The sequence below is a fragment of the Eleutherodactylus coqui genome, chromosome 1, assembly GCF_035609145.1.
Source record: "Eleutherodactylus coqui strain aEleCoq1 chromosome 1, aEleCoq1.hap1, whole genome shotgun sequence".
NCBI lineage: Eukaryota > Metazoa > Chordata > Amphibia > Anura > Eleutherodactylidae > Eleutherodactylus > Eleutherodactylus coqui.
Genome location: NC_089837.1, coordinates 453431648 through 453503736, shown reverse-complemented (window position 1 = coordinate 453503736; position 72089 = coordinate 453431648). Strand labels below are relative to the sequence as shown.

The following is a 72089-nucleotide window of genomic DNA, read 5'->3' as shown; positions in this document are numbered from 1 at the left end:
GGGCATGCCTTGATTTCTTACATGGATCTTAGGTCCGTGTGAAAAAACACGTCTGAATAGCCTTATTGGCTATTATAGGTCCATATGTTATCCGAGTCTACTCCACTGTAGACCCGGGCTGCACATGAACTAAATACATGGCTATGTGAATTAAGGCCCACTTAGAAACAACGATTATCGCTCAAAATTTGCTCAAAAGCCGTCTTTTGAGCGATAATCGTTGTGTGTAAATGTACTAAAATTGTGCATTTTTCGTTAAGCCGTCGCTCATAGTTGTCTTTCAGCGTGCTGAAAGACAACGATGAGCCTTATCAGGAGTTCACAGCGGGATACAGCTGATACTATTGTTTTAGCTGTATCCCGCTTCTTGATGACAGGCTGGATATGAAGAACAGAGCGGTCCAGGCAGAGAACAGCTGGATGCAGAAGACAAGTGGGGACACCCTGCTAGTCTTCTGCATCCTCCGCTCGGAGTGCCCGGCTGTATAACAGCCGGGCGCTCCGTGCAGAGAACAGCTGGAAGCAGAAGACAAGTGGGGACACAGTAAGCCTTTACTGTGGCTCAGGCAGAGGAGCTTGTCTCACATCCAACGCCTTTAACTCCAGTTTCCGATGATGTTGCATAGACATTAATAATGAATAATTATATAAAAAACAATTAAATAACTTTTAAGGGGTATTCCAGTCTATTCTAACTGATGACATATCCCATGAATAGTTAATGGACAAGGATTCGCCACTTGGGACCCCCGTCCATCACCTTATCATCCAGCCCATTGCACTCTACATCTGTTATCATCAATGGTCAGAGTAAGCAGGTGGAGCGTCGGCTTCACTGTCATTGCAATCAATGGGAGCGCAACGCTGCTGCTATACTTTCTGCTCAGGACAGGACGTGATGTCCCGACCATGAGAGGATCAGGAAGCCAATATCCCTCTGCTTCCTCTGACCATTGATGACTATGTTCGGCCTGCTGCAGAGCGCAGCATGCCGGATGAGCAGATGGCGGACGCGGGTCCTGAGCGGCAGACACCCGTCCATCAACTACCAATGACCTATCCAGGTCATCAGTAAAATAGACCGGAATACACATTTAATATAATATTAAATCATATACTACAGACTGTCTAGTAGTTCTCCTTTAATGATGCCAATAAAATACACAATTACACACTACACACATTATATAGATAGAATACTGAAAGTACAAGTCTAATTATTCCTGTTTGCTTGGCTGCTGTTTACACATTAGTCATATAGGGCTCAGCATTTTACTGGCAATTATGAACAGTGGCTGAAAGAATGACACAGACCCAATCAGCAAGCAAGGCTAGTTTGGTAATAATGGCTGCTATGTATGACTATACTATGTAGCATTCCGTGTTTTATTTGTACAATCATAGCATTCCAAGCTGCCCAAAGAAGTGACAAAACATTGAATGCTCAGAATTCTTTGTACACAATAGCAAAATTAAAGGGGTTGTCTCGTGGCAGCAAGTGGGTCTATACACTTCTGTATGGCCATATTAATGCACTTTGTAATGTACATTGTGCATTAATTATGAGCCATACAGAAGTTATAAAAAGTTTTTCACTTACCTGCTCCGTTGCTAGCGTCCTCGTTTCCATGGAGCCGACTAATTTTCACCGTCTAATGGCCAAATTAGCCGCGCTTGCGCAGTCCCGGTCTTCTTCTTTTTTCAATGGGGCTGCTCGTGCTGGATGCCGGCTCCGTGTAGCTCCGCCCCGTCACGTGCCGATTCCAGCCAATCAGGAGGCTGGAATCGGCAATGGACCGCACAGAAGCCCTGCGGTCCACCGAGTGAGAAGATCCCCGCGGCCATCTTCATCAGGTAAGTAAGAAGTCACCGGAGCGCGGGGATTCAGGTAAGCGCTCTCCGGTGTTCTTTTTTAACCCCTGCATCGGGGTTGTCTCGCGGCAAACGGGGGGGGGGTTGAAAAAAAAAAAAAAAACGTTTCGGCGCGCGACAACCCCTTTAAGGCTCGATCAGATGAGCGTTTTTATGTGCGCTCAAAAAAAGCGCTTCTAAAAGAACAAATGGGTTCCTATAGAAGCGCTCACATGAGAGAATGAAGGTGCACTAAACGGACCGCACCTAACAGAGATAGGACAGCGTCTTGGTTACAATGCCAAAATGCAGGCCCATGCTGTGCGCTGTGTAAAGTTTCAATTGAGTCCTATAGGAGCAGGAATTAATGGGAACTCCTGCACAGGAAATACATTCCCCGCTACTTACAGCAGGGCATTTAAAATGTGCTGCTGAGAAAGCACATTTTTAATGTCCCGCTGCAAACTCCTGTTAGTCCCTGTGGGGATAAGGGGACTCCCCGAGGGTTCCATTAATCCCCACAGGGACTAAGAGGAATTTAGAAAAGGACATTTAAAAAGTGCTTCTGGGCAGCACCTTTTAAATGCCTTGCTATAAGCAGCAGGGTATTCCTCCTGCTCCCCTGCTGGGCAATTGCCCAGCAGTGAGGGCAGTAGGGGACTCCCCCTCTCTCCCAAAGGGAATTCCCTATAGCGGGAAGAGGGAGGGGGCGGAGTTACAGAGCTTCCCCTAAGGGCTTTTCCCGATAGTGTGTGAGAAGGGGGTGGGGCTAGAGGGATCCACCCCTAGCCCCGTCCCTCTATGGTTTGTTCTAGGGAATTTCTGTGAGAGTTTTGGTAGCTCCGACCACTCATTCAAGCCCCCACCCACTCTTTCTGGGCTATGGGGATATCCCTCGGGATTTCCCCATAGCAGAGGAAATAGAGAGGAGCTATAGGAGATTTCCCCATAGCAGGAAGATCGAGGGGAGCTATGGGGGATTTCCCCATAGCAAGGGTGAAAGAGTAGAGCTATGGGGAATTAACCCATAGCCCTGCTCCATCTCTGCCTGCTCTGGGGAAATCCTGAAGCACTGCGGGGCTTCTTGTCTCTCTCCTCCTGGAACAGCCGTCGCTGCTCCAGGGAATGGAAGACTTTCAGGCACATGAAGATCTTGTCTTGTATTTTTACCCTCTCTCCACAGATGAAATGTCAAGCCTAAAATCTATGACAAAATCTGCTTGTAACACATTATTCATTGCGAATAATTTCTTCACCCTTTTAACATACCTTAATATTAGCGTAAGAGCTGTGGCACATGCCCCTGGTGCCCTACGCTAGCAATGCCTGTAGGTTGCTGAAAGGCAGGGCCGTATTTGCCACTAGGCACCCAAGATCTAGTGCCTAGGGCGGCCCTGCATAGGAGGGGAGGGGGGAGTTGTCAACCCTTAAATGAGGGAGAAACATTTTCTCTGTACTCCAAGGTCATTTAAACTCTCTATTGGCAGAACTTTGAATTGCAGAGGGCACTACATGGCTGTGGTTAAGCCGCCTCTATAATATGAATGCAGCACCTGGCTGCATTTTGCGAGCCTCAACTGCTGCTGTTTTCCCAGTGCAGACTGCTAGTTTTTCTCAATACATGTCCTATTCCTGTCCATACCACGGACGAGAATTAGGATATGCAAATGCATGTCAATGTATGGGCAGTCCATGTATCGGACAGCACACAGACTGGTGTCCACGTGGCGTCGCATGCAAGTTGCACCCGAATTTCTAAGGCGCAACCTTCACATATTGCTAGCGCATGTGTGACCTTAGGGTCCTTTTATGCTGGTAGATTTTGTGCCAAAAACAAGTGGCAATCAAAATTTTTGCATGTCGGTCAGCACTCACTCTATTTACATGGAGCAATCAGTAATACTGTATATGCCCAAACAATCATTAGTGCGATTGTTGTTGACAGCATATCACTCTTTACAGGAGAAGATATGATGCCGACAACAGATGATTGATCCCGCTATTCTATCCTGCACAAAGTATCAATGAAAACCTGGAAAAATGGATACCTATAAGTCCCCATTTCAGTATTTTTAATTATTTTCAGTGATTAGGCTCTGTTCAGGTCCCGTCCAGGGGTGGCATTTTTAGAATTTTAATCATAAAGAACAATACGATCTATGGGCAGCGGCCATAACGTGGTTTTAGCAGGCTTTAAGCTTGGCTCTGGTGTTGAATCATGTAGTACTCTTGATTCTGGTGCCGTGTCTAAGTAGTTAGCAGTTTTCATCTCTTATCTATGCAGTAAGCTTAGTTCTGTTGATGTATCTATGTAGCATGCTCAGTTCTAGTACTGTATCTATGTAGTAAGCTATGTTCCGGTACTGTATCTGTGCAGTAAGCTATGTTCCGGTACTGTATCTGTGCAGTAGCATGATTGATAAAGATTAGAGATGAGCGAGCGTACTCGGAAAAGCACTACTCGCTCGAGTAATTTGCTTTATCCGAGTATCGCTGTGCTCGGGTCTGAAGATTCGGGTGCCGCTGCGGCTGACAGGTGAGTCGCAGCGGGGATCAGGGGAGAGCGGGCGGGAGAGAAGGAGAGAAAGATCTTACCTCCGTTCCTCCCCGCTCTCCCCTGCAGCTCCGTGCCGGCACCCGAATCTTCAGGGACGAGCACAGCGATACTCGGATAAAGCAAATTACTCGAGCGAGTAGTGCTTTTCCGAGTACGCTCGCTCATCTCTAATAAAGATTAAAGATAAATGATAATTTTATTGTTTATTGATAATCATCTTCTTGGCAATTCTTGTTATGATCATCCAAAAATAAACAAATAATTGACTAGTGTAAATAGGCACTTGGTACATTCAGTCTGAGAGCCTAGGGCAGGACAAACTGTAAATACGGCCCTGCTGACAGGAAGTCCAGAAAGGTCTTCTTCACCATAATCACCATTATATCTAACCTATCGCCAGTTCTGAAGCTTCCAGATGTATATGTAAAAGTTAAAAGCTTGACGAGTTCACTTTTCATGGCATCTTGGCTGTTGTATGTCAGTTCATGTAGGAATAAATCAGCTTCACGTCCGCACAATTCTTTTTAGATCTCCCAGTATATTAGCTGCTGACTATAGATGTAGTGTCTGTCTGTACTTGTATTACGTGTTGTTCCACCTGTGATTTATTTAGTTTTCAATCAGATGGCACTCCCTTATGCATCCCTGAATATAAATGGGTTAGAGCAGTTTATGTTATATAATAATAATAAAGAACCTGTTACTTGTTTCTTATCGAATACCACACAGTAACATCTTACTGAGAACCTAATAACGCTGCAGCTTCTATGGGTAAAACCCATATAAAGTCACTCAGATCAGTTCCCAAGCATCACTAAATGACAAATAGGTCTATAATGAATAAATACAGTATACTATATATAATAACTTACTCCCTCTACTTAATTATGGGTAATGACTATGGGGAGAGTGGTACTCCACTCCCCTCTTTCCAAATGACAGTGGCTCCTGGTCATGCTGAGCTGTGCCCTCCGTCAGACAAAGCAGAAAAGCAGAGGAGAGTTGAGATGGAGCTGTGGGCCACAATCAGGCACACAGAAGTGTATTCAGGCACATGAAGCACCAGAAACAGTAGCGCTTGTGTGCGCTGTAGAGTAACCCCACACCCTGAGCATGAACATTCTCGGCACCCTGCAGGCACCATATAGGAGAATTCTTGATGCGCCACTGGTGCAGTGCAGAGACGTAGTGATGGGGCAGAGGTGTTGCCTGAGAGTAGCTGGGAGCAGGACAGACTGCAGAGCTGGAGAGCGAGGGTCTGCAGGTAGCATAAGGACTATGAGGGAGGGACTGTACAGCTTTCTGGTGCTGGACTGCTGGAGACAATGCTGGAATTCAGGGCAAGGAGCTGTCTAGAGGACAGAGAGCGTGCGGGACTGCACTGTAGCACAAACGGATCAAGACCAAAATGAACACTGAGAAGTTTGTTGCCATCGGTTTGTAAGTAAGGCCGGCCTCAGTAAAGCTGTTAGGTGTGGACACCATCAGAAACAAAATAGCCAACCTGCAGGCCTGCTGCAAACGTAGACAGAGTCATGTGTAGGCCATTGTGCAATCGCTGCAGATTCTATGCTGGAGTATAAGAGACTGGACTGTGAAAGTTGCATTAAGCAAAGTTGAGCCGGAGATTTTGTAACCATAGTTACTGGAGTTTATTTAACGATGTGTGAAGGGTTAACTCCTTTTTGGAGACGAACTGTGTATCCCGAATCTGCATTGTGAGACCACCTACCCACGACAATGGAGTTGAGTCAAATTTCACTGTCTCTGTGGCACTTGCTGAATTGTTGGTTTTCTATGTCATGCTTCGTTAAGAGAGCTCATTCTCATAAACCCTATTAGGAAATTCTAAGTTAATTAAGGGGGATCCTCTGTTTGGGATTCTCATGTAGTAGAGGAAGGCTAAAAGAGCATCTCTCTTTCTCTCTCTCTCTATCCTGTCTTGTCCAACATTATAGACAACCCATTGATTTCGATGAGCATTAATTTCCCGTGTTGGCGCTACAGGAAAGTTGAATATTTGGGTGAGGCGTTCCGAGGGTATACCCAAAGAACGCCATGCAGGAAGAAAAAAATAAAATAAACATAGCTCACCTATATGACCCTATTAAAAAAAAATAGAATTAATGTTCGTGTGAGATTTGTGTGTCTCACAACGCACAAATCTTGTGCAATTTTCTTGGCTGTGTGATAGCGGCCTGAAGACTCCTTCACATGAGCGTATGTGGTTTTATATTCGCTTGTATGCGACATTCATTTGCATGAATGGGCGCAAAGTCCCGAGAAAATTAGCATTTTCTTATCCATTCACACGGCTGGGCGCGACGTATTAGTGATAAAAAATATGCTGCAGCCCAGAAATCCCTCGCTCGGCCGAAATCCTTGGAATGACATAAAATGCCTAAATAGAGGCACCTGTAAGCTTTTTGCAGCGTTGGATGCTGCTAAACTGCCTCCACCTCCCTTTTTTCCCTGCTCCCACTGGAGTCTATGGGAGCCGCCAGCGTATATCGGTCGAAAGATAGATCCAGAACTATCTTTTCCGGCCGTACGTAAAAGCGCCCATCGATTTTGGTCGCATATGTTCTATTTTTTTACAGTGCAATTTTTTACATGCTGCAAATTCGCCCATGTGAACAAATGCATTAAATCCAACGCCTCAGATGGTCGCGTTATTCGGCCGGGCATGAAAACGAGTTTACATAGCCACGTATATACGCTTGTGTGAATAAAGCCCGAGGCAGTGAAACCCTTTAATGTGAATGCACTAGGCCTCTTATGCAGATATGAACAAAAGGTGTCGAAACAAAAGCATGGCTTACTCCAAGGCTTCTGAAAATGCATACAGTGCGGGTTATCATAATATGGCCTGTATCAAGCTTTTTTCTACTGTTTGAGTCATGTAGATGTGATTTTTTTTTTTAACTGGAAGGTTTTTCTAATAGATTTTTTTCTCGGTCTTCTGATTCTGGTGGAATGTCAGATTACCGTCCCGCCTCCTGAATACATTACAGTGCAATGTGTAGGAAGACTCCATGTATAAATAATCACAGTTGTAATGTTGGTGTAATTGTATGTTACTATATTTATATGCATGCATACATTTTTATGTCCTAGGTATGACTATTAGTCATAGTCACAGGACGCACCGGTTGTGCGATTGAGACAAACTGTGAACAGCGTCATGAGATCACATGCAATAATACATGTAGGAGATGCCTATAATTAGTTCAGGAACCGATGACATCATCAGGACGGGTGGTGCGCTGTATTGTGAAGGAACCTCGGGTCTATTCATTTTTATTAAATATACTGTACATTATCAGAGCATTAGTATTAGGATATTAATTGAATCTTCTAGGGGTTAAATGGTAGCAGCGATCAGACAATGATGATACTTTCCCTTTAAGTCCTAGATTGGGATTAACTACATTAGATCCTGTTCACATATTTCAAACCTATATTAAAATTAATTTTAAGGGTTCCTTCATACAAGCATATGCGCATTTTTAGATGCCTCAGCGTTGTGGATTTTGCGGAATGAACTATGCTTTTTTGCGCATGTATTGGCATATCATACTATACTTTTCGGCCTGCAGCGCATATTAATTTGTGTACGGCGAACAAGACAGACCGATTGAAATGGCTAATTAGTTCCAGATGTGTTCTTTTTTCAGCCGAATGACAGCGTATCACGCATCTCCTTGTGTATTGCGCCCGCATTTGCGCACCCCAAATTGACGTCTATGGGGACCTTTGGGGACAAATGTGCAAAAAAGCAGCGTGTGGTGCTTTTTTTTTTTTTGCACGACCGAAATGGGTGCGTAAAATACAGAAATGTATTATTCTCTGCGTATTGTGCACGTAAGTTCTACACGCACAAATACACCCGCATGTAGGGGCCCGAACTGAAACAATTTTACTAAACATACCCATAGGATGAACACATTGGCCTCATTTGTCAAAATTGTCAATAGAGAAACTGGCCCTGTTGTCCAATCAGAGAGCAGCTTTCCTTTTTCCCAGAGCAATACGAACTATGTTGGCAACAAGGTCAGTTTTGATGAATGAGTCCTTTAGAGTTTTTTGCAGTCAGTGTGTTTTTTTCCCCCTGCACCATACCAGTATGTTCACACGTTGGGGATTCTCTACAACAGAAAATCTACAGCAAATTGCGCTGATTTGATGCACATTTTGGTGCAAACTCTCTTTAGATTTTGATTAAAAACAAGCAACAAACATCTAGACCTAGAACTCGCTATTCCCATAGACTTCCTAGAAGTTCCTTCTTTTTAAGTGTGGGTAAAAGTAAATCAACTGGATGTGGGACTGTAGCATCATCGTCTATACAACATTTTTTCCCACCATCTTCCTCCCAGTTTCAGCCGTGACGCCTTACATGAGCACTACAGTAACTGATATGGGCATAGTGCGTACAGAAATTGATGTAATAAGTGCGCTTGTTATAACACTATTGGGAGTTTCCCCTACAACTCTACTGAATCAGAACTTGGGGCCTACTGCAGTCTGGATACCACAACTAACCCCCATAGCACCTCCTTTTTTTAGGGCAGTCGAGCATACAGCTTCACGACCAAGACAAACTGAAGTGGAATCAGAAATAGGCCCTAACGAGCACGCCGTAGAAGAGCACTTCTTCATTTTGTCCTCACACAAAATTCTTTTATGTTTGATGGATCTTCTTTCACTAAAGACATTGCCATGGGTACAGCATTTGCCCCTGTACATGCCAGCCTATTTCTTGGGTAGGCTCAACTATTGCCTTTTCAGGTTTGAATAATATACAAATCACATCCTTTTTTGGGGCAGGTACATTGAAAATATTCTGATTTTGTGGGACAGTGATCGTAAATCTTTCCAACAATTTGTCAATGTTCTTACTGCAGTATTAAGGATATAAGGATGAGCAAAAGACAATTTTTTTAGACTTGACCATCTCTATTGATTCCAATGGTAATAAACAAACCAAGATCTTTCGAAAACCCATGGCCACTAATAGTTTTGTACTGTGGCTTAATTGGCATCTCCCATCCCTTAAAAGATACACCAGTGAGCCAATATTTAACAGGAAGAATATACAGCTCAAATGAGGTTGCTTTTCAAGCGGGATGTAATGTATTTGGTAATTTGAAGTGAAGGGGATATCCCACAAAACACCTTAAGAAAGCTTACCAACAAGCTAGATCAGAACCTAGGGAGCGTTTACTAGACCAGAGTCTTAATAAGGATGATAATAATAGACAACTCCTGAGAGGTGGTGGTACCAACAATGCCTATGTAGATTAAGTTAAGAGAATTTTGGGTAGGCATTGGTTTATTGTTCTTTTGGATGCTGCCAGCTAGACCTAGCATCACGTATAGAAGGGAACCTAACCTTAGGGACCTTTTAGTACATCGTTTATTCTCAGACCCTCATGTGAACCGAATTGGCTTATATCAGTGAATTTTGACAGATAGCCTTGTGGTGACTTCCCTTTTTGTTCCTTTGTCATCAAATCAAAATTCTTTATCACCCCTGTAGATAACAGGAAATATAAGATACAACAATTCATCAATTACAAGAGCACAGCTGTTGTGTATATGGCACAATGTGCGGGCCTTAGGGGAATATGTTTGAAAAATACAAAAGAGAAAAGAAAGGGAAAAACACCAGCTTACCAACCAATCTTGGCCTAGGACAGAAGCACGGACACGTTTGACTAGGTGCAGCAAGGATGCAAAAAGTAAAAAAAGGAGGCCCGGTTCATCCAATGGGAAACATTTATAAAAGCACTAAACATTAATTTGATATGCTTCTAAAAAAAATTTAAGGTCATGTAGACCAAAAATGACCATATCACCCTAATTCAGGGGCCTTGTGTGGCGCAGTGTTAAGGCAGCAGAAGGTAGTCCTAAGCTCTCACTCACGACCTGAAGGTTGCGACCCTGAACCATGCAGGGATTGAACCCGCGTACAATCCGTGCATGGTTCAGATAGCCGGCTCAAGGTTGTTTTTACTTCCCTAATAGAGATAAGCGAGCATGCTCGGTTAAGGAAATTACTCGAGCGAGCATCAGCATTTTCGAGTAACTGCCTACTCGTCTGAAAAGATTCGGGGGGCGGTGGGGGGGAATGTGGCGGAGATCTCTCCCCCCCGCCGCCCCCGAATCTTTTCGGACGAGCAGGCAGTTACTCGAAAGTGCCAATGTTCGCTCGAGTAATTTCCTTAACCGAGCATGCTCGCTCATCTCTATTCACTAACTTTTTTTCCTAAGTCGGCCTGCTGTGGGATTTGAATCTTCTGATCACTTTAGTGATAAATTGCAAAAAGTAAGAGGTTAATTGTATTAAAGAAAAATAAATGTATTGTATTTTTTTGCCACATTGTGTTTTACAATCTTATAAATGAGATTAAGTATTAAGTAATCTCCTCCCCCCCCCCCACACTTTATATATACACACACACAAGAAAATTCACAGATTTTTCCAAGATTTGGAGAAGAGAATAGTAAACATTAATGGCTGTGAGATAAATGCTAGAAGATGATTCTATTAATTGTACTGCCTCTTTGTGGCCAATACCAAATACCAAATTTCTTAGGAAAAGGGAAAATAGGCAAACTATGGTGTGTATCATTGCATTAATAGTGCTCTGCCCATAAAATCCAAAAAACTTACAAACTCTACTATCATTGACATGTTCAAGAAAATAATTGAACTTTCTCAAGTGTAATTAATTACTCATAAATCTACTGTAGACTGCTTTTTCCTTACATCCTGAATACTGTCACTACTATTAACATTTTGCTCGGTCTGGCATGTGAATGAACTAGCTCTCTCTTCCTCTTTCCCAGCAGGAAGTACCAGCGCAGTCTTAAGCTTCGAGCAGCCGATGCCAGTAAATATAATCTTGTCTCTCAGTGCTCAATAGGTCATTTTCCCGCAAATAATAACACAAAGTGATAAGTGTATACAAAAGTGTGGAGACAAGTGTATAAAAAATATAAAATGACATCAATTAACAAGAGTGAAGCGGCATGACACAAGGAATCAGACAATGACATTGTAGTTAGAATGATTTCCACTATATCCTTATCGTGACTTTTTGCCAATTGGTTTTCTGCCAACATGAATTTTTTTAAGTTCCACCCAGGACTGCAGTAGTAAGAGGCCAGGAACTGCAACCCATATGCCATTGAAGAGCACTAAATAAATCCACAGATACAGAAAGTTTGAGGTATTTAGATTCGGGCTTCCAATTAACCAGTCTGGACAAAATGTCATCCATCCTCCATATAGCTCGCATACACAAAGAGTGATTTGTATGAAATGCCTGAAAAACAAGAATTCGATTAGTAGTAAAAAGGAAGCACGTCAGTTTAAACCATTCTCAGGGCGTAAATATACATCTTGGGTGGAATGCAATTCCTATGAGTGGACATACAGCACCATCCATAGGATGTAAATGTATCACAAGGATATGCAATCATGTCTGGTCAAGGGGGTCCTGACCACAGTCGCCTATGCTGATCGCATTGACGCTTTTGCCACTTTGTGTCTTGTCAGCAGTAATTGGCTTTCTCTGGTGTTCACATGGTTGACTCATTATAGCTAGTAGCCAACCATGTGGCCACTGGAGATAGCTAAAGTGGTTGTCCCACTTCTAGTTATTTAGCTGAAGGAAGTGGACAGCTCCATGCATTGCACAGTGGCCCAGGTGGGTACTGTAGGCTGGGTCCTATTAAAGTGAATGGGACTCAGCATGCAGTACCAACTCAGACCACTATGCCATGTACAGAGCTGTCTGCTTCCTGCTGCAAAACAGATAGAAATAAGAAAATCCTTTAAAAATAGAGCCAGAAGAAGTGAAGCAGCACAGCACTTTCTTGTGCTGTCACCACTTCATTATAGCAGTCAGCAGGGACGACAGTGGTTGTACATTTATGGCATCAATGTCTCCCCTGAGATAACCCCTTTAATTGCAAAATGTAAAATTTAATATAAAAACGCTCACTGTGTATTCCTGTGCTTATCTGAAAACCTTTGGTCCAAATTTCAATAATGTAGTGCTGGAAAAAAAACTGATGGTGAAACAAGCCATGCAAAAGCAAATAGATCCGACCTGCTGAATAAAGTCCCAAAAAGTTTATTGAGAGTTCATAAAATGCTGAGGCAGATTCTGCAGACCCCAGTCTAGCTTATAATACCGCGGTAGTGTAGCAATATTACAAGTCGGGCTGAGGTCTGCAGAATCTGCCTCAGTATTTTATGAACTCTCAATAAACTTTTTGGGACTTGATTCAGCAGGTGGGGGGGGGGATCTACTTGCCTTCACATTAACCCCTTTAATCATAAATCTGGACATGGCAGCGTTGGACTGGGGTGCCACTAAAATTCATTCTTGGGGCTCACTGTATAGTTACATGTAAATCCGAACTGTTCCCCACTTGCAGGTTCACCAGCGATGCACACTGAGCTGCATGAACAGCAGTTTCCTAAATCATTCTCTTTCCATGGGGCAGAGTTCCAATGACAACCTTGCACAACAGCATGAAATTGAAAATTTTCCACCACTTCTTTCCAAAAGCAGAACAAAAGGTAGTTGCCAGCGGCAAAAGGAGCAATTCTGATAATAAACATTAGCGAATTGATTTATAAAGTGGCGTGACATATCTTCCCCCGTCTATTTTTTACTTATTTGTCACACCTTAATAGTTTTCAAAAACTAAAAAGAATATAAAACAATTATAACCTGATGAAACAAGAAAAAAACAACTTGAAATGCTCAGTGGAAAAAGTTATCCAACACTAATGACCTGTGTGAAAAGATAAAATTCTCCCCCAAACCTTAAAGGGGTTTTCCAGGCCAGAGTTATTGATGACCTATCCTCAGATTAGGCCATTAATAGCAGATCAGTTGGGGTCTGACACCCAATACTGCCACCGAGCATCTGAAAAAGTGAGCTTCCAGCTGAAAGGCTCAAAATGCTGTCTGTTCAGCAGTGGCCCGGTATGGTAAAACGGGTTTTCCACTGAAGTAAATGGGACACAGCTGCACTACTAGACCCCCATTGATAGCATTAGACTGGAAAAACGTTATTTTTTTAACTTCGTTTTATTAGCAAAATCCTGAAGCAGTAGAACATACATTACGGCATGTATACAATTACTGATACTTCGTTTTTGACTTCTAACAAGTTTCCGTCAATACAGTATTAGGGCTTATTCAGACGACCGTATATCGGCCGGGTATTCACGCCCGGCCGATATACGGCGTCCCTCTCTGCAGGGGGAGGAGGCTGGATGAGCCAGAAGCAGTGCACTGAGCTCCTGCCCCCTCTCCGCACCTCTGCACTATTTGCAATGGGAGAGGGCGGGGTAGGGGTGGAGCTAAGTAATGCCACTTTAGGGTCTAGAGCTAGAGGGATCGGTAAAAGTCTGGACAGGAAGATAAACACCTCATTCCAAAGTTCTCCCACATGGGGGCACCCCCACATCAGATGCCAAAAATCGGCATCCAGCTGGTAACATCTGTGACATGTGGAGGTGTCGGCTTTACCCATCTTTTGCAGTTGGTCTAGCGTGAGATATGCCTGGTGTAAGATATATAATGGTATATGTTTGTTATTAATTGCTGGTGACACCCATAGGTGTGATTCCATTATCTCCTGCCAGTCTTTTGATGTTAATGTGGGTATGCTTGTTTTCCACTTATCATAAATAGAGAGTGGGTCAAGGCTTATCTTGGCGGACAACAAGTGTGTGTAAAGTGCTGATATTAATCCACTAAGTCCCTGTGATTTAAGAATACCTATTGTTGGGTATTTGGAAGTTTTGGTAGATTCCGGTGGAAACTGTGCATTCAAAGCATGTCTCAACTGAAAAGTTGAAGTCTAGGTACTTTTAGATTGTCTTGTAATTATATATAGGACAGCAGTATATTATCTGGAAAACCCTTCTTAATACCTGGCTGCGCCACCTTCATCTACAACAACCAAGTGCTTGAAAGTGATCCAAGGTGGCTGAGTGAAAACAACTCTGCAAGGAACAGTGGGCCAAAATCCCTCCACAGCAATGTGAAAGACTTATCTCTAGTAACTGAAAGTACTGCTGGAGGTGGCCACAAGGAGGGTCATGGTGCTCAAGGCTGAGCTACATACAACACTTAAAGGGATTTTCTGGGCAAATTTTATTGATGATCTATCTTCAGGATAGGTCATTAGTAGGTAATCACTGGAGATCCGCCACTCAGGATCCCTAGTGATCAGCTAATCTTCCAACCCCAAGTCAGACGGAAAAGTGCCATAGAGGGCTTCACTCCAATATAAATCAATGGGTGCTGAAACCTCCTATTACGGTTCTGGCATCTCTGGTCGGATGCGGAAATATAATAGGAGGCAACGTTCCCATTGATTTCAATCAGGGTGAAGCTTTCTATGACACAAGCGACGACTTCCAGCTCTGCTGCACTGACAGCGGATTGGATGATCAGCTGTTGTCAGTGATCCTGACTATCCTGAAGATAGGTCATCAATAGAATTTGCCTGCAAAACCCCTTTAAAGGGTTATTCTCATCTCAGAAATTGATTATGTACTGCCTCACCATGTCTCACTGGCTGCAACAATCAGGGTGGGAGAGGTGGTTGGGTTTACGAAGATAACGGAGCTCTCTGCACATAGGGCTGACACTTTTTTCACCAATAAAAGCTGGTAAAAAAAAGGAAAAAAAATGTAAAACACTAATTTTTGGGGTTTTGCTTAACACAGACTGTGAGTTGACTCTAGCTGTGCATCCTGTGCTTTGCCGTCTTAATACCTCCCATAGGAGAGAATTGAAGATAAGGGGCTTGAAGGACAATTATTTCCTCTTTAGGGCAGCAGATGTATATCTGCCATAGAGCTGCAGAATATGTTGGCTCTACATAACTAAAGATTATTATTAATCTGCATTTATAGCTCCCGCAGTTATGTACATGGATTATCCTCATGGAATAAATCTAATTTGTGCACAGATTTCCTGCCGTGGAATCTGCTTTAAGATCAAGAAGTGGCATATGAGTTCTACATCAGATTTTACCATGGGAATAAGGCCTTACAGCTAGAGATGAGCGAGCATACTCGCTAAGGACAATTACTCGAGCGAGCATTGTCCTTAGCGAGTATCTCCCTGCTTGGAAAAAAAAAGGTTCGGGTGCCGGCGCGGGTGACAGGTGAGTTGCGGGAGTGAGCAGGGGGGAGCGGGGGGGGGAGAGGGAGAGAGAGATCTCCCCTCCGTTCCTCTCCGCTCTCCCCTGCCGCTCCCCGCCCGCCGCCGGCAGCCGAATTCCAAGCGTGCAGGTACTCGCTAAGGGCAATGCTCGATCGAGTAATTGCCCTCAGCGAGTAGGTCTGCTCATCTCTGCTTACTTACAGCCCATTTAGGACACTTGACTGCACTTATGAGGGATTCCAATCATTAGATGGGTAAAAGTTCCAATTCCACACAATCATTTTGTATCTGTATGATTATACAAGTCATTGCATGCTGTATTTGCTCGGATGATTTCCACTACTCGAAGGCTCTCACCTGTAGTACTTATCCTTTATGATGGCGTATGTCAGCACTATAGCCAAGAGTCCGTCTACAACAACTGTGAGGATCTCCAGTGATACTATAGTGGGGTCTGAATGGAGCCAGCGCTCATCTGCTTTCCCATATTCCTTCCCTGTCAAGGCAGAAAAATGTCACGACAAGAGAAATAATTTCTGCACAATATATATATATATATATTTATTATATATACATACACACACATACATACAGCATACAACAGCATAAAGGGTTAATACAGGTAATGCAATACAAAAATACCGGATCATCAGGAAAACTTAGATGTGAACTAGTTCTAACTATAAACCCCGCCGGCCAATGGATGTCATGTTCAGATGACTACAATAGGGCCAGATTCACACCAACGTATACGCATTTGTAGCATGTTTTTGTGCATTGGGCGTATTTTACTGTACCTTTTGTGCATGCACCAATGTCCTCAGGCATTGAAATGGCCAATTAGTTTAATGAGTTCAAGATGTGATCTTTCCTCAAGTAAATGTGCAGGAAATACAGAACGCGGCGTATTTTTTTGTGTGACCGAATTATGCCAAATATGCGCATGTGAGCAAAACCATTGAAATCAATGGGTTCGATTTTCTACATAATGCGTGCTCACATTTTTTGTGAGCAAATGCGTTCGTGTGAATCCGGCCCAATGGTATCATCTGAACACTCAGGCTGAAGTTGGCCGTACACACATACTGAATGTTGGCTTAAGGATAGCAATAACATGGATGTTCGTCTAGAATGAGAATCTGAAAGGGTCAAGATCTTGGAAACTCCAGCTACCTGTACATCATTCCCTACAAGGCACCTGTAAACAGGTAGTCTAAAGCGGACATGGTCCTAAATATCTGTAGTGTTGGCTGAACAGCTGTGCATTTATCTTCCTGAAAATAGACATATGACTGTGCCTGTAGGGGACTCACCCTAAAGGGTTAAGATTTCCTTAGACTTAGGAAACCTGAGGTTGTATTGACCTCTAGTGGCCAGTTTGAAAAACAGCACCCAGATAATGCCTTCTGTGTGCTGAGCTTTGATAAGCTGTTTGAAAAGGTCCTGAAGGTTCTGGGGCGCTAAATAAAGGATTTTATGCTGCGTTAGAGTAGGAGAGCGCAGGAGACTTGTTAGCTGCAAAGAGGAGTTGCGGCTGGGGAACCGAGGAGTGATATCCTACAGGAAAGCCATGGGAATAGCAGGCTTAGCATAGACGTGGGTACCCCTTGTTGCACAGATGGAGACTGTCTAGGTCTGCCGGGTGACCGCAACAGAGACAGTGAAAGCCAAAGTTACAAAGGAGCTGCCAACTGAAGAGTGACGATCTGTGGGTGAGAGTTCAGGACTGTGACACAGATACAACAGATCAAGGCCCACCAGCAAACATTGAGAATGTCTGCATCATCAGGTTGTAAGTGAGGTCGGCCTTATTAAAAGCCAAACAGTGTGCACACCCACAATGCCTTTCTAGGAACTAAGCAGACCTGCTAAGAGTGTAACACGACAAACGCCATTCTTTGGGATAATGTCAATTGTAAGGCTCGAATACATAGTGCGGAACTGTGATTTTTATCAGAATTGAGCCCAGAGCTATTGAACGACAATATTACAGTTTTGCAAATCCACCGGTTGCGGAAAGGGTGTCTGTTTCATGCAGGAAGATATGTAGTACAGTGATTGGGGTCATGGATTTATACAAGGTGCCAGACAATGCAATTCCTGATAGTAACCATAGCCACTGACATATTAAACCTCCTGATCTGCCCTAGGTGTGACAAATGTGCCATGTATTACCCAGGTGGATACTTACACAGAGAGGCCAAAGCCCCATCAGATGTGGCAACTGTCCCCACTAAGGAAAGGTAAACGAATGGTCCCTCCTGGAAGCACAGAAACACGATATGCTGATTATTGCTCTACTCTGTCAATTGCATACTACTGACAACACATGATTAAATCCCAGCGGGTTGTCAGCTGAACATCTTGAATATAGATGAAAATATTTTCCAGGCCTTAAAGAGTATCTGCCCTTTCAGTCTGCAGCGCTCATGCTAAGTCGGCCATTTTTGGCTCCTCCTGGTAGCTGCAGCCGATAACGACCGATGGAGCACAAGCACTGCAGACTGAAAGGGCAGATACCCTTTAAAGGGGTTTTCTAAGCGATTTTTATGGATGAGTTTTATTCTGAGAAGCGGTCATCAATAGTTGATCCGCTGGCATCTGCCCTGACCGGTCAACTGTTTGGGCGCTTGCTGTCACAGGCAAAACACACAGGGTACGCAGATTGCTCTGTTCCCTGTGCAATGGCCAGTGCTGGTGAGGGAAGGCGCAGCTGTCATTGATCACCACTGCCGGCTATTTACACAGGGCTCAGAGCAATCTGCTTATGCTGCGTATAAACATGGGCAAATCTCCCAAGCCTCATATTCTGTAGTTAGCTAGATCGGCACATGGGGGGAATTTAATCCTTTGTAATCCAATTTTGGATTCAGGGTTTCCTAGGGGTTTTTCTCTTTCTGCCATTATACAATGGCGCCATCTGCTGGCTAGAGCCAGTACTGCGGTATGGGACATGCTGTAGAGGCCACTGACAACAGGGCAGCCAGTAATATACAATAAGAATACCCTGCTGGACGTCTTCTGACATCGGAGCTGTACAGCCTTCAATTAGAATGATGTCAGACAGTGGATTGGAAAGGGTTGATGTAATCAATCAGCAGGGGCGTAACTATAGGGGATGCAGAGGATGTGGTTGCAACCCGGCCCCGGAGCCTTAGGGGGCCTATAAGGCCTCTCTTCTCCATATAGGGAGCCCAGTACTATGAATAAAGCATTATAATTAGGGGCCCCGTTACAGATTTTGCATTGGGGCTCATAAGCTTCAAGCTATGCCTCTGGTAATCAGTATTAGGATGTTAGAGTCCTGGACATGTTCCTTAGAGTGGCTTCACAGGGGCATATTTGCGTGTGCAATATGCATAGAACCCATTGATTTCAATGGGTGTGCCTACATTTCCTCTTTTGGAGCACACATTGCGCACGCGTGGAAAAAAGACGTAGAATACTCTACTTTTGTACACATTTGCGCATTAAAGGGTCCCTATAGACGTCTATGGGGGATGCGCAAATGTGTATGCAATATACAATGGGAGGCGCAATGCGCTGTGCAATTGAACGGGAAAAAGACCACATCTGAAATGTATTAAGGCTAAATAGTTATTTAAATCGGGACGTGGTTATGTCCCATGTGCAAAAAACCATGCCATGCAAGCGCAAAATGTACAGTAAAATACGCTGATACATGCACAAAAAAGACCCATTCATAGCGCAAATACATTACGCTGAGTCACGTCCAATTGCATATACACCTGTATGAAGCTGCCCTTATATATGAGATATAATGTATGCACATTTATTACTCACCAGCGTGAAGTGCACAATGGCATCATAGAAGAGCCAGACCAGCACCCATCTGTCAGTGCCAGAGCACCTTTTGCCCAGGCGTTGGGCCAATACGTAACCCAATGCCAGCTGAGCAGCACAAGCTACCAGGGAGTACACAGTGACTGCACTTACAAGTGGTGCCCCCTCTCCCTGCCCAGCAGCTGCCATGGCTGCTGATCCTGGGGATTCCCTCCTACACTGCAGGTAAAGCTTTGAGTACAATGTGGAGGGAGGGGGCACTGGCTCTGGGCGCACAATCCCCCACCTACTGGCAGAGCTGAGTGGCTGCATACTGGATCTCCCCATGTACAATCCTCCCCCAGCCACTCCCATTACTAGACTGATGGAGAGGGGGGCAAAGAGCAAGCCTGCGGAGGGTTGGAGTATTCATCACGTGTTGTGAAGGTTAGGGGCGAATCCAGGGTTTTATTTTGGGGTGGGGACTTTCAGTCGGAGAAGCTCCCAACCGTCCTGAATGTTACATGTACAGAACAGTTGGAGTATCTTGCAGAGGGATTGGTAGGGGGTCTATGAGGCAACTCCTCCTTGTGATCTGGAGCATCTATGGGAAAGCTGGGTTACAGGCGGCTCAGTGTTGAGTTCAGGCCTCCAAGGTCCTACCGAGTCTAGAGACCGAATGTATTGTCAGTGAGCTACAAGGCTGGGTTCACACAGGACGGATTTGCTGCGGAATTTCCGTGCAGATTGTCCGCACGGCAATTCCGCACGTGGTGAAACTTATAGCCACTCAGTCTCTGCTGATGAGCAGTGGGACCTGGGAAAGCTGGGGTACAGCGGTGAGCTTACCGGTAGTTGTAATCAGGTTTTCTCACCGCTCAGCAGCAGAGACTGAGTGTGACTTCGGGCTCCTTCACACAAGCATAGGCATTTTTTAGAACAAATGATGCTTTTTTTTTGCACGTGTAGCATTGTGTTTTACTGTACTTTTTATGCCTGAAGAGCATGATCATCTGCACGAAGCGAACAAGACGCACCGCTTGAAATGGCTAATTAGTTCCAGATGTCTTTTTCCATCAGAATTACGCAGCATATTACACATCTCCTTGTGTATTGCACGCCCCCCAATGACTTTTATGGGGACCTTTGATGTGCAGATGTACAAAAAAAAAAAGTAAAGCATGCTGTGTTTTTTTTTCACGACCAAAACGCACGCAAAATATGTGTGAACTAACCTATTGAAAGCAATGGATTCCATTCTCTGCATATCATGTGTGCAAATATGCCTGTGTTAATGTTCCCTTAAGCTACCTACACACCGGCAAGCGTTATATCGGGGTGAGAAACTCAGCACAATATTGCGCCCGTAAGCGTGCGGTTTAACCAATCCTCTCGTATAAGTTTCACACACGATACAGGATTGGATGTGTTTCCCTTTGGTTTCAAGGGGAAACACATCACTCGCAATCACAGCACATGGCATTCGAGAGCCATGCAATGCATTATAGGTCCCATTGAAATCAATGGCGACGCGTTCCGAGGACCGAGACGAGATAGGACATGTTGCTCATGTATGTGACCCCGTTCAAAAGAATTGGGTTCATATTCCTGCGAGCTTTGTGCATCTTGCAATGTACAAATCTTGTGCAAGCTTCTCGGCCTCATTCATGCGTGATTTTTAGTTCTGTCCAATTCTGAGATGGATGTCACGCACCCAAGAAAATGACCCATTTATTTGAATGGGTTAATACACACAAGCGTTTTTTTTCTCTCGGGCCGATTGGGCAAATCGCTGCATGTCCTATTTTTGTGCAATTATTCTGCAAGAATTGCCCATTATTTTCTATGGGAAGGTAAAATAACGCATCACAATTGCATGCCATGTGACTGCGATACGTTTTAAAGCACGTTACTCTGGGGACACACGAGAAAAGACCCAGAAACTGCAGAGCAGTGAAAAAATGCATGAGAATCTTATGGAAACACTCAGCTATTCACTCGCCCGTGTGAACACAGCCTAAGATTAGAAGCTTAAAGGAAGCAGCCAGCAGGACTCAGGCAGCTGCTAAGAACAGTACGCCGCCTGTGCTGAGCGCAGCGCCGCTGGTCAGGTGATCTGGAAGTGCCAATACCTGATCAGTCGCACTGCGCTCACTAGAGGCCGCCTGGCATCAGGTGAAGGAGTGCGCTGACAGTTGAACACTTCGGAGGTGAGCACTGCATCTTTTGAAATCAGCGGTGGGCATGCAGCCAATTAAGGGCTCATGTCCATGGGCGGGTTTGATTTCCAAGATCCGCGTGGGGAATCCGGAGTTTAAGCCGCTCATAGACCATCATGGGCACCTGCAGCTTAATTAAAGCATGTGGGTTTATTTTCTGGACCTTCCGTGCGGGGGGCCTGCCCACATGCACAGAGGAGACGACGGACGACCTGCACTGGTAGGCAATGTCTTCCTGCCCCGCCAGCGGACATGATACCTAAGGCCCAATGTTCACGGGCGGATTTGATTTGCGGAATCCGCACGGGGCACCTGCCCATAGGGAAGCATTGACATCCACTACTGAATTTAAGCATGCAGATTTGATTTGTGGACCACTTTGTGCAAAAAACTAATCGCAGCATGCTCTATTTCACTGCGCATTGGCTCAATAGAAGTCAATGAGTGCGGATGATCTGCAGTGCATCTGCAAATACAATTGCAGATTCACTGTGGATTTGAAGGTTAAAATCAATTAGGGAGGTGGGGTTGTGGATTTTTTTCCCCCCACATGGATAATTTGCAGTGCATCAATGTACATCCGCGATCTCCCGCAAATGGTTTTCGCAGGTCTCCCGCTGTGGAAATCCATATGCAGAATCCAATCCACCCGTGGACTTCAGGCCTAAGGCCTCATGTCCACGGTAAGAAGATTTCAAATCCGCAGCATTTTTCCTGCACGCGGATCCGCACCCCATAGGGATGCATTGGACACCCGCAGTTAGTTAAATACCTGCGGATGTCATTTTCCCCTTGAGGCGCGGATTGCGTGTGCAGGAAAAAAAAAACGCGGCATGCTCCATTTTAGTGCAGGTCTCTCGCAGGCTTTTATTGAAGCCTATGGAAGCCGTCCGGATACATGGTACACCCGCGCCTGAATTTCTGCTCTCAGAGCGCGGGAGAGCAGGAGTTTAAAAAAAAAAAAAAAAAAAAGGAGTGACCGGCGCATGCGCGCGGCACGTTGCCGGCGTGCCGAGCACATCCGCCGGGCTGAAGAAAGAAGATCCGGCCGCGACGGAGGGCAGGTCCGCAGCATCCGGAAAGGTGAGTAAATTCTTCTTTTTAGCCTCATGTCCCCAGGAAAGGAGAGACCCGCTGCGGGATTCTCCATGAAGAATCCGCGGCGGGCCTGATTTTCCCCATGGACATAAGGCCTAAGAGTCAAAATCTGCACCAATGGTGTGGACTTGGACTGTTTTGGATGTGGAAATGCTGCAGAATTTGCCGAATGGAAAGTGGATGAGATTTTGAAAATCTCAGCCACAAGCTGCAGAAAGAATCCGCACAAAACCCGTGCGGTAATTGACATGTGGTGCAGAATTTCATTCAGCAGCGTGTCAATTTTATCATTGTTTCCGTTGCCGAATTCACCTTTTCTCAATGAGGAGGCGAATTCTGCCCTTAAATATGTGATAACACCTGTGTCAAAACCTGGAACAAGGGGTGCGGGTTTTGGGGCAGGCTTTTCCCCGTTGAGGACATTCCGCTGGTCAGGTGATGAGGAAATGGCCATCGGGTGCCCAGAATATCAAAGATAAATTCATGTATTGTGGCAAGCCACGCCCCATGGCCACACCCCCTTTCTGGTAGGGTATGTGCTACGGTAAAGAATTTTCCCCAGGGGTGCCCCAAGGCTGAAAACCTTGGGAAACACTGCTCTGGACATGCTATGGACTAAGGCGTGAATGAGGAGCACAGGTAGTCAGATGTGCCGCATGATGTCAGGGCATCAGTACCTTCTGTTACTGAGTGTAGAGCAGAACGCCCGGGCAGACGCACAATCTTTCTTTCAAGGTATCCCACAGGATATCCTCACAGTACTTAACAGAGCAAAGATGATCAATCCAACACATTAGAAGAGCGTCAAGTGTCGCCCCAACTAGGACACATCGGCAGCCCATAATAGGGTTGCTGCTCAAGGGCCGATCAGGCCATGGCCACACATGATGGAATGTTTCTGCTACGGCTCTTCCCATAAATCAGTGACAATTCTACAGGCAACTCTGTATGCGTTATATATGGACTCACCCCATATTTCCTTTCTACACACTGAAGGGCTGAAAACCACAGTGAATTTCTCTGGAACTTACATAACAGGTATGCTGTAAATGTGGTCATCAACAGAATGCTGGACTTTCCCCAAAGCTTTTTACAGCTACATGTGGATTGTGTTTCCAAAACCGCTTTGTGAGATTGTTCTCAGTAGGAGAAACCAAGTAATCTTGTAGATATGATACCTTTTGATGGCTACAAAATACAGGCTGTTATAGCAAGCTTTTGAACCTACACAGGGTTCTTCCTCAGGCATAATGGAACAAATCTGAAGACTTATTTATATTAAAGCATGATCACATAGGAGGGCACCAACAAACTTAATTTGCACTTGGATAAATACCAGAGACCGGATAAAAGGACACAGATGTTTTGTGATTTAGATACATACCATGGAGGGATGAGTATAACAGTAAATAATTAGTCCAGTGACAAGGAATGTCACGTGTCATTTGTTGCGGATTTGCAGTACAAAATCCAAAGCTAATCTGCTATGCCTACGCTCACGCTAAGGACTTATGGTCCATTTACACAACGATTGTCGCTCAACAGTCGTTCAAATGTACAGAAGTGCGCGATAATTGCTGCATCTAAATGGAAAGCCCTTGCTTGCCTTTCATTTGTCGCTCAGTTTCAGTCTACATAAAAATTACCGCTGGTACGCTCACTTCTTGCTATGTCTAAACACATAGAATGTGATGCACTGAGCAAGAAGTGAGCGATTCTCAGCGATCAGCTGCCTTCATATGCTGTCTATACCGCTCTATAGGGCAATCTAATTCTCATGTGTTTTAATACGCAGTGTCCACACGCACATGTCCATTGACTTTCATTAACTCCACTCAGTGTATTACACAGCCGTGTAACGCGCAGTGAAAACATGGTCGTGGACACGAATCCTTATTTGTAGTATCATACACATTTCTGCATATAAATGAGATCAGTTTACTCCATGTCTCTTCGGATCCATTTCATTAGGCCTTGATGAGGGACAGAGTAAAAGTCTGAAAAGCTCGCTATAACATTGTGTATTTTTGTTAGCCATTAAAAAGGCATCATATCTACAAGATTACGTGGTTTCTTACTGGGAACAATTGCATTTTGCACGAATACGCTGCACAAACACTCATGTGAGCGAGCCCTTATTATAGAATTACTATCGGCCCTGTGATTGATACCACAAGGCTGATGTGGCCCTTAGTGAAAAAGAGTTTGACACCCCTGTATTAGGATTACAGGTTCACCCTTTTTTATACATCCCAAAATCGTAATTGCTCTTGCAGCTGCCAATTGACATTAAGTACTACTTAGTTTGTATGCCATGCTGATTTGTGGTACAACCCTACCATGGCCACACGTTGCCCAAACTTAGTCTTCAACTTTGAACTTATGACAGTTCACATTAGCTTGCAGCAGAAAATTCCATGCAGGAGAAAGTGTCATCCACGCTTGCTTGCAGAATAAAATATACAATCTTCCTTTATTTAGACATATTTAAAATTGCCAGGTATACACATCTCTGGACCAGACGCGTATCGGTTGCACAGAGCCTTCGTCAGTGGATACGCGTCTGGTCCAGAGATGTGTATACCTGGCAATTTTAAATATGTCTAAATAAAGGAAGATTATATATTTTATTCTGCAAGCAAGCGTGGATGACACTTTTTCCTGCATGGAATTTTCTGCTGTTTAAGCCCAGGACCGGGGGCAGGTGAAACCGCTTGAGCAAGCAGTGGATCATGAGATATATGAAGTGAGCAAGCTGACAGCACAGTACACTATTTTCAAGTGTCTTTTTCTCTGGAATTAGCTTGCAGCATCTTCTCAGTTCTCCATGTTGGGGCCAAAAGCGTCAGGAGGACATCAGCACACATTCATGAGCCAACTAAATGCAGAACTTGTGATGTAATTAGAAGCAATGCATTCTTTAACTAAAAATGTACTTATAGCTTTCAGTGCTACAATTCCTGCACCCTGAAAAGACACATGTGAAGTTATACGAGTAGTGATGAATTAAAAAAAAAAAATTCTTACATTCAGTGTGCATTCACACAGATCAAGGCTGGATTCACACGAACGTATATCGGCTCGGTTTTCACGCCAAGCCGATCTACGATGTCCTCGTCTGCATGGGGGTGGGAAGGATGGAAGAGCCAGGAGCAGGAACTGAGCTCCTGCTCCCTCTCCACCCCATGCCACTATTTGCAATGGGAAGGGCCTGATGGGGCGGAGCCTAGTCCCAAAGCTTAGCTCTGCCCCCATCCCACCCCTTCTATTGCAAATAGCGGCGAGGGGCAGGGAAGGGGCGGGAGCTCAGTTCCTGCTCCCGGCTCTTCCACCCCCCCTCCCCCTGCAAACAAGGACACAGTATATCGGCTCAGCATGAAAACGCAGCCGATATACAGTCATCTGAATAAGCCCTTAATGTACAAAAACTGGGCCACTCAATAATGGACTCTAGTATTCCTGCCGCCCCCTTATGCGCATGGTCCTAAACTGTAATACAAGCTAAAACAAGACTATACTGTTAAAAGCAGGCAGAAGTCTTTAATATCATTCTGAAGCCAGTATTTTAGTGTTTGGTTTTTTTTTTTGGTTTTTTTTAAATTTTCATGGAATAAAAAGTTTTAGAAGTCTGGTACAAAACAACTACATTAGAAGATTAGTCCTACAAGAAAACCGAACCACAAATAAAAACTAGGCACCAGGGAATACGATATAGTATTTGATAGCAGCTTTTTATTGGTTACAAAACCTAAGCCCATATACAAAATTAGGAACACATTTTGATGCCTCTTTTGAAAGAACATTTTAGTCTAAACAGTTAATAAAAACAAAAAAAGGAAAAAAACAAAAAAAAAAAGAAAGAAAAATATGCATTTTTCCAAACACTGTTCTGAAAACAAAAAAGTGCAGCAATATTCTTTGTTTCTGTAACTATCACATTATGCAATCCCTATCAAAACTTAATAAGGTCACAAAATAAAAGCTACCCAGTTTGCTAGGACTTTATAGAAGAACTTGTCATCTGGTTCTCTAGGGCCTGGGGACAGACAGCTCTCCCTGTGGTCGCCATTCGCTAGAGAACGGACAGACGACAACTCCGATTCCAAACATTTATATACACACTGATGTCTTTATTCCTCTCCGCTGAAGGCCTATAAAGTGTTTCCACCAATTAAAATACAAAGAAATTACTTCTGGAAACCCTAGAAACAATGCGGCCCGATACAGCTTTTATATATATATTTACATGTATATTTTATGTAATGTAACATTTGTACAAATTAATTAAAAAAAGGGAAAAAAAAAGTTAAACCATGGAATAAAAACATTTAACAAAAGAATGGAATTTTTTTTTTTTAATTTTTTGAGTATTGTGACCATATCAAGTTCTGCTATAAACCTGTCTACCTTAAAGTAAAACACCACAAATATTAGACTACTATTGTGTGAATGGGATGCAGCTATGATATGAAGCCAGCTCTAAAACTCTGGATGATAGGGTGGGGAAAAGGGAGGGGGAAGAAAAAAAGGCACAATGAACTTCAACTCATTTTTTTTTTATGTGCACAAGAGTTGAAAAAGTTTTGAGCCACCTTAAAGAGAAATCGAATCTAAAATTTATAAAACCTATAAATAATCAGAGGCCAAACTGCTATATTAAAACAGATTCTTTAGCAAGTAAAAATCTTGCAGTTTAAACATACACTTGTATCCATCTTGCGATACAAGACAAACCCCCCCCCCCCCCCTCTTTAAAGTGGCTCCACCTTGGCAGATATATATATATTTATTGTAATGAATGCACACCTGCTGTGTTATCAGAGATTGAACTATTTAACAAGGAAAGTGGATCCACAAAATTTGGATGGCATCTCTTTTCATCATCACAGTAAACACAACCCAAGTCTGCTACCTAAGAGAAAGACGAAATAAAAAAAAAAAAAAAAAAAAAAAGATTTAATTTAACTTATTATCCCTTCACATCAGATCACGAGGAAACCAGACGCACAATAATCTGCGTCTTCCTATTTCAATATGTTCCTCAGGCGATTGTAGCTCCCCACCAGAAAAAAAAATTAAAATTTTTTTATTACATATATGCATATCTGAAATAAAGCCGTTCAAATAGAATACCACATCGTTGTAGGCCCAGATTCGGAGCGTTACCGTTGGCATGAACCTGGGTGAAGAAATTAAATAAGCCTGCTAAAGTTTGTGGGGTTATTGAAAGGCAACTGTACAGAAAGGACAAAAATGGGGAATACCGCTACCCCACAGGATGGTACTGCCTGATGCCAGTATACAATGCTGCCTCTTCAGCAAGGCTTGTTTTATTCTTTACCAACATATTGTATTAAGAGGAGGTTGGAAATGAGGAAATAGACTGCAATACAAACAGTCCCAATTGGCATGAGACTAGATATAGTGTGCCGATAGCTGGGCTGTGCATGGAGCCTGTATGGGTGTTCCTAGGACTACACACTCCACATGTCTCTGTATAGTGCCGTATTAGGCTGTGTTCACACGTAGCTGCAGACTGCAGCAGATTTCACACGGTAGGGGTGAAGTTTGCTACAGATGTGCACCAAATTCTGCAGCAACATGTGAACGCACCCTTACAGAGAACACCTCTCATGGCACATTTTCCTTTCTGAAGCAAAAAAGAAAAAAATGGGTATGAAACCAAAGGGCATACACCGGGTGCAAAACGGCTCCGTAGACTTCTATGAATGCCATATTATAGCTCCATACAAGTTCAGCTTGTAGGAGGGTCACAAGGCTGTGCGCATGAAGCTTAAGTCACGTGTATTCAGGAGCATTCTTGCTTTACCTGTGTATGACCGTCTCATCTGATGTAGAAAAAGATGTGTCATCAAGGCCAACTTTAATCTAACAGCTGGAGCATATTACGGGCACATTTATGCACCTGAAAGCGTGCTTTCATACGAGCGGACGTATTCCGCAAGATGCAGAAGAATTTCTGCACCCAAAGTCTGCATGTGGTTCTGTGGGTATCAGAGCGGACGTTCGCAGCTGCAGATTAAGTGGCCTCTTTCCGTGTGTTTTATCAAAATAAAAGTGTGTTTGACTAAATATTTCCGTATTCCAAAGCTAAAAATAAAGATTCCGCATCAAAATCTGCATGCAGGTAATGGGAGTGGAAATCTACAGCAGATCTAGCTGCGGAATGTGGAAATATTCCACCTGTGTGAAAAGGGCCCCAATATAGACGAGTGTCCCGGCTCAATTATGTGTCTGCTGCTCCGAACTCACAGCAGCACAGATAATGTGAGTTTGGCTCAGACGACCAATGGTTGGCCTGGGGCACTCATCCATATTGTAGGCACATAAATAGTGCCAGCGATACATTTGTGTGAAACGGTGCCCAAGTGAGGGTGTGGAATAGACCCCAATGCTTCCTGTAGATGTCTCCGCATGTGTCAAGCTAAAACCAATTTTCAAGGTGTCTTCAAAATAAAAAAGTTTGAGCAGCCGTTGGAACTACAACTCCCAGACAGCTTGTAATTCAAGAAAAAAGGGAAAGCTTGCCTAGCTCACTTCTATATCTTCACCGTTTCCAACCAATATTCTCAAACGCACTGGATACAATGTGGAAATCTATTTCAGACAATTTACAGTAAACATGAAAAGCCCAAATTAAAGAAAAAGAACCTAGAACCACCTGAACAAAATGTAACATCGCATGTCTACTGAAGTTGAAAGCAAGGTTTAGTTTTCCCCACCCACAATTTAGATTTTTGTTACCGCAATTTTTTATTTTTTTTGGGACGCTTGCTTTCAGCTTTTACTCAAGTTTGACATGTTCTATAGCTTTGGGGGACTCCATGCACAGGTTTTGGTTACTTGAAAAAACAGCAAAGAAAAAACAAAACAAAAAAAAAACAGGTGGAAGTGGCGGGATAGGGCTCAATGTTCAGTAAAATACAAACCGGTTCGCTTTTCATTACAGTTTTCTCTTAACAGATTTTTTTTTTCTCACTGATTCACCCAAGTTATCTTTTATTCAGTTTCATGAATTAAATCTTTTGGCTTGCATGTTTTTTTTGTATCCATTAAATTTTTTTTTTTTTTTTATAGTTCCTCAAAATATGAAAATGTCTATGGAGGAAGATGGAGGCTCAGAGTAGACGGCACTCTTGCAGAGTCTTCCACAATGTATGCATTAGAGCAAAAAGTCTTGATGTACAGTGCACCAGATTCAAGAAAAGCTACTTTTTCCACAGGAAGCTGATATGCCATCACTATGAAATTATCTTAACAACGAAAAAAAAAAAATAATAAAAAGGCTGAATGTTTGTGGCAGTCAGCACACAGTGCCAAATGGAGAAGGTAAAAAAATACGGCTGGGTCTGTTAGAATTTCAAAGAAAACCGAGCTCATGCATATGCAATTACAGTCCATGTGAGTGACATTTGGCAACTGCAAGTGAAAGATACATGGTTCGCTTTAGAAGCATCAAAATGAAGAGGCGTTTTGTGACTTGAAGCTTTTAGGGTTTTTTTTGCCTTCAACCGGTGGACGTCTGGTGGTGCTAGAAGTTGAGGGACAGAGAAAAAGCTGCACTGCAACACACTTAGAAGTTAAATTCTTTTGCCTGAAGGTTGGATGACGGCTCAAAGTTGTAGGTACCCCCCTGGTTGGCTTCAGGAATGAGGCTTTGATCTTCATCGATCTGTCCACAATAGAAAACAAACAGTTAACATGTATAAATTCCTCATTCTGGAGGCATCTGGGTAAGCAGGTGATGGATCAAGTACTGATAGATACGGTTACTGATCACATTCTTAAACAGGGTTGTCTCCTGAATACACCACTTCTTAAATTGATGCTGGGAAGCCATTTAACCACCTTTATTCATCCAAGGTTTAAATTGTGTTTTGTGGTCCCAGTAGCAGAAATCCGCTTTATGCGTCTAAGTCCCGTGAAACTGCAGCCATGACTGAAGTAAGGAAAGCGTACTCAAGATGGACTGCTCCAGCTACGATACATGAGCCATCATTGCAGGGACTTTCAATGCGGTTCTGTATTTGCAGATGGTGGGCAACCTCTTAGGTCATCTCCCCATTGTAGCAGAAGGCCACTGAGTACTTTTCTTACTTCTGTCTATCAGAATCCAATGGGACTTGGAGACATGGAAAGTGGATTCCTGCTTCTTGCAGGTTACTCTTCAACTTTGCAATTTATTTTATTCTCGCCCTCACACAGGAGCCATAATACAAAATTGAAATCCATGTTCCAGGGGCCCGAACGCCATACCATTGTGTAGTGCATCCATACCTTACTATTAAAGTAGGTTACTGTTACTTCAATATAGGACACCAGTATTGAGATATAACACTGGATGAGTCTTTTTGACTACACCCTGTATAGCCCATTGGGGATCAAAATGTACATTCACCCAACTGTATATTTTTAAAGTGATGGAGAAAACACACAAGAACATAAACCCTCCATGGCGATGATGTCCTTGGTGGGATTTGACTCCAGGCCGCCAGCACTGCAGATCTATAGCGCTAACTACTGAGCCACATCTGGCTATACATTTCCCCTGCACTCTGAAATGGATGAAATTCATCTTACACCTGTATCCCAGATTTCACTCTGATTTTCAAAAACCCACAGCATGTGAATAGACTTATGGGCCAGAACAGAGAGCGGATTTGTAAAGTGGGAATATGAGAAGGGAATGCACTGCGACATCTATAGGATTTAATAGGGCAACAGATCCAATGTATGGCCCAGCCTAGAAGGGACTGTCGCACAGTAGCCATGAGCAGTGTTGAGGGAAAGGCACTGGGGCACACGGAGCTACGCAAACTATAAGCCACAGCTGAAAAAACACTGAATTGTGTGTTTATGTGGGAATAATAATGGAAAATGGAATTAAAGAAGGACTTACATCATCACCAGAGAAATACTGATCTATGATTTCAAATGCTAGTTTGTAAATTTCTTCATTCTCATGCTGCTGCAATGCTTCTATTTTTTCCAAGCCTGAAAGAGAACAAAGTCATCAGTAAGTGACATGAAGCTTTATGAAAAATCCTTTAAACCTAGTGCCCACGGCCGTGACGGGCTCCGCAAGTGGGTGCCCACAGCGTCACGTGCCGCGCCCACTGTATAGAGCAGCATATGGGGTGCAAATTTAAAGAAGGTTTGCCAGAGATTCTTCTCTTGTTAAACGTATAGCTATTTTCTTTTATAAAAAAGACAGACAACGTTTCCACCACTGGTCTGCGGTCTTTATTAAGTCACTTGACAAAGACCGCAGAACAGCGGTGGAAACGTTGTCTGTCTTTTATAGAAGAAAATAAGGAACTACAAATTTTAACAAGAGAAGAATCTCTGGCCAACCTTCTTTGAATTTACAGCCATATGTTGCTCCATGTCTGCTGAAGGATTTATAGTGGCCGTTATCTAGGTACTTATCTCTAAGTATATTATTGACACTAGGGTCTATATAAGTGAATTAACCTCTCAGTACCGTATATACCGGCGTATAAGGCGACGGGGCGTATAAGACGACCCCCCAACTGTCACCTTATACGCCGGTATACAGTGGAGAAAAAAAAAAAATTCATTACTCACCTCCCACGGCAGGCTGTCGCTCGCTCCGGCAGGCTGTCGCTCGCTCCTCGTCCCCGGCGCAGCATAGCTTTCTGAATGCGGGGCTTGAAATCCCCGCTTCCAGAAAGCTAATACACACGCCGGCAGCCATGACATCATTGAATGGCTGTGATTGGCTAAAGCACACGTGGCTTCAGCCAATCACACTATTCAATGACATCATTGAATGGGTGTGATTGCTAACACGTGCGCCTTCAGCCAATCACAGCCATTCAATGCTGTCATGGCTGCCGGCGTGTGTATTAGCTTTCTGGAAGCGGGAATTTCAAGCCCCGCATTCAGAAAGCTATGCTGCGCCGGGGACGAGGAGCGAGCGACAGCCTGCCGGAGCGCGACAGAACGCCGTGGGAGGTGAGTAATAAATTTTTTTTTTTTTACACTTTTTTTTTTTGTATTACCGGCGCATAAGACGACCCCCGACTGCAGAGCAGATTTTTCGGGGTTCAAAAGTCGTCTTATACGCCGGTATATACGGTATATGTTTGAAGCGTTGAACCAAAGTACCTGGAGAAAAGCCACACAAAAGCAAGGAGAGCATGTAAACTCTACGCAGACGTGTTCTTTGGTCAGATTCAAAACCAGGACCAGTGCTGTAAGGCAACAATGTTAAGCATTGCGTCACCATTACCAAACATGACATCCTGCTGCAACATTCAGGATTAGGATGCAACTCCAATCTTAGCAGTTTTACTTATTAAATGTGGAGAGAAAAGGGAAGAGGCTCCCTCTTACCCCACTGGCCCCCCCCCCCCCCTCACCCAAGATGTGTGACCCTAGCCATTGCACCCCCAATAGTTGTCCTTGACCTTTAAAAATGTTCAGTTTTCCTAAATTTCCCTTAAGCTTCTCACCTCCACACTCCTCTATGATCTCAGCAATTGTGCTCGCTTCTTCTCCAGCCATTATAAGAATGTTTTTCAAGCCGTCTAAGACTACCTGGACAACTTGTGAGTCTTTCACGGCCAATAAGTTGCAAAATGGAGGGATGACATTCTGCTGCACAAGGTACTCCACCTGTATAGAACAAGCAAAAAGTGACATTTACACAGTCTGAAGTCCATAGAACATATTTGGTCTTCCGCAGTATCACACGCCTCATCATGCAGAGGCAGTACACGTTTGACTACTGCTCCATTTATACAGGGGGACATGGGACCCCCATCATTCAGACATTTCCCATCCAGTGGATAGGGAATTCGTTCTTATTTTGGGTTAGCTACTTTAAAATGGTTTACCAAGTCACAAAAACTTTAAAAAAATGACTGCACAGTGTGCGAGATTTGTTAATTCTGATGCAAAAGAACGGTGAAGCTGTTGGATATAATATACAACCAATTGGATATAGATTTTAAATAGTTTGTTTTGCACAGTATTAAAAAATACAGTAACCTCCTCCAGTTGTTTTACTGCTCCTAGGCAGACCAGTGTGTCTCCATAGTTAGACTTAACACACCCTGGGTAGTCTGTTCTGCATTACTGCCTTCCATCAGTTCCTTACTTTTTGCTGGACCCACAAGGTTTCCTAAAAGTCATGCTCCTCCATCAAACACTCACATCCACTATAACAATGAGTTTCAACTATAAATCCTTGGCTTACCTGGTCTTTCCGGCCACTTATTGTTAAGTTGCTGATCGCCCACGCGGCTTCTTTTTGAGTTCCAAAGTCCCCCTGCAGGACAAAAACAGTTCCATTAAATATTTTCCAAGATGACCAACATTTCTATACATAGAGAGAAGATGAAAAGCAGTACTGAAAAATTCAATCTATACAGTTATGGCAGAATGAATGAAAGGGCCACTCATTTCCTAGTGTGTAGTTTTACTCTGGATCACCACATTTCACGAGCCTGGTGCACCAAATCTAAAAACAAAAATCTGATCACTAAGGGGCATTTTTTGGCACTGAGAATTTGTGGAATACCTGTACAAGTAGCTGCTGAAAAGGAATTCTAGATTGGAGCTATGCCAGGATGAAAAAACGGCAGCAGAACCATTTAGACACTAGATGTAACTAGAGAATAAACTTCCTACAGACATCAAACAGTGATATCTGCCAAAAGAACAAGCCGTGCTAACAGGGAAAACGGCATTGTTCCAGAAACAGCTACTGAAATACTCATTTCTACAACAGATGATACTGTCCCTTTAAAGGTTAGTCCCAAATCTAGCCGTTTTGCCGCAGAAAGACGGCTTTGTGCATAGCCCGCAGTACCATCCTGGGCTCCTGTGCAAAGCCACATTACTTCCCCAGAACTGAGCCTGCAGCATCAACCTAGCAGAAGAGCTAGAGAAGTGCGACAGCCCCTTTAAATGCACAATATGTAAATCTACTCTACATTAGCATACTTGGACTCACCTTGGCTAGCTGGTGTATTATCATGGGGATTAGTCCGGCATCAATAACCGCTTGAACCTGTTGCTGATTTCCAGCTGTGATATTGGAAAGGAACCAAACTGCTTCCTAAAAGCAAGAAAGTACAAAATGCAAATGTAATACTCCACATACGGTGTGCAAATGTCCACTGATTACATTGCAATACCTAAGGGTATGTGCCCACCGAACAGATTTGCTGTGGATTTCACATGAAGATGCACATTAGCAAAAAACACAGCAAATGGAACGTCTGTCACGCCTCTTAGGGCAGAAATTCCCCGACGCAGCTAGGTTAGCGCTAGTGATACATGTGGGGGTCTTTGCTTCCGACTCCTCTCGCTGCATGCGGTGGTCGATTGCCTTATTATGTGGCACCATCTTTAACCGGGAATTGGCAGGTGTCTTGTTTTCTGTGTTCTTTTCCATGGATATGTAATTTATGGCACTACCCCGATTCATCTATTGTCTGATTGTTAGCTTCTCACTTGCACTTCTTACCGAACATTTTGGTTTTATAGTTGTATAGGAGTGGGGTGGGATAGATAACACGCAACATGGTGGTTACCACTTGTGCACTGTTAAATTGGTTTTAATTCTTTTTATGGGTGTCTATATGGGATGATCATATATGCGCCTTAAAGGGGTTGTCCCGCGGCAGCAAGTGGGTCTATACACTTCTGTATGGCCATATTAATGCACTTTGTAATGTACATTGTGCATTAATTATGAGCCATACAGAAGTTATAAAAAGTTTTATACTTACCTGCTCCGTTGCTGGCGTCCTCGTTCCCATGGAGCCGACTAATTTTCGCCCTCCGATGGCCAAATTAGCCGCGCTTGCGCAGTCCGGGTCTTCTGCAGTCTTCTATGGGGCCGCTCGTGTAGAATGCCGGCTCCGTGTAGCTCCGCCCCGTCACGTGCCGATTCCAGCCAATCAGGAGGCTGGAATCGGCAATGGACCGCACAGAAGCCCTGCGGTCCACGGAGACAGAGGATCCCGGCGGCCATCTTCAGCAGGTAAGTATGAAGACGCCGGACCGCCGGGATTCAGGTAAGCGCTGTGCGGGTTGTTTTTTTAACCCCTGCATCGGGGTTGTCTCGCGCCGAACGAGGGGGGGTTAAAAAAAACAAAACCCGTTTCGGCGCGGGACAACCCCTTTAAGATCATATCTTTTAACCCAATCCTTGCCATTGGTGTGCCTATACATTTTGCATGTACCCTTTATGTTTTTGGTACAGCAATGCAACAGATTAGCTTTGTGGAGGGTGAAATTCATGTTTAAAATCCACAAACCTCTGGTATGCTGTAGATTTAAAACCTGCATTGTATGTTCATAGTCAGATTTAATGTAGATTTTTGCAGCATGTGGATGTGATTTGTTTAGGTCTCTCAATACATTTTTCCAGCTAGAATTCCGCATCGAAAAATCAACAACATTCACACCCCACGAAAGCACACATAATGGTAATTTTAACACCTATGTTGCCGCCCATTCCTGTAATGCAAAACTAGCAATTCCCTCATAAGGTTATTTACTTCTATGGATTCCAGAAGCCCCACTGTTGCAGAATACAGGCTGCTGCTTATGGCAACCCAACTGTGGAGCCCTCAGTGATCAAACACTTATCACCCATCCTGCAAATAGATACCGTATATACCGGCGTATAAGGCGACGGGGCGTATAAGACGACCCCCCAACTGTCACCTTATACGCCGGTATACAGTGGAGAAAAAAAAAAAATTCATTACTCACCTCCCACGGCGTTCTATCGCGCTCCGGCAGGATGTCGCTCGCTCCGGCAGGCTGTCGCTCGCTCCTCGTCCGCGGCGCAGCATAGCTTTCTGAATGCGGGGCTTGAAATCCCCGCTTCCAGAAAGCTAATACACACGCCGGCAGCCATGACATCATTGAATGGCTGTGATTGGCTAAAGCACACGTGGCTTCAGCCAATCACACTATTCAATGACATCATTGAATGGGTGTGATTGCTAACACGTGCGCCTTCAGCCAATCACAGCCATTCAATGATGTCATTGAATAGTGTGATTGGCTGAAGCCACGTGTGCTTTAGCCAATCACAGCCATTCAATGCTGTCATGGCTGCCGGCGTGTGTATTAGCTTTCTGGAAGCGGGGATTTCAAGCCCCGCATTCAGAAAGCTATGCTGCGCCGGGGACGAGGAGCGAGCGACATCCTGCCGGAGCGAGCGACATCCTGCCGGAGCGCGACAGAACGCCGTGGGAGGTGAGTAATAAATTTTTTTTTTTTTACACTTTTTTTTTTTTGTATTACCGGCGCATAAGACGACCCCCGACTGCAGAGCAGATTTTTTGGGGTTCAAAAGTCGTCTTATACGCCGGTATATACGGTAAGCATTTATGGTTTGCTGATTTCACCTTCAAATAGGTTTCACATTTTCTGTACATTCACCGTTACTTTGTTTATACTGAAATGTATGGTCTTAATATTGTACAAACATTCTCAAAATACCTTATTAATTTTCTCTTTAGGATGTGTCAGTAGATTTTGAAAGTGAGCGAGAACGTCGCAGTTTAACACCACTTGAGTCTGTTCATCTGTGCCAGTTACTATATTACCCACAGCCCTTAACGCTGCTGTCTAAAAAGAGGAAAAAAATAAAATAAAAGGATTTATGCTTGCATTCATTTGATTAATCACTTATATGTAGATTCATAGTAAATCAGGTTTTATGTAAACCTGGGAACCCTTGTAGTAACATCTAAGTATTTTAACCACAAATACCAAGTTTGCTCTACTAAGAGGGGTTTTAGCATTACCAAGAAAAACCCTTAAGCAGCTGGTCTGGTTATAAAACTAACTATACTCGCCACTCTTTGGGCCCTCTGGACATACCTGAATGGCTCCCACAACCCCAGCTTCTGGGTGTACAGCTGGCCACTGCGGCCAGTCAGACCACAGCATCACAGTTCGAACTCCTGGCGTCAGCACTCACATCCTGGACGTTATGATGCTAGCAGCTTGGGGCCGATACACTGCAGCTTCATATTGGCTGTACACCCGGTAGCTGAGGGTGAATCGCATGGTATGAACCACCGACTTGACTTTTTAGTGCACCATTAGTGAGGTTAATTCTGTTTCTTTGTAATTGTATCTTGCCTCTGGTGTCATGTCTTTGTTTCAAGCACCCCATTAGCTTTTTATTGAGATCTATGCGTTCTTCACATGTGGCTTGATGTCTATGATTAAGGGCAACATGCCTGCCTGACATATAAGACAGCACATGCTCTGCTCCTTCGTGTCCGTCTGGACTGTTTAATAAAGCCTGAAATCTTAAACCTAACACTGGACTTTTAGTTTTCCCGTGCATGGGTTGTAGTTTCCAGACCGTCCTTACATGGGAGCTACTGCAGAGGAGCTGGTCTCTGGTTTGCATTTCAAAACACTACTAAAGGGAATTGGCGTTTAGAGCTTCCACTCAAAAGATCCCAGAAGCATGGTTTGGCAGGCCGGTTACTATTCCAAGCTGTGAACAGTCTATGAATATCCGACAACTGGCTGAGCATAGCTGACCGCTCTCACAATGCTCTGAATGTTAGCTGGATCTGAGAGATGAATAGTGGGAGGTCTAATTTAAAAGGGGTATTGCCATCGCGGTTTTTCATGGCTGAGATAGGAAAACCCTCAGTTTCCGTCCCGCTGAACGCAGTTTTTGTAGCCTTTAGCAAAGTGAATGAGAGCTACAGAAACAGTAGCACAGTGAGCTACACTACTTCCATAACTTCAGAAGTTAGGGAAACAGTATAGCGTGCTGTACTACACCGCTTCCATAGCTCCTATTCACTTCAGCTAGAGCTACAGAAACAGCGCAGGGCTTAAGCATTCCACGGGTTTAATAGTTACCAGGTGGATGGGGCAACTATAGATATGGGAAACCATTGCCATAACTATAAAAAGCCAAGGTAGGAATACCTCTGACACTTAATGTTTCCTAAAGGCGAAAAAAAAAGCCCAGAGTGGGAATATTAATCCAAAAAATAAAATTCTAATTAAGACAATCATAAATCCATCATAAAAGCACAGAAAAAAATTCTTACCTGAACTTTTACTTCCTGATGACTCAAAAGCGGTACCAAATATGGCACAACTCCAGAATCTATCACCATCTGTATTTGTTCATTGCCGCCATCCGTTAGGTACGACAAGGCCCATACTGTATCCACTAGAATCTAGAGGGGAGAGGAGCAGACTTATACTGACAGATAGCAAAACCAATAAAGCAAGAAACCTACAACATGATAAGGTATCAGCTGGTAAGAAAACAAAGTTACAAACTGACTAAACAGTATGGAATATTAACCCTTTCCAATCTCATTTAGGGCTCCTACCCACTTAATTTTTTTAACGTGTTTTTTTTTTAACATGAATGTCAATGGGACTTTATGTTAAAAACGCATTGCAAGTTATTTTGGGTGGGAAAGCACGTTGTGGGTTCCTTGCAATTACTCAGAAACATAAAGATGAACTCAATGATTTTATTAGCAATTATTTTCTTCAATTAAACGTGAGTTATTACTATTATACATCTGTGATATGCAAACGACAAGTTGGATGTTGTAACTTTGGATGGGAAAGTGTTAATTTAATACATAGTAATACCAGAGTGAATAATATACTTACATTAATGTCCGTATGGTATATAAGTACACAAAGTGCTGGCAAAATCTACATGAGGAAATAAAACAAACTTACATTAGGTTGGATAACTACATTCCTGTAACCATAGTCGCACATTAAAAACACTAAGGCAAAATTGAAGTTACAAGAGAAGGTGGCACTCCATGTTAAAGAAAAGGGTTCCTGTTACAAGGGGACAATCATATGCAACAGTCATACAACTGCACTTCGTTTATGGATTTCGGGTAAACATCAGACTCTTCAATATCATTAAGACGTATCAGTTTTGAAGTGACACGCACTGCAGTATAGATATTAGAATAAAGATACAGCAAAAGCATTTTAAAGACAGCTCCAGTCTACCCAGCAGAAGGGGCAAGCAAATATTAGACGACCGGCCACCTATTTTTTTTACTTAAATAATTGCATTCCCAATTAAATAAATTTCAGAGAAATTCTTAGACCCCTGAGTTGTGCCGTTGGTTATTCTTGACTTGCTAGAAACTTTTCAATACATTGACAACTTGGTGTTACTAGTTGAGGGGGTGGAGGGTGTCCCTACATAGTCTGACCCTGCAGAAATTAGGGACGAGTGTGCCAGACCATAGGGACACCTCTTAGACAAGGGGAAATGGTAAAACCCAGTTGTCAATTTATTCATAGAATTCTTGGGAGGAACAGAAGACAGAAAGTTATCAGGAAAGGTGCTCTCAAATTATTACACTTTAAATATATCAAAAGCTTTAGGGCTAATTCCCACAGGCGGCTATTAGGTCCTATTGAACCTAATAGTGCAATGCTCACGATGCGGTAATTCCACCGCGGAATTCCGGCCTATGAATTTACCCGTACTCACCTCATGTTCTATTTGCCGTGGATGTACGCGCAGGTGGCTCCCATTGCAGTCAATGGAAGCCGTCCATCACGCTATGCTACAGCGGAAGATAGCATGAAACGCTTCCTTACCATCTGCGCATCATGCGGCGGATCCAGAGGCAAGCATGGGGACTCTGGGGGGGCGCCGTGACGGGCTCCGCTGCGGAATTCCACTTGCGCAGCCCGTGACGGCCGTGGGCACTAGGCCTTAAGAGTTAAAACATTTAGTACGAATCAGTCATAGGTTATTTCAAGACAAGCCACACCTAAAATGTCAGGGTTTATACTAAACTTTACAATGGCAGTTATCAGCTTCTACAGTTGAATGGAAAGAAGTGCACTTAAACACTTAAAACTCTGAAATTATGGCAATGTAGTCCCAACCATGAACAGTAAAAGGTTAACATCTGATAAGAGTGATGCCATGTCCCTATGCCACTTGCTTATAATTATTGGGCTCCTGACTTTGGAGATCCTTTCCCCAGTCTTAAGAATGAAGGGTTTGCAGCACTGCTTAAAAAAAATAAATAAATAAATAAAAAAATAAATAAAAACACAAACACACAAAACAAAAAACACCCGTCTCCTTCACTTCCTCCCCCCAGCATGGGGAACTGCAGCCGGGCCCATTCACTTAAATATCTCAAACACAATGTTATCAGATGGGAAATAATCCTTTAATTAGAACAAAACAGATTCAGTCATGTAACTCACTACTTCATGAATTGTGTAACATGGCCATATATAGAAGAACTAGGTTGTACAAAGACCAAGCGACCAGTACTTTTCACTTTCATTACCTCTTGCACGGTCTCCATTGGTGGTGGAGGGTCCTTATTCCTGCACAGATTGACAATGACCCATGTGACGTTCCGGAGGAAAGTGATGGGGATGGAAGGGTTAATGAAGGACAACAGCGGTTTGACAACTCCAAGTGAGATGACATAATCTCTACACTGAGGGCCATCACCTAAAAAAAAAAAAATTTAAATAAAAGGTTTTCAAAGAAAGCTGACATTAAAAAGGTTATTGGGGAAAATGGGTTATCTGGGAATGTGCAGGTAAGATTCCCCGTCTTTAGGAGTCAGGTTTTTATAGTGTACACAACTATTGGAGGGCAAAGAAACTGGTGATGTGGAATAGTAGGGCGCTAGGGCTAACTTACTTTCTGAATTACAGATTTACGGCTCACGCATACAAGCAAGTATTCTCTGCATTTTGTATATTTTAAGGATTGAATACGGACCTATTGAATTAAACTGGTGTAGTCAGAGGAACAAATTTTACACAAAAAAAAAAAATAAATAAAAAAATACAATTGCAGCGTGTCCCATTTTAATCTGTATGCAAGGACCAGAATACCCACAGAAAGTCTATAGGAGCATTAATTTAAAAAAAAAAAAACCCACAAAAACAAAACTGAATACAGATGTCACATGTGTATTCACTAGTTTTTACGCATGTCGACAGGAGTGTGTTGACCTCAATTGGGCTTTTTTGCACATGTGAAAATAGTAAATACGCCCCAAAAGTGCATATACGCATGCAGTGACAGATTTTTTTCCAGCCAAAATTGCCCATATGAACGAGTCCCAATTAGGCCGCCAGTCCACGGCTGGGATAGAATATTGCTAGGCTCACCACGGAGAATGGGCGGCATGCCGCAATTTTAATCACACAAGTGGAGAATCGCTATGATTCCCCGCTTGTGGACGTTGGGCTGCGCTTTCCATACTTCTATGGAAAGCGTGTCACACGAGCTCTGCGGGCGATTTATCGCAATAACTCGCCCGTGGACGGCTATATGATTACGTGTCAGCTATCAAACATTCCATGCACACACAACGAGAGACACCTACCAATGATGTTTCCGAGTGCCCAGACAGCTTGTTCACAGACATTTTGATGCACAGAATGAAGCAGCCTCAGAAATAGGGGAACAGCATCTATTTAGAGAGAAGAAAAGTCAGTCAATGAAGGACATTTACAGAATTCAGAAGGTAAACCTCAGAACTCTTGTCAATACTGAAACCTCACGACAAAGCACTTTAGGTACTCCCGAAAGGACAAGACAGCCCGCTAGGCTCCGACCACACTCCTAGTGATTTATGAAGATACAGCAGGTTACATCTTCATCTGACCGGCAGTTTGAAGAGGTTTTCTGAAAACTGAGCAAGCGATTGTGTATACAAGGCCACATTTAAACTATAAATCAGCACAGGCCAATTTTGGCAAGGGTCTTAGTTGCCAGATCCTACCGACTGGACATCCATAATGTATTTAGGGGACACTAAAATGTTTTTTCCTGAGAACTCCTACTCAGATAAAGGGGTCTAAAGTTATAGGCCTCAACTGCATTAACTATGTGAATAAGTCAATATGTAAACTATAGCCAAAAGGAAAATAACCAAAAGGTTAGAATAAAATCTTGATGACTGTTCATGTGTACCCAGAATTTTGCCAGAAAGTCAAAACTTTTATACCATTTACTTTATAGGAGTTGACACTCAGCTTGTCTTTTACAGAACTCCAAATTCTTCACTTTAGATAAAACAGAATTAAAAGGTTGTTCTGCAACAGCTCCCTATCCTTTAGGGAAAAAAAGTTTAAGCTTTTTAATTAAAAAGTATACAAGCAGGTGCCGATAAGTCCTTGGCTTTGCCATTTTAATTTGTTTTCATATCATATGAAAGCTTAAACTTTGCAATACTTTGTGAGCAAGCTTTGGCCCAATCTCATGTGCCATTCTTATGTTATGTAGGTATGAAGATAACATGGCAGCAGATTTCACTGCAAAAGGAGAGGAGATCATAAATGAAGTTTCTGTTTCGGAAAAGGGATGTCACCCAAAGACATTCACGGTGACATGGGGCCCTTCATATTACACATTGAAAAGTTGGGATGGCAAATTTAAAACTGGCCACTTCAACACTGACAAAGACCTTTCCAGGAGACCTCCAGTGGTGACCGTTCTAGAAAGCATAGATGCCATCCAAGGCATAATCCCAGAAGACCATTGAATTTCTGCCAAGTTGATAGCCGAGGTTCTGAACATTTCCAGAAAAAGTTGGGTCCATAATTCACAATCATCTGGACACGAGGAATGTGTGCCAGGTGGGTCTTAATTAAAGGGTTTGTTAACAGATCCAAAACGTGGCCTATTGCAAGCCTCCTGGGAAATTCTGCAGTGTTTGACAGGATGTTTAAGTCTTGTCTAGACTGACGATACACAAGATGTGGATTTTTATATAGGATTCTGATTGAAACGATCGGACAGAAAAATGAAGAGACACAGTAGTACCTCGCATCCAAAAACATTCAGAATGCAGAAATTGTCATCTAAGATAAAGGCGTCTATCTTCTGGGATAACGTTGACTACTGCTTATGGACTACCTTCCAAAAAGGAGACTACTATCACGGCTGTATATTGCACAACACTTCTAAATAAGTTTGAAGAAAGCACTAAAAATAGAAAAAAATTTTTTTTTAAAAAGTGTGAAAAGTTGACCCAAGATGTCGTATTCTTTCATGGCAATGTCTCATAATATACAGTAGCTATCACCCAGAGCAAACTGGCTGATGTGGACTTCGAGGTGCTGGATCAGTCACCCTCCTTGTTCATCTGATCTGGCACCGTCAGACTATCATCCGTTTTCTATTCTGCTAGATGGGGAACATCTGGGACCTGCATAGTTAAAGAAACCCCAACTCCGTATTCAGCTGGAGACTGGCCACAACAAATATGAATGGTAGGGCCAGACACCACTGAATATGGAGACTCCGTTGTGTCTGCCAGCCTCAATTCAGTATGAAGGGTAGTTTTGCATGTGTAGCCAACCTGGGGCAAAAATGAGGGCTTGTGGTCCTTTGCTCTATTAAACAGTGGAGGTCAGATCCCCTAGATTACACTTTTATGATACAACAGCAAGATTTAAAAAGAAAAGTTAACCTACACCAAGTGTCAGGATTCGGTAAAAGGAACAGATGTACCCCACATAGTACTTACTGGACTGGACCACTGCTTGGGTTTGCGCAGATGTTCCTGATGCAATATTGGTTAATGCCCAGGCAGCCTCAAACTGTAAAGAAGGACTGCAAAATAACAGAATTTTTAATTATACTACATTATCTTTATAAACAATTGTACTTTTTATGGATAATGTATACCATCACCCATGAAGTTTAAAAGGGTTTCTATCAGGACTATAAAAACTTTTCCAGCAGGTGGGACCACTATAAAACAAATCATCCTCCCCTCTCCTCAGACCCAAGCTGCCCACACTGCCCCAGCTTCTGTGTAGACGACCAGGTGGAAGCACATGTCCGCTGCGGCCTCTCATCGGCGCTCCTGGCATCAGCGCTAATATCCTTGGCACTATATTGCCAGGCATTTGGGGAGGTGACATTGCAGCCTCCGATTGGCCGCAGCGGTTACACATTTCCACTTGGCTGCTACCTGGAAGCTGAGGCACTGAGCTGTTCCGGTGGTCCGAGGAGAGGCAAGTATGATTTACATATGTTTATTTTACAGTGGGCCTAGCTGCGAGAGGTTTTATCACCACTCTAAAAACCATTCAACATGGTTTGGTCGATCATAAAAGTTCACTAGATGGGGAGGGGGAAAAAAAACAAAAAAAAAAACAAAAAAACACAAGCCTTGAAGTACGTACTTATCATCTGCCTCTAGACATTTCACCAATATTGGGAGAATTCCAGATTTTATGAGGTCATCAATGGGTGGGTTTCTGTCACTTGAAAGCAACTTTCTGAAAATAGAAAGAACACATGGATTATAACTAGAGAGAAGTTTATTCGTCATATCATGTAGCAGCGGCCTTATTTTCAGACATAATCAATACTTAAAGCTGATATAACTGCCTCTGACTTCACATTTCAGTGACTTTACCTTGCAGCCTGTACAGCACTTAGTTGAGTCGTTGGATTATCACTGGTAGCATTCTAGAATTAAAGCAAAAAGAGTTAGTGTAGGCTGGCATAACTTCACTGAAACAGGATATTTGGTCTATTTCATTCCACTTTAGACAATCGTATGGCTGCTTTGTATGTAACCCATCAGACAGTTTGCCCATTATAAATACCAATACTCAGTCAATATTTAAAAGGGAACCTGTCACTAGGTTCAGCTTGCCCAAACACAAGCAGTATAGTCAGGACAGGCAGCCACATTACAGGGAGGTATGTTTTACATCAGAGACCTGCAATACCAAACTGAGGCACTAAGCCTAATGGACCGCTTGGTAAGCCTTCTGGCAGACAAAATCCATGTCAGCTGATTGTCAGGAGTCCTGGACAGCAGACTAGCGCTGATCGGGTATTTATGAGCTATCCCGATGACTGGTCACCAATAGTTGTGGTGGACCAGAAACCCCATTTTAGCAGCAGAAAATCCGCATCAATCTCTGCATCAAGTACTGCACCAAATACAGTGTCAAACATGTGTCAATTGACCCCCTTCAATTGGAAGGGTGAAATCTAGTACACAAATCCACATCATAAACCACGTCAAAATCCGCACCAAAGGGAGTGGATTTTGATGTGGTTCCGCACCAGAATCTGCAACACAAAATATACTGCAGATTTTGGTGTGAATCTGAACCAAAACCTGCAATGTGCGAACATACCATTAAAAAGATCCATGTAAGTTAGATAGTCAAGCAACACAACCCTGTCTGCATGGAAAAATAATATCACATGATACATACCTGTAGTATTACTTCTAGTGTTACATTTTGCTGCAATGGAAACAAAACTACATTAGCATTTTGTAGAGTCAAATCAGTGCAGCAGCCTTTCATGTTCATTTAATGCCTTTTACTATATTTTACACTGACTGGAGACCATTACATCTTAGATTTTCACAGCTTTTTAAATCAACCAACTATTGCTATGAGACTTCATTAGATTGGAGCATCAGGGTTATAACCTCACTATACTAATAAGAATAAGTACCCACACAGAAGAGCTGGCCATGCTATATTGTAGCCACATGTCAGCAACCACTATTCTGGGACCCCTTTTAAGGGTCTACCATTTTTGTTGCTCTTTCAGGGCTCAATCCCATATTTATCGTAAATCATTAGAATGCACACATGCAAATATCTTTCACAAAAAGGTATCTACACGTCTATGATTGATGGTAAAACAGATTACTGGTGTTGGCAGTACCCAGAAAACAGACTACGATGCAACAGGCACTGCGTCACTGGTCAACGTGGGTGTAGCTATAGGTAGCAAACAAGATAATGCTTAATGGGGGGTTTGCACCATAACCAGTAAATGTCTGGCTGGGAAATCAATTAAATCGGGAGACTGAATGGAGAGGCGACCACAGTCTACCAGCATACAAGTCTAAGTTACAGGGAAGGCAAAAAAAAAAAAAAAAGTTGGTTTGGTGCAGGTCCCTTAGACTAGATTCACACTCGGCAATTTGAAGAATTGTTTAAAAGAAAAAACAAGTGAAGACAAACGCTCCAGTCAAATGTTGCTTTAAAGTTAATAAGCAAATTACTGAAGAGTCTACATTCACAGTTTTACTTTTTAGCTTTTTTCTTCCTTAGAGCATGTCCACATGTACAATAGCGGAAACGCTGCAAGTTTTCCCATAGTGTTAAATCCACAGCATATTATAATATAATACCAGCAGTGTGGATGAAACGTTCTGGAAATTTTAAAATTTGCAGCTCATCAATTGATGCTGCGAAATTTTTTAGCGCAGATTTCACCTCTTCAAAAGAGTCGGTGTAACATGCACCAATATCCCCACATGTAAACATAGCATCAAGGAGTTTTAAAACGCTTAAAAAAGTAGTGTGTGAAGGTAGCCGTGGACTTGGAGACTACTTTCTCCATTCAATCTCTGCTGATGTGGCGGCTGGCAGATGCTCCATACAGGTCTCTTAGATATCATTAGGTGTCAGTATTACTTGGGCCTCATACTAACTGCAGGCACTTTCAAGTGGATACCAGACACGACACGTAACACATACCGATTTGAAGTCTCCATCTACATCGGAATCTTCTAAGCTTTCTTCTTGGGGAACATTTCTCTTTTTCAAGAGGTGCTCGTCTCTTTTGTTCTAAAGGCAAAATAACCAAGTTTAGTGGTGATTATGCGGCATGGATACAAGTCATAGTACATCAGGTACAAGCGGCTTAAACATACAAGATTTGTGTTTTGTAAAAAAAAAAAAAAGTTTAAGGCCTCATGCACACGGGGCTATACACCTCTGAGGCCATCTTCAGTCCCTACTTCTGATCAGTGGGGGGGGGGTTAGCAGCAGGGCACCCATTGATCAGTACTTTTGACAAGTTAGTAAGGTTTTAATGTGCTCCTTTAGAGCAATATATTCTGCCAATGTGTCCGTTGGACCTGTAAAGGTTGTGAACCCCTTCCTTAAGCTGGTAAAGTTGCATTATTGTGGATGCATGATGATAGAAACTGACCTGACCTGTTCACAAAGGATTAAAAAACACACACCACATGGGATACCATGTATGGTAGACTAGTTTTTCTAGTACATTTAACATTAGTTTTCTGATCCACTATAGGTTATGGATACATTACACATACAGAAATATGTACGAGTCATAATTCTATATTTATATTACCTTTCGTAGCTCTATGGTGACTTCATTTCTGTGTCTTCTCATAGTCTAAAAAATAAGATAAGATTGCATTAGTTGGAGGAAGGGTAGGAGGGTGTATAATACTCCTTTCAATGCGCCAACGACGCCTTTTGCCTGTCTACATAGACTGTATGAGACCGAACAAGCTAGTGGTGACGTCACTCGCTCAAACCAGAATAGGCTCATCTAAAAGGACCCCAAGAGCGCCTGACGCAGCACTGTCTGCTCTCCCCACTCATTTAGCCCAGTGCCTGATGGAGGGACCAAGTCTTTGCTTCGTTTCCACCTCCTAGTGGCAGGAGCTATAGCCAAGGTCCCAATGGCACAGATTGGAATTTACATTTACGAGATATAATCTGGCTTCTGCAGTGTATGGGCGCCAACTGAGATCATCTGGGCCACTAAACATTTGGAAGTTCAGAGAACAAAGCTAAATTTCATGCAAGTGTTCCGCACTCGTTCCTGCAGGTCTTGGGTTCTAGGATGAGTTGGCAATCCTGGATACACAGACATCCATTCTAGTTTTGAACTGCTGGACCATAAAGAAAGCTTTACTGCATTTCCTTCCATGTCGGAAACAGAGAACATGTAAAACAATTGTAGCTTGCATGCTTTGTGACTCTAATGCACTCTACCCGTAGGAAAATGAGCTCAGCAAATGAGCAGCCGAGGTGGGTGTGATGCCACTAGTCATATGAGCAGGATGTGCCAAGCCCTGGCAGCATACAGCTCTGGATTTTGACTCATCAGATATCCAAGGTGACTCACGTCAGACACCAACTCTAAACACACATTTTTACAAAAGCACAATATTCCATAATTCAGCGTTACGCGTCACCCTTGGCAGCAGCGCTTCTTTAAGGAGACTTTGCATTCCATGTAGATTTCCTCTGAGATATGTCTGACATTTAAAAGGAAGAAGAAGAAAAAAAAAAAAAAGTTTCGTGGAGCGATCATATTGCTGGCCATGCCGAGTCATACATGTTTGCAAAGCAAGATCACATGACAGAGGAGTTTAACATCTTATTAACCATTAATGAGCACCTTAAGTCAGTGTGCTGAACTCCATAAAGCCTTCTCAGATCTAGCAGGCGGCCACATTACACGCTGATAAGTTATAAGATAAGTAGATCTCTCTACCAACAAAAAAAAAAAAATGAATATGTAAGATGTACAGCTAGAACATTATCCAGATGCTAAAAGTCATCAGGGTCAGCTGCCAAGCTCCGGCTAGGCTCACACGTTTGTAGCCATTGGTTGGAGGTATATTGGGAGGACTACTGATGTATACCTCTAAAGGAGGCTACAATGTATCAGACTATAGGCATACAGCTCCCCCCACCTTCACCCTGCCCCAAGCTGGAGAAGCATCTGTCAGCAAGTTCCCCCACTTGTATGGACAGTTACATCACTGGCGCTTCCCCATACATGGACAGGAAGTATATTGTAGTTGTCTAAAGATGGACCGCCCCATCCGCACGGCCTTTAACACGTAATGATTATCGTTTAAAAGCCATCTTTTGAGCGATAATCGTTGGGTGTAAATGTGCCCACCTTTCACTTTTCTGCCGAACGATGAATTTCCATTCAGCGTGAAATCCATCGTTCAGCAGAAGAGCTGATGACACGGACCGCGTGCTGTGTTCTACTCAGGGAGCGCTGATAACAGTCTCAGCTATCAGCCCTGTGGCAGAACAAAGGGGATTTATTCAGAGAACAGTGGGTGGTCTGTTCTCTGAATAAAGCTCCTGGCGGCTCACATGCTACCAATTGGTACTAATAGGCATTAGTACCAAGTAGTAGTTTATGCAAAACATTCACTCAAAAGCCATCTTTTCAGCGATCATCTGTGTGTAAATAGGCCCTTAAGAGCTGCCCCAGAGTAGTCCCAGCTCAGCCTCTCAGCACTCGGACCTGCCACCGTTGACACAAGTCTATATTAGTGGGCTGGAGTTTATGATGCTTCTAGACAGAATGATTGTTCAAATTAGTGCAAATGGATAAAACGTTCCATCAATATGTGAGCCAACGACAAGCGAGGAGGTTTTGTTTTCTGTCTGCATAAAATGAGCGAGAAGAGAACCAAACAGTTTGCTTGTTTACAGATCGTTCAGGGTTTAAGATGGTGAATATGAAACCCTGAAGGATACTGAACGATTCTCATTGAACGAGTGAATGATAAATCTTCCCCTCTAAACAGACTGCACAAGAGCGAACGAGCTAGTGATGGGTCATTGGCCCGTGCAAACGAGAATAGTCCAGTCTAAAAGCACCATAAGTGTGCAGGTAAGGCGGTTACATAACGGATGCCCATCGTCTATGCACTTGCGGTGCCTTGCAGCACGTCAGCCTTTGATCTTAAGCCCGACAGAGGCCTTTTGGGTGTTCAGCCTGGTGTCTTCTGGACAATGTCGTCACCGGAACTCCCTGGGGTATTAACTGACGCTATACAGTGGTATCTCAACAATATGCTCTTATGGCGCATATATTTGTTGTCCAACAGGACAGTCCATTACACTATTCTATACGTTTTTGTGGCATACTGATTCATTCACCCAGCCAGAGGCCAAAAGGAGACACATTAAAGGGGTTGTCCCACGCCGAAACAGGTTTTGTTTTTTTTCCCAATAGCCGCCGCGCCCCCCCCCCCCCCACCCCCCTGTTCAGCGCGAGACAAACCCGATGCAGGGGTTTAAAAAAAAAACAAAAACGTTTAGTACTTACCCAAATCCCCGCGTTCCGGTGACTTCTTACTTACCTTGCGAAGATGGCCGCCGGGATCTTCACCCACGGTGGACCGCAGGTCTTCTCCCATGGTGCACCGTGGGCTCTGTGCGTTCCATTGCCGATTCCAGCCTCCTGATTGGCTGGAATCGGCACACGTGACGGGGCGGAGCTACGTGGACCAGCTCTCCGGCATGAGCGGCCCTATTCAGAAGGGAGAAGACCGGACTGCGCAAGCGCGTCTAATCGGGCGATTAGACGCTGAAATTAGACGGCACCATGGAGACAGGGACGCTAGCAACGGAACAGGTAAGTGAATAACTTCTGTATGGCTCATAATTAATGCACGATGTATATTACAAAGTGCATTAATATGGCCATACAGAAGTGCTGAACCCCACTTGCTTTCGCGGGACAACCCTTTTAAGGGTGAGTTCACACGTTGGGAAACGCAGCGGAAAACGTTTACTAAATCAGAGTGAACGGGAGTAAAGAAAATCCTGTAGGGGGAGGGGGGGGATTTTCTGCATTTCTGCTGCAGAAATTCTGCAGCGTTCCCACAACGTGTGAACGCACCCTTAATGTACATCACCCACGTTATGCTCCATGACAAACGTAGGGCAAAAATGTAATGTGAATACAGTCTCTGTACATGGAAACCTCCCAACTCTCCCCTGATGGAAAGGGAAAAACATATCAGATTGTGTATGTTAATGTGGCTGGTCCTTTGGTCGCAGGGATATCAGAATGTCCCTCAATCCACCGCTATAAACTGCAAGCTTTACCATGCTTATGTTGAAATTAGGAAAGCTGGCAGCATTTTTTCAACTGGTATCTTGTTCATCGCCATACCAATATAAACTGCAATTTACATGTTCAATGTGCTGCACTTTCTTCATTTTCTGTGTTTTTACAAGCTTTTTGGTGGCTTTTTCTATAGACAGACTTTTTTTTAACATGCATTTTTCCAGGCTTAGAGGAGCCTATAAGAAAACACACTGCAAGTGTTCCCCACTTGATCCCAGCTACAAAGAGCAGTCACCCCCATTGTCCAGTGCACAGAAGTCGCCATGTACCAGTCACTTGCCGTAGACAGCCTCGGGAGGGCAAAACTGGCCGGCTGATCATTGCACACCTCTCCCCTGAAAACAGGATGGATTAGAGGCGACAACAGCTACTGCATACTAAAGCTGAGTGTCCTCTAGTCTACATACACAGACTCAAGAGTGGTCATTGCTCTTTAGAGTCTTGCTGAAAGGTCAAAGAGCGGTGACATATCTCCTCCTCACTCCAGATCATAAACACCACCTAAAATGCTTCTGATTTATGTCACGGCTCCTAGTAACACCCGTGTAGCATAACCACTGTTTCAAACTTGCAGGAAGGCTTACGTCCCTGTGTGAAGCCAGAAGTATGCGAGGAATGTATGGAGCATCTGTTCATTTTGAAGGCTCAAAGTCTGACATTCAGGCCCCAACACCGTCGGAGTCATCCAAGACGCGTTTACAAAAACCATTCCCGTCTGGAATGATCTTGGAACGGGGAGGTTACAGCAGTGGATGCTGGAAGCTCCTTGTCTGATATTTCCAGGTCAACAGATAAAGAAACCTATGTTAGGACTCATTGGTGGACATCATATCTACCTCCAAACACAGCTCCATGTTGCAAACAGAACCAAATTGTTCCAAGTGAGAGAGTGTCTCATAAGCAGAGCAAGTTTGCAGTAAAGTCCCTGGTGGATATATTCCCTCTCGCATGAAACAATTTGTATATTTCACCACGATGTCAGTAGAACAGATACGAACCACGACTGATATTACAGTAAAACTCAGATCCCCAGAACAGACACAAACTGATCATAAATGCACTGTAGTTCATGAACTGATAAAGTTGGAAGGGACCTCCAGGGTCATCGGGTTCAACCCTCTGCTCAGTGCAGGATCACTAAATCATCCCAGACAGATTTGTCCAGCCTTTATTTGAACACTTCCATTGGAGAACTCACCGCCTCCCGTGGTAACCTGTTCCACTCATTGATCACCCTCCGTCAGAAAGTTTTCTCTAATATATAATTTGTGTCTCCTCCCTTTCAGTTTCATCCCATTGCTTCTAGTCTTTCCTTGTGCAAATGAGAATAGGGCTGATCCCTCTGCAAGTTGACAGCCCTTCAGTTATTTGTAGACAGCTACTAAGTCTTAGCCTTTTTTTGCAAGCTAAACATTCCCAAATTCTTTAACTGTACCATAGAACACGATTTGCAGACCATCCTGATAACTCTTCTTTGAACTTTCTCTAGTTTGTCTAGGTCTTATTTTAATTTGGGGCACCCAGAATTCCAGGGGAGGTCTGACTAAGGAAGAGTTGAGGGGAATAATTACCTCACGTGATCTGGATTCTATGCTTTTTGTAATATATCCCAGAACTGAGTTTGCCCTTTTGTTGCTGCATCACATTGTTGACTCATGTTCAGTCTATGATCGCTTAGTATATCCAAGTCACATGTGCTGCTGAGTATCACAATTCCTCTTTCTGTATATGCTTTCTTCATTTTTCTTGCCCAGATGTAGGACTTTGCATCTCTCCTTGGTAAATACCATTCTGCTAGTCGCTGCCCACTGTGCAAGCTTATATGGATCTTTTTGAATTCTCTTTCTAGCGTTCGCTTTCCCTCCTAGCTTTGTGGCATCTGCAAGTTTGTTCAGTTTCCCCTCAATTCCCTCCTCCAGATCATTTATAAAAATGTTAACCACTGTGCCCAGGACAGAGCCTTGTGGTAGCCCACTTAAAATTCTTCCAATTGGATGTGCAGCCATTTATGACCACTCTGGAGTACAATTTTCAATACATATAGTATGAGAAACTTTTTCAAATGCTTTATTAAAGTCAAGATATACTAGATCTACTGCATTTCCCTGATCAACCCAGTCGGCGATTTTGTCTTAGAAGGAAATTAGATTCATCTGGCATGACTTGTTTGTTACAAACCCATGCTGGCTCTGGTTAATTACTCCACTCTCATCCAAGTATTTGCATACATGCTGTTTAATAGTTTGTTCTAAGATCTTCCCTGGCACAGAAGTCAGGCTCACAGGCCTGTAGTTTCCTGGAACCACTTTCTTCCCCTTTTTGAAGATACGGACATTTACCTCTCTCTAATCTTCTGGGACTTCTGTTCAAGAAATATTCAATGATTATGGCGAGCTATTCAGCAATTACCTCTGCTGCTTCCTTTAGGGCTCCTTCACACTGGCGAGGGCAATATCGGGCCGTGAACCACGGTCAGATCTTGCCCTTGCCATCCATGTGAAACCTGTGGATTCGAGGAGTTTTCACATGAAGACTTAGCCCTGCCGTGATGCAAGGCTAAAAGGAATCCCCCGCCACAGTCACAGCCACGACAGAGGATTGCAGAGTTCTCATTGAAAACAATGGGCAATATCGCAGAAAAATAGGACATCTTGCAATTTTTTCCCTGCATAGCATCACAACACAGTGCCATGCAGGAAAACATTGTTAATGTGAATGAACCCATTCAAAAGAATGGGTTTCAGATTTATGAGTCTTGCAACACACAAATCTCGCACAATTTCCTCACCAGTGTGAAGCCACCCTTAGTAATTTGTGCTAATAAATTAATCTGCTAGAATCTTCTCAGACAGAGAATATGGAGAAGTATAGCTGAAGAGAGGAAGTATTTGGTCATGTTCACACCTAGCAATAGTAGTATGCATTCCAAAATTAGGATGGCACAGATCAGTCTAGCCTTTAAATAGATATCCGTATCAGTTTCCACTCTATGAACCAACATCATAAATGTGAGAAGTTACTAATGACTTACACAGACATTGGCCAAGTCAGTGCAGTGAGATCAGGGCTAAATAATAATTTCCTCTATGGCAAGAGGCTCAGACCTTGGATTCAACTCATCCTAATAGGCATGGAAATGCTTCCAGTTTAAAATACCCCATCATGGATAACCAGGGATTTTAATTTTTGCGTGTGTGTATATTTTATGTCCAAGAAGGGGGTCTCCACTATGTGTCCCTTTTACAATGCAATGCTTCAGAGTGCCTCATGTGAATGGAGTAGTGATGTGAATGTGTGACTACCGCAGCATTTACCTCTATGGAATGTGAGAAGATAGCCAAGTACATGCATCTTCAAAAGAAGTGAATTGAGCAGTGGTCAATTTTCTTGATATCGTTGAACTGGTATTATTGTAGCTTGACGCCACCGGAAGTGGTGGGTGTATTCAACAGTTAGGCTGCTTGACAGCCAGGTAACACCCCCAGTGGCTGATTGGATTCCTCTGGCTCCAGGGGACACTGACGGCTGCCTTGGCATGGAGCTTCTTACAGCACCCCCACACCCCGCCCCTCCCCCAAATCCAGCTGCAGGGTACATTGACAGCGTGCGGTGCTGGTAACAGTGGTGCGTTCAGCTGGTGAGTTCTCCCTGCTTGCCCCCTAGCATGTCCAGTGCAGTTGTTGATGTCATAGTCGTCGTGCAGCAGCAGGGAACCGTGAAATTAATGTGTGTTCAGCAGAGGGGGCACTGACAGCGGCGCCTGGCACCTTTAAAAAATAAAATAAAAATTGCCCCTCGGAAATGCAATGGCTTTCGGGGGCAATCACAGCCGCGGATACTACAGCAATGCTGCCTAGGGAAAGGGAAGCTAAGGAGTCACTCGCTATCTTACACGTCCAGCATCCGCCTGTGGAAGCCCATCCGCCTACACTCACAAGGTCCTGCAGCCATTCAACTGGGGGCGTGACCTGGCTGTCAAACAGCCTAATCCTTGTCTCCACCCATCAGTTCCGGTGTCGTCAAGATACAAGAATACCCGTTGAACTCCCCAAGTGACCAGACATTTATTTATACTGTGGATAAGAGGGGAAGTGTCTTTAGTGGGGAAAACGTTTTAAGCTATGCATCTGGCAGGGCTTAAGTACTAGGATGGCATACTTTAGACGGTGGTGGAATCTAAGTCAATAGACATATACTGACTCCAAAAATCAAGCTATGTATTCAACCTGTTACCATTTTGCCACAGTAAATTACTACCAATTACTATATAGGAGTCATTTAGGGAGTCCGAGTTAAGAGTTTGTGTGAAGAATTAGACTCAGCTTTGGCTTACCAACTTGCACAGCCCTGGCAGTTTTGCATTTACTGGTGGTAACTTCTTAAAAATGGGCAAACTATTCCAGAATGAATAAGAGTTCAGATGCCTTCCATGGATCTCTGAATGGTCTAAGGAGTTCAAAAACTAATAAGGTAATGGTTCCATGAAACGGGCAGTAACATCAGAACCACAGTGACTCATATGTGATGTCAGCCCAGTCATGTTGACTCTGTCCTGACCTTTGTCTTTTTTTTCATAAGCCAGTGTCAAATTCATCTTCACAAACTATACTGACTTGATTCACATTAGCAAACGGAAACTCTTAGAAGCAGTGGGCTAATTAGATTTCCCCCTTGAAGGAAATCATTGTAATCCGGGACATTAGTTAATTGCTGATGCAAATCAGACATTTGCTTGTGTCAGCAGAATCGAGTGGTGGAAGCAGATTAGACTCATCTACTATAAAATATACAATCATTGTCAAACACAATCCCTCCCCTAGGAGGAGTTGTCGAAATCTAATGAAACTTTCTATGTGGGATTGTAACATTGATATAAGTGATTACAATAGGATAATGTATTGTGGAGAACTGATCCCTGGAAGGGAGGCTCTAGAACCCTGTTATACCGCCTCTAGCTCGGATACAAGATGTGATACTGGCAGGCATGGAGGCTCTAGTACCCTGTTGTACCGCCTCTAGCTTGGATACAAGATGTGATACGGGCAGGCATGGAGGCTCTAGTACCCTGTTGTACCACCTCTAGCTTCGATACAAGATGTGATACTGGCAGGCATGGAGGCTCTAGTACCCTGTTGTACCACCTCTAGCTTCGATACAAGATGTGATACTGGCAGGCATGGAGGCTCTAGTACCCTGTTGTACCACCTCTAGCTTCGATACAAGATGTGATACTGGCAGGCATGGAGGCTCTAGTACCCTGTTGTACCACCTCTAGCTTCGATACAAGATGTGATACTGGCAGGCATGGAGGCTCTAGTACCCTGTTGTACCACCTCTAGCTTCGATACAAGAGGTGATACTGGCAGGCATGGAGGCTCTAGTACCCTGTTGTACCACCTCTAGCTTCGATACAAGAGGTGATACTGGCAGGCATGGAGGCTCTAGTACCCTGTTGTACCACCTCTAGCTTCGATACAAGAGGTGATACAGGCAGGCATGGAGGCATACAGGTTATGTATGGTATCCTGCAACTTATTGGTCCATATTTGCTGTAACGGAGCCTCTAGATTGTGCAAACCTGTAGGCTGTCGAAGTTGGCGTCCCAGATGGTCTCATACATGTTCTATTGGCGATAAATCTGGTGACAGGGAAGGCCATGGAATTGGGACACAGACATTCCTGTGACCCCCTTGCTGTTGTGCGGCTGAGCATTATCCTGCTGGAGGCTTTCAAGAAGCATTTTCCATGAGAGTAACACACGTGGCTGTAATTGTACCTCGTACTACTTGTAGGGGTGACCAACTAATATGTGATAGCTCCCCAGACCACCACAGCAGCAGTGGGGGGCAGTGTGCCATTCCACAGCAAAGGCAGGATTAAGGTGCTCACCCCTAGGTCTCCAGACTCTAAAATGGCCATTGTCCGTGCCAAAACTAAACCCGGATTCATTGCTGAAGACAACCCGGCTCTACTCTGTGGCAGTCCAGTTTTGTGGTACATGACGCCACTGCAAACTGAGTCAGCGGTAGGAGTGCATCATAGGCAGTACATCTAATGGGCGCTGCAAGACCAAAAGGTCCTTCAGCCAACCGCTTGGAAATGGTTCCGACAGACACAGGGGCCTGCAACGATGGCCCCTGTAATGATGGACAAAGACAGTTGGAGCTGTTCATGCTTGTCAGACGACCAAACGATCCTCTCTATTGGTGGTCTGTCAAGGGCATTCTGAGCCGGGTCGCCTTGTTTGTGTGCCCTCACGCATTCACTGATCCCAACACCTCCTAACAGTCTGGTCCGAATGGCCCACGTGGCAGTAATTCATTGATACGACATCCAGCTTCTCAGATTCCAATAATGCGCCCCCTCTCAAACTCTGGTTACTGGGTGAAAGCTCTTCTCTGCGTCGTAGAGGCACCTAGTGGTCAACAAGCTCTACACAAGTGGAAGAAGAGGTCCACTACATATAAGTAGCCACTGAGACTTTTTATAGTCCATGGGGGGGGGAACCAGTTTAGGGCCTCAGGTGACAAGACCGTTCATCTAATCACACCACAATTCTAATCACTTACAGTTCTGCCTGAGATGTAACTGCATGCCGAGTTTTTGCAGCAAAACAACTCCATCTAGGTGCTCGATTTTTTTTTTGACAGTGTAGGGGTTTAGGGGTGCACTTTTTAATTTTTTTCTTCTTTTACATCTCCAGCAGAAATTCATATGGTTGGTCTCCAGTTCAAGTGATATTAGGCTGCATATGTAAACAGGCATAATTAGATTATATGATCTCGGCAAACCTCAAACTTTATTTTTAGGCAGTATTGTGTATCTAATTTTCTGCTCAGGTCACCGGTTTACCGAGAAGTGTCAATTTTTATGCAGTATAAATAATTACACTGAAGCAAAATTGCATGAAGGTCCCTGTGTGTATGAAGTGCTGATTGACATTTGGACAGTGTGCCAAGTGTCCACTTCCAGAAAACATATTAGTTTGGGGAAATAGCAAGATTTTATTTAGTAAATTTAGGTTTTAATTGAATATGTCAAAAATGTAAAAGTTGTCCCGGCTACTAGAGGCAAAAAACGGCTAAGAAACTGGCAATGAAAAGGTTAACTAGGTGGAAGAAGAAAATGATTGTGCCAGCCCAGTATTACTGAAACTTGGCACACAGGTGAAGAGCCTGTCACTGGCGGTTAGCACTATGATATGAACTATGTACTATCTGTAATAGATTGTATTTGCTCAGAGTGGCTTATAGAGGACCCACCACATCTCCATCTATCTTACTAGATACTTGTAGAACGCTGGAACAACTTCTCCATTGTGCTGTTCCTTGGTTATTCCCCCCCTAGAAATTAGGAGTCTCTGTAGGGGGTCTCACTTATGGCCAGTAACCAAACACTCATGGATGAGCATCCGTCAAGCACTTCATTACTTACAGCTCCTGCCCATATATCCCATTTGGGTATATCAAGTAGTCCCCAATTATGACTTCCCACTACGAGCCAAGACAGAGCAGCTCTGGTAGACCCATAATGACCTGACCGATGGCCATGTAACGCTGCACATCTCATGCAGGGAGAGGAAACGTCTAGTTAGAGGCAGCAACAGCTGATTGCCGGGGATTAAAGAAACCGGACCTGCTGTGATCAGCTTCTCCAAGCCAAGGCTAATAGTGTAGTGCAAGGATGGGTCAGACCTGCCAGAGCCACACTTATATAGGGGGCTACGCTTTGGCTTATAGATGGGGACCCTCAATTGGGATTCACCTCTATAAAGGTCTGTCTCTAATAGGGTAAGTGGAATAATTCTGCAACCACCAATATCAGGGTGCTGTAAGTACAAGTGAGGACTTCTAGGGGTTCGCTGCTTACCAGACAACATTGCTGCTATAGTTCTAACGGTCTTCGAGAAGTACTTATCTGTCTGCTGCAGTGCCACAGTTGTGAACTCCTGGCATCACGGTGCTCAGGATCTGAGCACAGATGCCAGGAGAATGGCAGCAATGGTCAGGTGACATCTTCCACAACAATCACCAGGAGGATGGCAGGGCAACAGTGCCACATGAAGAAAAGGGCAAGTTCTGCTGTTATTTTAAGACGTTGGCGCTATTGCAGAAAGGCTGTCCGGTAACTAGACAACCCCTTTAAGTACATAAAACATACATGAAGTGACATTCACAGCGAAAAAGGCCAGCCTACAATGAGGAAGGAGACGGTAAGTTGGGGATACTGGCTAGAAGGTCATACACATAACCCCGGATATAGAGTGCCCATTAAAGGGGTTGCCCCATAAAAGCAAGGCATCCCCATCCGTAGAATCAGGGCTGTGGAGTGGGTAAGCGAAACCCCCGAATAGTTCATATGTAACATTTAAGTGATAAATTTACTGTATTAAAATGCTAAGCTCAGGCCCTTTCCTATTGCTGTCGTTCTAGTTAGAAATGCTTTTGATAAATAGGGGCTTAGATGAACATTTATAGGGAATTTCAAAAACTTTCCTAAATTCCTATGAAAGGAAACATGCAACAAATTCTGCATTACAAAAAACAAAACAAACAAACAAAAAGACAAAAACACACAGATAGGATAAAAAAAGTGACTAAGCCAGAATCTGTACATTTCTACCAACTCCACCAAAATGGGGTCATGACTCAGACTCACAGAATAGAGGATAACTTTCTGATCTTAGGGGTCCAACTGCTGGGACCTAGCCGGCCTGAGAACAAGGGTCCAGTGTTTCCAGGAGTAAATTCAGATAGACACAAGTGCATGTATATTTCTGCATCAGGCAATGCAAATTTGCTCATGCACCAGTTTCCCCCCCCCCCCCCCCACCCCCTTTACCATTTTGCATGTGCCAAAAACCCCCAGCCAGTCCCGTACATAGAAATGGCTAATTGGCCTAATTAGGTTCATACGTTCCATTTCCTTGTGTAAATGCACAGGACAATAGAACATGAGTGTTTTGGTGCAATTGAATTGTGCACCCACAATACGCGTCTGAACGAACCCTTTAAAATCAACAGGTTCTACTCACTGCGTATTGTGTTTGCAAAAACAGTTGTGTGAATCCTGCTTAAATGAAGCAATGATTACACATGTTCGCTGCGGCTCCACTTAATTCAAGGGCACCATCACTGGAGACGAGTTCAAGCGCTTGGCCATCTCCAGGAGTCCAGCTGAAATGCACAGGGACCACTTCTCCGTTCCGGAATGCACCAAACCCTCAGAATCAGGTGATGTCCCATTGGTATCTGTATGTGTCCTGTGGACAGGGGATAACCCCTTTAAAAAGGAGAGTGCCTCGTCCTAAGATAAAGATAAAGCAGCGGTGAGCGATCTACTTGAAGGATCATGTCTCGGAAGAGAATATTAATAGCATGGACCACCTGATGAGGAGCTACATTACATTGAGGGGACCTTAGACTGAAGTCTGGGTGTTATTGTGTGGATGCTCAACTCATGATCTAACACATTCTACATATCCATAGGACAGACCTGCTGAAACAACAAGCCCATTACACCAGGAAAGCCAGTTATTACGCTCTTTTATATGTCCGTGCCCGTCTCGCAGCACTGAAACCAACAGCTTGTTATGTTCTCCGTGCGAGAGGGCTTCCTCCAGTTTAAGCGAATACTCGGCCATTCTTGATGAACGTATAGACTATAACTCAGCGTAACATGGTGCTCACTGCAGTGACCACAGGCCGTGATCAAGGCATTCTGGTGAAAGAACCCAATTAGAATGCGATCATCAAGCTGGGAACATGCAACAACTGAGCAGCACTCCTCCAGGCCTGCAGAACAGTGTAAAAGGAAATCTTTCCTGTCTGTACAATACTACACCACAACACATAAGCCATAGGTGGAAACCGTATAGGATGTACAGGCTGTAAGACGGAGCTCTACAGGGCACATCAGAAGGTCTACAGGGCACATCAGAAGGTCTACAGGGCACATCAGAAGGTCTTTTTCTTCCATGGCAGTAACTTAGAACGACTGGAGCGATATCCGCAAACGGGAGCCCAGAGCGGAATCCGGCTCTGACTGCAGCCGACATACCTGCTTTCTCCTGTATTACGGATGACCACGGAGGCTCGTCGGTCATGCGCAGTAAAGAATTTTTTCACGCGAACGAACTACTGCATCCACACGGAAAGCCAGCGGCATCAGTGATCACCAGCAAGCATATTTTGGCACTGTCACGCGCTGTGTTCACGAGGCCTTAGGCTGTTCTCTGCAGCAGAGAGTTAACAGTAGCACAAGCTATACCTAGTGGTGCAGATTTTGCTGTGGATTTGACAGCTTGTTTTCTCTTTTGCAATGCAAACAATTGACATGCTGCAGATTTAAGGTTTGCAGCGTATATAAAGTCCGCTACAGAACACAGAATTTTTCCCACACATGGATAAGATTTGTTAAATCGCTTGTACTGTAACTGCTGCAAATTTTTCATGCGGAATATACACAGCATTTACAACCAGTGTGAACACATCCTTAAGGTTACTTTACACGGGCACATAAGCACCCAGCAGTCAGCCCAAAACTTCACTCCTGCACTGTCACACAGAAGCAATAGTCATTCGGAACTCTCCAGCCATGCTCCTCCATTCACTGTGAACAGGCAGTGTATGTGTGTTAATTTATTACACATTTAAAGGGATCCTGTGCCCGGTATTATTGTATCTTGTCACCACCAGGAAGTTAGGGGTTTGACAGGGCTTGGATGCAGGAACGCTCTAGTCACACTCCTAGCTCTTGATAGGGTGACATCCATAAGGTCCTATAGCTGCAGCCTCTGTACTGCTTTTTGGCTGCCCCGGAGGGTTAGGGTTCTGCCTTATTTCTCAGGCTAAGTCTACATTATTAGGTGTAAGAGCAAAAGCCTTTACAGCTATAAATGTAAGCCTAGTAGGAAAACTAACCCCTAACCCTAACCGCCCACGGCACAGCCAAAAAGCATTACAGGGGCTGCAGCTGTCCCTGGGCTCCCTCACTGCTCTGCGCCGCCATAGATTTGCACCTGCCTCAGCAGGGTCCTCCGGCGCCTCTGTGTGTTCCACCACTCCCTGCCACTGTCTTCATGCCGTGGCAGTGCACGGTGTCCTCCGGCAGCTCTACCTCTAACTGAATGTGCCAGCGATGCTGCTCCCTGCCTCGGCGCAGTCTACTGTCTGAATGTAGTAATGCCCCCCAGCCAATCAGAAGATTGGGGAGCTGCTGCCTTGTTACCACCCCTAACTTTCGGTGGTGACAAGGTACAATAATATCCCTGTGCCCTGCCTGAAGCACCAAAAACTAACAGTGCCGTTAAGCGAGATAATCTTTTAGTTGTTTAATGCTCGCCTACTCCAACCACTGAAGTCTGTGCAACACATGAAAATCTGACTTCTCAGATTGCCGTGAGCACGCCCTCTACTCGTATGGCAGAGCACACAGGACTCAGAAGAGTGTCAGATTTTCATAAGCGGACGAATATACAAGACATCACCCAGCTCCATGTTACCTTGCCTAACAGCGCAATAAGTTAGTTTATGGTGCTTTAGGCAGGCGACAGGTTCCCTTTAATTTGAGGAATCTAATAAATTTTAAAATAAAAAGAAAACATTTGTGGAGAGAGAATTGATAGTTAGAGGACCCAACATGAAGGGGGGGGGGGGGGGGGAATGTGAGATGTGGCCTCTGTTGCTACAGATGGAGATATTCTTGATACATGCAGCACCATGTATAGTCAGATGCTAAGGTTTATTAGACCTCATGTGACCTGAAACTTTAGCTTTCAGGGTTGCATGTCAATTTGGCAATAAAAATGAGGCTGTGATCCTGCACAGGTACATCCACAACCATAGCCACTTGCCCACTGCTCAACGCTATATGCTGCAGCGGTAGTTCTTGACCATGCAGCAGCGTGGTTATATGGCGGCTGAATTAAAGCTCTGCAGCATATAACTGCACGGCTGAGCCCTGAGAGGAGCCTTCGTCTTAATGAAGTGGTTTTGGATGAGGGGGGAGAAGATGCTGGAAGACATCCTGAGGAACAAACCATCCAACACGCCCGATCCTCCTCCCTACCGGCAGCAGACATTAGGGGACCAGTAGGCTGGCGGCAAACATCCATCCAAGGGTGCTTTTACAACAAACGATTATCGGTCGGACGAGCGAACAATCCAGTTCACTCACGTAGCCCGTTTTACAGACCGATACATCCTTGGCTCGTTCAAGCGAGAAATCGGTCAGTCATTTGCTGTATTAGTGAGTGAACAAGCGCTGCTTAAACCAAACGACGATTTTTACGCCATAAAAACACTAAAAGGAACAATTATTGTTCGGTCGTTGGCCGTCTTTAGACTGAATTATAGTTCACTTTCGCTTGCTTGAATGATTTTCTGAATGATAATCATTCCGTCTACAAGGGCCTTTAAATGTATATCCAGCTTTAAAAAGCGAGTCATTCCCTGAAAGGCCTATGGGGCGGCCGTTGGTGTTTTCCCAGAGGGTTGGCACGGGGCGCCTCCTCTAGTTGTACACATTACATGAAGGAAGTTATCCATGGCGGCTGAATTACATATAAAATGACTTACGTGAATGGGGGCCACCAAACTCCCCTTAACAGCACATGTAGCCCATCCCCCTCCCCCTGTGCTTTAGCATTCAGCCAACAGCTAAGATGTATGGCCACCTATGCATTCGAAAAATGACGTTTGCATATCTCCAGGAATACGTACATATGCACACGGTTAGCCATCTACTCACGGGCAGTAATCAAAAAGAAGACTCCCACAGTATATTGTTTCCACCCAGCGGCTGAACACCTCCACATCCCACAGTCAACTGCTCCAGCGGCTTCCATGTACTGATACAATGTAACGAGTGATCCTGCTGCTCCTGCATATAAAGGGCTTGTACTACACTAACATTATCCCCTTTCCACAGGGCAGTGATAACTTTATGATCAGTGTGGGACCGATTGCTAGGACCTCTATAGATCCCAACAGTCCCTGCACCAAGGAGTAGAGGACGCCGATGTGCCGCTGCTCCATTCATCTCCAACACAGTGCCGGACATTGATGAGCACTCCTTAGGGGAGAAACTTACCTTTTGGTACAACCCCTTTGAAGCAACCCTCCAATCCCGGAGAAACAAGGATGGCGGCCCCGCTTCTCCATTCCCTGATGCATACTGCGCATTAGTAGGAGACACGACACCCGCTCTGATTACCCCGTGCGGCCCATGTGATCAGCATGTAGCGTCTTACATTGTATTAGGACGCATCAGTAGTCTAGCAGGTAGTCTATCAGTCTATCTAACAGTGGTCCAGCGGTTGTATCATATGGGCCAACGTCCTCAAACCTTTGAAATCTCAGTCTTAATGAGTCCCGACCGGTGGGCCAGGCTCGGCTGTCCACGGTACTCACCAGTCCTCGTGGATGACGTCTCCTCCGTCACCAACAGACCTGACCATATCCGAGCCTCACCACGGACCAGCGAGCGTGCAGAGGAGTGGGTCACTTCTGCCCATGATAGCGCACGCACCTATCTGCGGTGTGTGTGGGGGATGGGGGGGGGGGGGGTAAATTTGGATGAAACTGGAGAATCATCTACGTCACTCAGACAGAACGACCTAGCCAGAGATTGGAGTGGACTGCAGAGCCATCCGACCCACGGGCTGTTCAGGGTTAGAGGGGGTTTCCAGGACTGAGGACTCTTTTACAAGGAAACGATCATTCAAAAATTGTTTAAATGAGTGATAACTGTACGGTAATCACGGCCAACGATGATAATTGGTTCGCTTACTGTTCATTTCATGATACCAGCGTCGGCTCGTTCCCCGATCATTCACCTATATAGTGAATGATGTATCGGCTGTATACGCGGGCACATGTGAGTGACCTCTGACCGTTTGCTTGTGCGAACGATATATTGCACCTTAAGGGCCTTTTACACGTCTGTTTACTGCGCAGTCATTAGAGCGAGCGGTTTGTACGATGATTGTCCGTTGTAAACGCGGGCTGCGACCGATCAGCGGCGAAACGTTAGATTATCACGGATCGGATCTAGAAGTCATTGTCTGCCGCAGCGTTTGGTCTAAACAGACGGAACGACCAGCGGCGGTCGGGAAAAGCATCCAATTTACGAAACTACCCAATTAACGTGTAGATAACACTCAGCGAACGGCAAACAACCGCTTCATCACCGCTGGTCACATGTCCGCTCCATCCTGCCACAGAGCAGCCATAACTATGGATGACCAATCCTGGGAACGGACCACCAATGTCTGATCGCTGGGGGTCATCCTGAGCAGACCGACGAGGCCACAGCGTCTGGGGGGCGCCGCAGTGTGCTCATGATGATTGGCAGCACGGCCGGCACTCTGTCCTGTCCAACCGACTGGTACTGAGCTGCCAGATACCGTACGGCGCAACGCCGGTACGGACTGCAGTGACAATGGCGCTCACCGCAGCAGCGGACCCCACAAGGACATCAGGCTAATGACCCAATCCAGGATTTTTCTATTCACTGACAGCAAACAAGAAGTGGAGCCCATTAGTCTAATCAGTTCCCTGCCTGCAGCCACCGACAGGCGGCGCCCTCCCCGGGTGACAGGTGAGGAGTTGGGGCCGCAGTGCTGCCATCTAAGGGCAGATGGATTCCCGGGCACTTCCGGAGCTCGCCGTCCATCCTGTGAGCGGGCCTGCAATGCAGAGCACATCCCCCGCACACCGGCCGGGCTGTCAGCATGCCGGCACCCTCCCCCTGCGGCATCACTAATCCGCCGGGCACCTCCTGTAATCCGGGGACTAATCCCCGCGCCTGACCCCGCCGTCACACCCGGCCCCGGATGACTGGGACCCCCGCTCCGAGCGCCCGGAGGCCACCATGTTGGAGCCTGGCAGCGCTAACACAGCGGCCCCCGGTATAAGGCGGCCCGCCCGGCGCACTGACCTCCACATCTCTGCCCTTGTTCTTGAAGCTTTTGATCCGGTGGTTCTCCAGGCCGGCGCTCTCCGCCATGGCGGCTCTCTCTGCTTCTTCCCGTTACCGGCTGCGACACCACAACGACCGCGCCAGCCGCACTCCCCCGCCCTGCGCGCACTCGCTTCGAGGAGGGAATAGGAGGTGGGGCGCGAGCGTCACTCTGGGCGGGGCCTACTGAAGAGGCGGGAACAGAGTCAGTGTGAGGGGAAGCCGGCGGAGCGTCACAGATACCGGCTGCTCTACTGACACAGGGCTTTATGTGTTAGGTCGGTCCGCGCACAGCACGACACAAGTGAGCCGCCCTCAGCTGCTTCATGTTCTGGGCTGCTGCGGCGGGTTATGTGCTGAGTAATGCTTACTGTAAACGTTTAATAAAGTTTAGGAAAAAAAAATACACTTGCCGGTGGCGTTCCTTTGTGACGTTCCATGTCACATGGTACAAAAGAACGCTCCAGAGCCTGGCTTTAGTGGGCGTGGTTACGGGACACGCCTCTTCTTTAAAAATGTAGTCTGATGCCCCGCCCATTTGGGTAACCCCAGCGTTTTCTAGCAGAGGCGGTTATGGCTGACTGTAGGATCGCTGAAGCCCATTAGGTTTCACAGGAAGCTCCAGTGTGTGTGCTACTAAGGGGGCATATAAGTAGTGAAGCTGTTCTGTAGGAGTGCTCTGCTGTGTCTAGTGCTACTTGGATCCATTACACAAGGGATCTGGCCAATGTGAATAGTTAAACAGTGTTCATGTCTGTATCAGCGGCCCTGATGTCTATCCAGCGAAGATGGATAGTACGTAGATGATGGCACGGTGGTGACAAAGGCATTTTTCCCTAGAAAACAACTTCGATTTAATTCCGCTCCATAAGACGGCATTTCTACTTGAACCTTGCAGTATAATAGAAAATTACGTTTTACTTATGGCTACATAACATTTACAATTCCCTTCGTATGTAGTAGCAGCAAACTGTGATCTCAGCAAGAGAAACCAAGGGTATTAGTGTAATATGTCTCCACTGGAAGTGTGGGTGTGACCGGGCTGAGCTAGCGGTCACGCCCCACAGCTCCTGATTGGCTGCGGGATGTATACGCCTTCACCGAGCTGGTGAGAGAGATAGCTCGGTGGAGGCAATGGCAAAGCAGGAATACGTGCGCATAAATTAGCTTTATTTGCTGACGACCTTCTAATGTACTTAACAAATCCTGTGTGTACACCCGTCTGGTCCAGGACTTTTGCCTAATTTCAAATTTTTAATAGATTCTAGGATCTGTAGTTCTGTAAAATCGTGTTCTAATTCGGTAGCTATCTCGTGTCGTATGGGATCTCACTCCTTCAAGTAAGGCCCCCTGCACACGGGCGGAAATTCTGCGGCGGGATTTCCCGCAGAATTTCCGCCCCTGGACGCCTGCATAGGATTGCATTGCAAAACGTAATCCTATGCAGACGGTCGCGATTTGTCAGCCGGCACATCAAAGAGCCGGAGCCGCGGGAAAGGTGAGCGCCGCACTGGTTTCTGCAGAGGCTCGGGTCGGGTCCCGCTGCGAGAATCCTTGCAGTGGCATCTGACCCGGTCGTCCGCAGGCAGCCTATGATGTAATATTTTCAGGTACTTGTGGCTGTTGTTGACCTCTGTTCCCTTCAATGTCATATAGGTTCTGGTAGTATGTTTGGGATGTTTCTAAAATATCTGCAGTTGAATGGAGCAGCCCTTTATTTTGGGAATTAATGGAGAAGATGTACAGCGGGGAGGCCCAGGGTGTATTGCTTTGGTCAGCCAGTGGCCGCATTTGTTACCGTATTCGTAGAACCCGCTCCGGACTCTGCCTCTATAACATAGAGAAGCTTGACTAAGGCCTCCCTCACACAGGGCGTTTGCAGAAATGCAGCGTTTTTCAACGCTGCGTTTACTGCAGATTCTGCCCGGTTTCAGCAGCGCTGGTATTCTTTATGCCAGCGTTTTGGCTGCATTTTTAGAGCTTGCCAGCGCTGATTGGCTGAGACAGTCAATGAGGGCCTGTGAAAGGGCATCGAGCCAGCGCCGAGAACCAATCACAGCAATCTATTGCTGGAGGCGGGGTTCTCAAACCTGGCCTACGGCAATAGACTAGTCAGTGCAGTAGAAGCCCGGATCAGTGGCAGAGACCAGCGGCCACGACCCGGACGGCAGCGGCTAGGTGAGTATTGCTTTTTTTTTCCTGTTTAGTGTAGCTCGGACTGATTTTTGGGGTAGGGCTTATATTGCAAGCCCTTCCCCCGAAAATTGGTGTGCGGTTAATGCTGCCAAAAACGCAACACTAAGTGTCGAAACCGCTGTCCGTTCATTTCAATGGGCAACACAGGGCTGAGAACGCCCCAAAAAAGAACACACAACCCTGTCAAAGCGCAGCGTTGAAGACGTGTGTGAGCAGCCCATTTGAAATGAATGGGTGCGTTATACAGCGTTTAGCGCAGCGCTGAAAATGCAGCGCCTAATGCTGTACAAAAACGCCTGTGTGAAGGAGGCCTTAGTATAGTGAGGATTTCCTGGCGAAGAGCGGATATCTCCATACGCAACTGGTCAGATGGGGAGGACTTAATAAAGATTTCTAAGGAATTTAGGTTTATGAGGAGGGTCTCTTTTTTCAGTCTGGAGCCGTGTGGTATGGGTATTCCCACTTCCCACTGAATGGGGGCCTATGTGGTATCCGACAAATGGTCGTCGGTGATGTTTTTGATTGCTGTCTGCTCATCTTTTAAATAAAGTGTATCATTTAGTAGGTTATCGTTGAGCCTCCAGGAGTGGTACCCTCTCACACCTATCACATTATTTAGGGTGCCGCAGACTAATATGATACGTTTTAATGGCTCACAAAAATACATGATGTTATAGCGAGCTTTCAAACCTACGCAGGGTTCTTCCTCAGGCTTAATGGATTAGCTCTAAAGACGTATATAAATATATATACACATACATATAAAATAGGCACAGACATGGTGCAAATACTTTACACTTACTGTGTTTCCCCGATAATAAGCCCTACCCCAGTTTTCAGGGGAGGCTTGAAATATAAGAACCCCCCCCCACACACACAAAAAAAGCCCTAGCTAACCTGCATTAAAAAAAATCAATACTCCCCTGGTCCGTGGCGTACCTATGCCTCACGATGGTCTCCGGGCAGCACTGCGGCAAGATGCAATGTCCTCTGCTCTGACATCTCAGCTTCTTTCTGGTGACGGGGCTTTCAATACCCTGCCTCCAGCAAAGCGAACCTTGTGATTGGATCAAGCACCAGCCAATCACAGCCAATCAGTGATGTCATTCACTGAATGGCTGTGAATGATTGAGCGCTGGCTGTGATTGGTTGGCGCTCGATCCAATCACAGCGCTTGCTTTGCTGGAGGCGGGGTATTCAAAGCCTGATCACCAGAAAGAAGCTAAGATGTCAGAGCGGAGGACACTGCAGCTTGCCACAGCGCCGCCAGAGACCACCGCGAGGCATCGAGACGCCGCGGAGCAGGTGACTATAAGCCCCCCCTTCCCTGAAAATAAGACACTGCCTCTTTTGGGGCAAAAAATCTATATAAGACAGTGTCGTATTTTCAGGGAAGCCAGAACAGGATAAGCAGAGGAGAAAATACCAATGTAGGGTTGTTGTTGCTAGCTAGATCCTCTTTTTCCTGTGACGTTACGTACATTCTCTGCAGTCTCTTTCCTGCAGGTCACTAGTGACGTAACATTCGCTGCCTAGCAGGGAATGCTGAATCCTATGTTGGGCTATTGCCAGAACACTAGCGGCGAGACAGCGTGCATGCGTAGTCTCAGCAATAGCCAAGCATACGGTTCGGAAATTCCCTGCTAGGCAGTGAATGCTACGTCACTAGTGATATAGCGTATATTGACCTGCAGGAAGGAGACTGCTGAGAATGTACGTTTCGTAAAAGGAAGAAGAGGATCCGGACGGCTGGAGGTGACATGACCCAGGGGATTGGAGGAGCCAGGAGAAGATCGTTTAGGAGAAGATACGGTAAGGAGGAATAGGTAAGTATAGGATTTTTTTTTTGAATGACAGAACCCCTTCAAATAGTCCACTGATAATGATGTAAAAATTTTATGGTCTCTAAATTGGTGTTAGGGGGTCACCAGGCCTGTGTGTTCTCTCTGCTATAGATTTCTCATATTCTGTAATGATGCATGAAGCCACTTGAGATGTTTATTCCTGTTTTGAGAGTGTCAAAGATAATGATCTACTTGTACTCCCAAATTCTTCTATGACGTTGACATTTGAAGTTGCCTTTTAATATAGTAACCTTCATATGTTCTATGTTGGTCTGTGGCTAGAAAAATGCTCAGCCACAGGTAATTCTGTTTTTCTTTAATTTTGTGGCGGTGAGACCTCATCCTGGCTTTCAGTTTTTGTCCTGTTTCTCCAACATAAAGACCTCCAGCAGGACATAGTTTATAACCATCTTTGACACACTCAAGAGAGGCATCAACATCTCAAGCGTCTTCATGCTACAGTAGAGAATATGAGAAATCTATAGCAGAGAGAACACACAGGCCTAGTGACCTCCTAACACCAATTTAGAGAGAAAAAAAACCCTTTCAAATCCTTATCAGTGGACTAATTAAGTCTTTCTCTTCTGTTCATCCTGTTCTGGTATTAAGTGTTAATTAATCACACCATGTCTGTGCCATTTTATATTTATGTGTGTTGTGAGGGATTAGCGGTTAGGATCGGTAGCAACCTGGGCATAAGCAGTCAGAGACAGTGACACTTGCGATAAAGTCTTTAGTCCAGGCTTTGCCTGGGTTTATTTCCAAGCAAACAAAAGCAAAATACAGGCCTTAACATCAGGCAAACATAGCGTAAATCCTGCTCGTCTGAGCACTTACTATACATGGAGCGTCCCTGTCTACACACTGGTAACAAATGGCTCCTGCACACCACCAGCCAGGACTCTCAGACCTGCAAAGGTCTCAGCTCTCTTCCTAGGCCCTGTAGGTCCAGGCTTTATATGGCCTGGTACCAGCCCCACCTGGTACGTGGGAGTGACCATCCCACCCTTCACTTTGGTCACTCCAGGAAAAGCCGGCCCGGATTATGTGGCTTGGAGCCACTTACATACTACAACATGTTAGTAACTTAATGCTACTAACACTATACTGCCGGCTTCCTCCACCGAGCCCAGGCTGCTCGGTGGCACGTATCTGCCCAAGCGCTCCCCAAAGCAGCATAGGAGAGCATCCTAGGTGAAATATACCTGCCCTCCAGCACCTTGCCGGTCACCGTCTCACATACCCTACCCCTCTGTTCGAGCCTGTGGGGTCGGACACCTTTCGCCGCCATGCAATGCGTCCTTGATAAGGCATCGGCATTGCCCTGTAGCTTTCCGGCCCTGTGTTCTACCGAAAAACTGAAGTTTTGTAGTGTCAGGAACCACCTAGTGACTCTGGCGTTTCTTTCTTTTGCCTGTGACATCCAGGTTAAGGGAGAGTGGTCTGTGATCAGCCTGAAGTGCAGACCTAGAAGGTAGTATTTTAGGGATTCAAGGGCCCACCTGATGGCTAGGGACTCCCGCTCAACTATACTGTAATTTTTCTCTGGTGGCGTGAGCTTCCTGCTCAGATAAATTACGGGATGTTCTGCTCCCTCTACTTCTTGGGACAGAACTGCTCCCAGTCCCACATCGG

At 44.6% G+C, this 72089-nt stretch overlaps 2 protein-coding genes across 2 annotated transcripts; both read right to left on the bottom strand.

Moving 5' to 3' along the window:
• Window positions 1-10751: 10751 nt before the first annotated feature.
• On the bottom strand, window positions 10752-19652 carry EBPL (EBP like). The gene is made up of 4 exons (XM_066593594.1): window positions 19423-19652; window positions 17810-17879; window positions 15976-16114; window positions 10752-11742 (listed from the first exon to the last, which is right to left on the bottom strand). The coding sequence occupies exons 1-4, from the start codon at window positions 19609-19611 to the stop codon at window positions 11502-11504; spliced, it is 639 nt and encodes a 212-aa protein (XP_066449691.1). The 5' UTR covers window positions 19612-19652; the 3' UTR covers window positions 10752-11501.
• Window positions 19653-29685: 10033 nt separating this feature from the next.
• On the bottom strand, window positions 29686-66551 carry KPNA3 (karyopherin subunit alpha 3). Its single transcript, XM_066583784.1, has 17 exons — window positions 66394-66551; window positions 47905-47949; window positions 47283-47372; window positions 45999-46028; window positions 45182-45234; window positions 44946-45041; window positions 44282-44367; window positions 42134-42220; window positions 41075-41244; window positions 39402-39446; window positions 38819-38950; window positions 37233-37361; window positions 34723-34827; window positions 33964-34035; window positions 33218-33380; window positions 31639-31733; window positions 29686-30411 (listed from the first exon to the last, which is right to left on the bottom strand). Exons 1-17 carry the CDS (start codon window positions 66460-66462, stop codon window positions 30313-30315), a joined length of 1566 nt encoding a protein of 521 aa, XP_066439881.1. The 5' UTR covers window positions 66463-66551; the 3' UTR covers window positions 29686-30312.
• Between the last annotated feature and the right edge of the window lie 5538 nt (window positions 66552-72089).

Bases quoted from the DNA above. Each gene is read 5' to 3' on its own strand.
- EBPL (XM_066593594.1), bottom strand. From the start codon at position 19,611: ATGGCAGCTGCTGGGCAGGGAGAGGGGGCACCACTTGTAAGTGCAGTC. The intron at 16,115-17,809 runs GTAAGTATCCAC...CTGCCTTGACAG, and splicing joins TGGGGCTTTGGCCTCTCTGT to GGAAGGAATATGGGAAAGCA. The intron at 11,743-15,975 runs GTGAGAGCCTTC...CTTGTTTTTCAG, and splicing joins ATAAAGGATAAGTACTACAG to GCATTTCATACAAATCACTC.
- KPNA3 (XM_066583784.1), bottom strand. From the start codon at position 66,462: ATGGCGGAGAGCGCCGGCCTGGAGAACCACCGGATCAAAAGCTTCAAG. The intron at 45,042-45,181 runs GTAAAGTCACTG...TTCTATTTTCAG, and splicing joins AGTGCTGTACAGGCTGCAAG to AAAGTTGCTTTCAAGTGACA. The intron at 44,368-44,945 runs GTACGTACTTCA...GTTATTTTGCAG, and splicing joins TGTCTAGAGGCAGATGATAA to TCCTTCTTTACAGTTTGAGG.